Source organism: Dryobates pubescens, chromosome 18 (genome assembly GCF_014839835.1).
Source record: "Dryobates pubescens isolate bDryPub1 chromosome 18, bDryPub1.pri, whole genome shotgun sequence".
Classification (NCBI taxonomy): Eukaryota; Metazoa; Chordata; class Aves; order Piciformes; family Picidae; genus Dryobates; species Dryobates pubescens.
The window spans coordinates 14,391,038-14,452,339 of NC_071629.1; the positions used below are offsets into that span (position 1 = coordinate 14,391,038).

Consider the following 61,302-nt stretch of genomic DNA (forward strand, 5'->3'; position numbering starts at 1 on the left):
AATTTAATTAATTCTGCCTTCAAAGTAATTACCTGACTGACACAAGTTCTAAAGTTTGGAAGAAACACCAGATGTAAGTGAGGCTGGAGCATCCTCCAGGAGATGGGAATGCATCAGGGGAGGAAAGAGTAAGAAAAATACATCAGGTCAGTGATTATGGCACTGGTTTTAAAAATACCTAAAAAATGAAGCTCATTTTTCTTACAAAGCCTCTCTTGGCAGTTTGTGGAGGAGGTAGCAGTATGTTTGAGAGCTTCTCCAGCACTGGTATTTATCACATGCAAGATTTGAGGCAGTTAGCTAAAGAAGTGTGTATGCTACTGCTCAGGAGGACTCTCTGTCTTAGGAAGGGCAAAACCTGATAAATCTTTTGAGCTCAGAAGGTTTAGTTTGTGTTTTACTTTGTGTTTTACTTTCAGAGTTTGAATACCACTGTGCTTCTGGGGTTACACCAGAATATGTGGAATATGTGGGTGTGTTTATCAGTATGAAACCACTTCGAAGAACAAAAGATAGAGAAAATAACATAAATAGAAAAAGACAGTTGCTTTTTCCTTATGAATGGTTGTGTAGACAAGAGAACATGAATATTGAAACAGTTCATTGCAGTGATTAGTCAAAATCAGTGTGAATTCTGTGCCAGGGATCATTAGTGAGTACTCGTCAGAAGGACCATCATGCTGGATTTCTGGTACCTTGATCCTGTGCATGTGCCAGGTTCTTCAAGCACTGGCTTGTAAATGTAGTGCTCTTGTTGACCTGCTGCTGGACAAAGCTTTCATTGAAAGAGTACAGGTACTCCTGACTGAAATGAATTTATGCTCTGCTGTTCTGCAAAGGAAAACACTGCAAGGATCACAAACAGCATTTTCAAGCCTATACCTTCAGCAGGAACTAAGGAACTAAGTCATCATGCTCTCGCTATTTCCTTGAGATTTGTCCTCTTTACATGCCTCAGGGATGAAACCAATGATTTGAAATTTGCATCCATATTATCTGTTGCCTTCCCCATCCATACACACCATCTCCAAGAGCCCAGGGCAAAGATGCCATTAGACTCAGTCACTAACAAGCCAGGTGCAGTCGAGATCTAACAGAATGTTAATAAAAGGTCTGACAAAGAACAAAAAAATAAACAAACCTGCTATTGTGCCTGTAAGAATTGCTGCAACCAGGAAATTAAAAAATTACAGGTGGCATATGCTGCCTGCCTACACTCAGCACTGCTGTTCTGCTCCAAAATCATCTCCACCAGGTACAAAGAAAATCAAGTAAGTTGATTTGCAAAAAATCCATTTCCAGAACCTGGTGAGATTCCCCAAAAATGTCATTCTTTCCTGTGCACCTCTGAGACTGCACACTTATGAGAAGAACAAATTGCATCATTGTGCACATCTCACTCTTGAAAGATGGCATGGACTTAAATTTTCAAAAAGATGGGTTTTGCTGAAGCTTCACCATGGTCAGAGGTCTCAAAGCTCCACAATATGTTGTTTTAAAAGATAAGGAAATAATGGATTCGCTAGAAGTGTGTTTATCTAGTTTTGAAGTTCAGTAGTGAAAGGCAAGAAAGATACTGGAGAGTGATTGGAAAAGACATCACTTTTACAGAATGTAATCACAGAACACATCTGGTTTAGAAACCAGAAACTGAGTGTCCTGCTCAGTACTCACATAGCATGAGAACTGGATTTACATGAGGACCAGGGACCAAAAAGGCCATCTGTATCTGCCACATCTGTTCTGACAGATACAGTTCCCACTTCTGTCTGCATGTTGGGGGGTGGAATTGGGATGTGTTGTGCTGCTAGCCAGGATCACATGAGCTGATCCTCAGAAGAGGCTGTGAGATGCACTTTGGAAACCCACTGAGCACAACTCCCATTTGCAGCAGGGCTCTGGGTTGGTTAAGCCTTCTGGCTTGGGAAATGCTTCTGGTTTAGAGAACTGCACTGCCACTTGACTGATTTAAACCACTGAAAATTAGCATTTTCTCTAATTTGTATTCCCCTCAGGACAAATGCTGTGCTGCAACTATCTTGTGCATGCACATTTGGAAGACAAAGCACAAAAGCAGCAGCAGCCACTGCACATGGAATTGCTTTAACCACTGCAGCAGCAACAGGTTCTTACCTGAGGTTTGTTCCCAGTATTCCATCCTCTTTTTTGAAAGTGCCACATGGGACAAGGGCTCCATTTGCTGAAAAGATACCGAGACTTAAGACATCATGAAAACATCTTCCTGGATGTTTCCTCTCCCTCTCTACTTTTAAGGGTGTTATTCAAGGAAATCCCTTCCTCTGCATTGCTGAGGCAAGAGAAAAAGGCCCATCTGTTAGGTTAGTAGGCTTAGTTACTGCCAACTAATGTAGTTAGTCAGGGTTCAAATAGCAAAAGTCTGGGACAAAAGTTCAGGATTCACTTGACAGTTGCAGAACTGGAAGAGGGATGAAGAGCATAAGTTTGCTGTAGGTACATAGAATGTAATGTGGTTTAATGTTTTGCCTTTAAAAGATATGGAGAGATATATATCAACTGTCTAATTAAAAGGATGCTATTTAGGGAGTAAAAATAAGAACCTGGAAAATAGAAAATGTCACATTTATGGTATTTCATGTGAGTTTTTAACCTAAATCTGTACTTCTAGTGCTGTTTGATCCAATTGCCAATCTCTCTGGGCCATATGAAATCAATAGTTGTGGGGAAATATTTAGAACAAGATTTGGGCAAGGCTATAACTGTGATAAAACAAGGTGATGATTTCCATCCTCAGTGATTTATCTTCCTATAGTTATCAGCGCTGAGACTTGTATAGGTCAGGCTCCTGTTCCTATGGAATACGGTCAGCCCCCGAGCTGGGTTATTGGGCTGCAGCTTAGTATTGTGTGGACTCCAGCACCCTCTAATGGTGTGAGTACCTGCTTACCATATGTTTCTATATACCTGCAAAAAAACCCACCACTTGCATTTGTAGTAACCAGACAAATTTTGCTGCAAATGGCCACGAAATTTTCATTTGGTGGCAATCAGAAGTTTTTTCATGTTTTAAACAGCTTTGTCTGTAACCAGTGCTGACAGACCATGCTACATATTCCACATACCCTGCCCATATTTCCATTAAGTTATGATAAAATTTTAAAGGGGAGGATGGGGCAGCTAGGAAATCTGAGAGAGCAGGAGGCAAGTGATAACTAAATGCAACCACACCATGCATGCATCTTACAGTCAAAGGCAAAGCAGGTAAGACCAAGGACAAATAAAAATAGGAATGTTATGGAGGGAAAGTCAAACCACTCTGGTTTCATTATTAGAGGTAAAATAATTCTCTAACTCCAAATTGTTTAAATTTAAACTGTCTCAATTTTGTCCCAGAGCTCCAGAGAGAGTTCTTAAACACAGCTCTATTCACTCCATTGCAGCTCTGCTGATTTGTATCAAGGAAATACGTTCTAGTGGTTTCCTTAACTTATTTTATCCACTGCAAGACAGTATCCTGATGTTGTGTACAGATTATGTGGATAAATGGATGTCAGGACCATTGTCGGTGTACCCAAACTCATGGAAAATGTAGGAGTCCCAGTGCAAAGCTGCAGATTCCTGCTAAAAGTAACAAAAAACCCTGTTTTCCAGGGGTTTCTGGGAAGGTGTTAATGTGTAAATGTAGCAGCTTAGCACGTGTAGTGGAGAGTTCTTACAGAATGCAACAAAAAACCAGCTTGCTCATGGATTAGTACCAGTCAGTCTTCATTAAGGTTTCACCATCTCCCAGTGTTTTGCTGGAAAAATGGGGAAGTGAAGGGAAAGCTTTTATAAGATGTGACTCTCACTGAGTCACCAGTAAAAATAATGAGATCTCTTGTGAAGGCTGAAGATGGCCAGGTGCATCTACTTTTTCTTTTTGAAAGTATTCCCTAATCCTGATTCTTTGGTCCATTAGTCCTTTGAACTTAGAGCAATCAAACAAAATTGCTGAGTTTTGACTCATTGGAAACCAATTGTAAAGACTACTGAAGAACTTCAGCTCCAGCAAAACCTGCTGCTGCAGTTCATGCTGCAGTAGCTACACACAATGACCTGGACAACAGCCAAGACATTAATCAGTAGTTATGGAGCTCTGCATGACCAATCTCTGGACCAGCTCCCATTTTTTTCCTCTACAATCATCTGTTTAATTTCTCTTTTTTTCTGAGTAAGTTTGGTCTGCATGAGCTGGGGTTGCAGCATTTTTGATAGTAAGACCAAATCTGATATGATTAGATTTAACATGTGCTGTGAAATTTATCTGCTTACCTACAAGTATGGTATGTGATAATCCGAGATACCATCAGTGTGGGGAGGGTTGCTGTGTTTTCCTACAATAAATGATAAAATGGACCAGCCTTGAGGCCCACAAGAGTTTTTCAGATCACCAGGCAGATCAGCAGCCAGAGCTCTCCAATGCCAGCTGGGGCTGGTTTTGTTTTTGTTCTTAGGTCATGGATTATAGAAACACAGAATCATTTTGGTTGGAAAAGACCTTTAAGATCATTGAGCCCAACCATGATCTAACTCTACCAAGTCTGTTGCTAAACCATGTCACTCAGCACCACATCTCTGTCTTACAAGTACCACCCAGGATAAGGATTCAACCACCTCCCTGGGCAGCCTGTTCCAGTGTTTGAGAACCTCGCCAGTGAAGAATTTTCTTCTAATGTCCAACCTAAATCCCTGACACAAGCTGAGGCCATTTTCTCTCATCCTATCACTTGCTACCAGTGATACTAAACCTCATCTCATTACAACCTCCTTTCAGGGAGTTGTAGAGAGCCAGAAAGTCTCTCCTTAGCCTCCTTTTCTCCAGCCTGAACAATTCCAGTTCCCTCAGCTGCTCTTCCCTCAGACTCTTCACCAGCTTTGTTGCCCTTCTCCGAACTCACTCTGGCACCTCAATGTCTTTCTTGCAGTGAGTTATCACATCTCCTTGGATATCTCTGTCACTGATAAGCAAACCCATGTGTAACCTACCCAGATAGAAATATGTCTGACAATAAGGAAAAGGTTACCTCTTGATTTTATACACACTATGTTAAAAGCAGTGTGAAAAGTTAGATTTTCACAAGGTTTGGCTCATTACTATCTATGGCTGCTCTGTAGAGATCTTTCCACACAGCTTCAGGGCTTGCATGTATTACAAGCTTAAGCAAGATTTTGAAATGAACTGTGGGCAAAGTAAGTTGCACAACTTTGATTTTCTGGATTAGAGTAATGCATACTGTAGTCAGTGCACTGCTCAACACTGGAAATATAAATGGCAGGGCAATATGATTAAGCATTTTCTACTGTGTGTAATTTTTAAGAGCTTTTTCTTATATAAAATGTGGTGGTCAGTGAAATTGATACATGTGGTGCTTTGGGTTTTTCTGCAATAGGTAAACTGATGTAACAACTGGCATTTCTTTCCTAAGTTGATATTGCTTCTTGATATACTATAGCTGGTTTTAGGACCAAACATGAAGCCAGTGCTGTCTTAGATGGTGTCAGGCTTACTCTTGTCCTCAGACTGCAGCTCTCTGTAATGATGTGTTTCCTGATGCACAGTCTCTGCATGGCATTGGTAAGTCATTGCTACCTTCCTCTCTTTGAGAACCCAAAAAGTTATGGGTTTTTTTGAGAAAAAGCCTTCTTTAAATTACCCTAAAGCTGCTAGTACTTGATTTTCTTATCTGCCTGCCTTAGTGCTGTGATCTTTGACAGTAGTTGTAAACAGTCTGCTTCCACATGGGGATGAAATCACAGCTTTCTGAATTCTGCAGAGGTTTGCTTCTTTAAGTAGTTGTGTGTGAAGTGTATTAATGGAAAACTGCTCATTGTCAGAATGAAATTTAAATGTATACTTAGGCTAATCCCATATCTTCCTAAACCACTCTTAAATCAGGCTCTTTGCAACTGTTGTAGCTGCTGTGGGGCCTAGTGAGGCTGCACATCCAGGCAGGACTTTATTCACTTTGTAAAACTGGCTGAAGTTTCAACATTTATTTTGAATGACATTTGTAGTGTTGATTTCTGCAAAGGGCACAAGGTACCTTACATCAGTTATATCTGGTTCCAGCTGGCTGTTCCAAGTGGGGAGCTACCATTTGAACCACAAGAGTGAAAAAATACACTATAGGAATCACAAGATTTCAAGGTTGCATATTTATTTTTGTTTTAAAGAGCTGTGTTTGGGAATCTCTTACCTCAGATGAACTCATGTTTATATGACTAAGTCTCCCCTGGAAGCCCATAAAACAAAAGAATTTTGAAGATTATCCATGTGGATCTTAGAACACATAGAAAAACTGGCTGTGGAACAACAGAAAAATAGTCGTAACTTTATTTACAGAGGCATTATCTGAAAACATCTGCTCACTTTTACAGTGTTCTACTGCTGTCTGTCAGAGAGGTTGACCTCCTGCTTAATATACAGACACAGGAGCAATGTGTCATGTGTGTGCTGTGCCTCCATTCTGAATGATCAGCAGTTTGGGGATTTTAGTAGAGGGGACTCTGTGAGTTGCTTCAGGTAGTACTTTAGCTCATAGGAACCATTTTGAAATCTTACAGTGTAAAACATATTGTTGGCAAAAAAATATTGGGTTATGAGCTGTACACAATGCGAGGAAGGAGGAGAAAGCAAGTGGGCATCCACATCTTCCTCTTCCAAATCCTTACAGCTTCAAGTGTTCCTGTCCTAAATCCTCACCCTGAATGCCCCAGAAAGGAGCATTTCTCTTTCCATCCATTTTATGTATCTACATGTGAAACACAGACTGGATGTCACAAGCCAAGTCAACTGTCTGAGATTTCATGTTTTAGGGTTACGTGTAGCTTGGCCAAGACATGGCATGGTATCTGCAAAGCACTTTTGCTATAGCAGGGACTGTCCAAAAGTTTGGTTAAGATGGACCACACACAGAAAATCAAAGCAAGTGCCAAAAAGTTCAGGTCTTGTACTAAAGAAATAGTTTAGTAGCCTGGAGAAGAGGAGAATGGTGACTGTACAGACTGTGAGCAGGGTAGAGAAGAGGTTAAGGCAGCTCTTGTACCATTGCTGAACAGATTTTTAAAAGAAAACTAGAGGTTGCAGATCATCTCCATCTTAAAATATTGAAAGGGGTAAAACAGGAATAACAATTACAGTCTAAGGATTTGCCAGTGATACCTAAATTTATAGATTTGGGCAGGAGGATGGCATGTGTGGTACCTATACTGAAAAAAAGAGAGAAAAGTTGTTCAAGACAGGCCAGCCTGCAAGTGTGATACCAACAAGGAAAGTTTTAGAACAAATTCTGAAGGAAAAAAATGGTGGACAAGAGGTGACAGGAGCAGGTGGTAAATTGCACTGCGTTTTATCAGAAGTACATTCTGTTAGACTAGTTTTCTCATCAAGAGAGCAATTTATTTCCTTATCAGAGGCAATAGAGTGGATTTAATTAACTGAAGCCTCACCTCAAAACACGTTATTGGATGTGAAAATGAGGGAGATTCCTACAGGAATTCAAAGGGGGTTAGGGAGCAGGCTGGGAAAGTGGGGTGGTCTTGTTTTTGTTCTTCTTTATTTTTTATATTAAATGTACCATTATCAGATTGTTGGAGAGGATGCTCATTTAGTTCCACAGACTGTCTTGAATCTGATCTCATGTATATTCACTAGTAACCTTGGTTTGTGCTTAGGAGATTTGATAGCAATGCAGGGATGGTGGTGTCAGTGCAGAGGAAAGGATCATCCTGCATGAAAAACAAGATAAGCCTAGATGGGACAAAGCACAAAATGGTATGATTACTGATAAAAAGAGCATTTGGTATAAAGATTCATCAGTCAGTATGCAGAGGAAAAACATCTGATTATGTTAGACATGCAAACTGCCACAGGATTGCTACTGAGGGAGAAAAGGCTAATGTGGCCTCCCTGTAGGGTGTTGTGACAGGACAACAGGTAATGGTTTAAACTAGAAAAGAGAGACTTAGACTAGATACAAGGAAGAAAAATTTTACACTGAGAGTGGTGAGACTCTGTCCCAGGTTGCCCAAAGAGGTGGTAGATGCCCCATCCCTGGAACCATTGCAGGTCAGATTGTGTATGGCTCTGAGCAACCTGCTCTAGTTGCAGGTGTCCCTGTTGACTAGGTGAGTTTTAAAGGTCTCTTCCCCTGTGGACAAATCATTCTGTGGTCCTGTTTGTAGCAGAGCCAAGGGCAGACGAGTTTGCTGTGCCAGGGATGGGTACCCAAGACTGAACACCTCAGATAAGCTCCAATTAGGGCACATAACAAGGTATTGTGCTTGTCCCTGCGTCACTGGGAATTCTAGGAATGTCTCCAGTCTGTTTCACGTGGACAGATCTGTCTCAGAAAAGCAGCTTGTTCTGCTTAATGAAGAGGTGGTGGCAAGGGACCCGATGATTTTGTCCTCCACTCCTAGAAGTGCTCTGGCGGGACCATAGCAGTGCCACTGTGACCACAGAGGGGGCACTCTGAAGAAGTGCCTAACCCAAGGTCTGCAGCAGCTTTCCACAGCTGTGCCGTGCCATGGGTTAGACTGGAGCTTCAGAATGGGCCTGTGACCTCTCTAGAGCGGTCGAGGCCAGGACTGGCCCCGGGGCACCCCCGCAGCAGCCCCGCAGCCTTTCACCGCCACCCCGGCAGGTGGCGCCCTGCCCGTGCTGCCCCGCGCCTCTCAGCCCCGCCCCACTGCTGCCCGACAGGCCGCTCAGCCGAGCGCCGACTGCCGCCGCCCAGCCTCAGGCAGACGATGGCAGATGCGGCCGGGCTGAGGTGAAAGATGGCTCTGTCGCGGGGGCTGCGGTGCTGTCAGCGGGCGTTCGCCTGGCTTCCCGTCCTCATCATCACTCTCGTCGTTCTCTGGTCCTACTACGCCTACGTCTGTGAGCTGTGTCTGGGTGAGAGCTCCTACAGTGCTGGGAGCGGCGTGGCGGGAGGGGGGCGTGAGGGGAGGGGGAGTGGGGCCCTGTTCCGCCTGGGTATTAGCCTCAGCACCGGCGCTGCCTCGGGAGCTGTGGGCCGAGACTCCCCGCGGGAGCCGTTCCTGGGGGACAGCGGTGCCCGGCGTTGTTCTGTGAGGGTCCCGAGGGCAGAGTCCCGGCTGGCGGGGCGGGACAGGCAGGCACGGTGCACCCCTGCACATCTGCGTGGGCTGGGGCAGCTCTTACTCTCCTTGTCCTTCCCCTCTGTGGGTGCTGGAGGAAGAGCTGTTGGTGCCAGTCTTGCTGTGGCTGGGCGGGCTCCTTCAGGTGCTGCCTGTACCTGGCCCGGCGAGGCCGCACCCAGATCATGACTTTCAGCTGGCAAATGTTTCCTCCTGCTCTATCCAGGCCTGGCACTGCAGCAGGCGCACCCAAAAGTGACCAGGTGGATGTGAAGAAGCACATTGGAAACTAAGCCCATGATGGGGTTAATTAGTGGGAATTTTACGATGTGCTGGCCTTTTTTATCTCCATAGGATTGGTGTCCTAGCTGGTTTGGCTCCGTGATGTGGGTTCTCAGTTATGAGTCTGTGCATTGTATGCCTGCCTGTCAGCTGGGGAAGTGATGTTTGTGGAGATGGGAATCGCTATATCCCAGTGAAAGTCCATACTGGTGCCATGTGGTAACGCTCAGATGTGATTTCTGGTTAAATCAGTAACCAAAATTAGTGCAAGCCCTGAGTTGCAGTCACACTTTTATCTTCTGAAAAGGATTTTGAAAGCCACAAAACCCCAGTGTCACATTAAAGCACACTCATGAGTCAACTTGTTAAAGCAGCACAGAAAGCACTACACTTTAGAAAGGAAATTTTTGGTACTGCCTGACAATTGTGTAGTTAGTTTAATAATTTAACTGGGTAGTAAGTTGCAGACTTTCTTGTTTGTTGTGTTCGGGTTTAGTGTTAGGACAATAGTCTGTCACTAGAAGAAAGGAACGTAAGATCTGGTGAAGGCAGAGAGAAAAGCTGGTAGCTTGGACTTGTGACATTGTGAGGAAGAGTCTGTGGCTCTTCTTCTTCAGGACAGGGTAAACCAGAGTTCTTAGTTTCAGATGTATCTGTGAAGAGCTACCTTCTGGTACTCCACAGCAAATTAAACCAGATTTTGTTAGGGTTGCTATGCAGAGTAAGACTTACTGGTTTGTTGTTTGGGTTTTTGTTTTGTGCTGGGTTTTGGTGGTTGTTGGGTTTGGGGTGGGGGGAGGGGGGTTGTTTGGTTTGCTGTGCTTTGTTGGGGGGAGGGTGGTTTTTGGGGGGTTTTGTTTGGTTGGGTTTTTTTGGTTGGCTGTTTTGTTTTTTCTTTTTTCTCAAAGAGAACCAAAATGCAAATGCAGCTTCTTTGATCTGTTTGAATTGGCAGCCAGGCAAAACCCTTAAATACTTCACAACATTTTATGCCAGCTCTGAGATTGTGGGCTGTTTCTTTCAAGAATTCACATGGAATGGTGTCTCCTAGGTGCATGTAGCTGTCGATTAGACCACGTGTCAAAAAATGTGGAGAGTTTTCCTGCAATATGCTTTGGTGTAGCCCTGTGCAGATTCAGTGATACTTCATACTGGTCCATTCCCAGTGTCAGTGCAGCTATTAGAGAAGACATTACTGGTTTAAGTGGGGTTTGGATTTGGTCTGTGCTGTTCTGCAAATGCTGGTTAAACTTGCAGGAGCTCATCTCACTGCTTAGAATTGCAGCTTAAAATCGCTCCTTTGCCCACACCCATCTGGGTGTTGGTTTTTTTCCCCATCTTTCTCTCCCATGTGTTTTGTTTGTGTGTGGAGGAGGTTATCTATATGGGAATTGAAATGACTAAATTAATTATTTTAAAGTTTGAACATTAGCTGTTGGTATATGCAGTTACTTGAAAACCAACTCTCAGGATGTTCCCTCTCTCCCAGGTTTCGAACATAGCCTAACACAGCAAAGCTTCATGTCTCAGTTTCTTTTGTGGGGGGGTTCCATGCCATTATTTGGGTTGCCATTTTAGCTGTTACAAGCATGAAAATAATAGATGTGCTTTTTGGATTCTTGATTTTTCATCTTTAATTGTGGAGGCTGGTGAGGACTGAAAGTAGTGTGGAGGTGATGTCCTGGAGACATCTCACTGGGTTTTTAGCGCTCAGTGATTGCATGGCCAACAAGACATACTGGAGAAGGGCTCTGATTCTATGTCTGATTGGTGGTTGCTGCCACAGTGAGAACAATGGCCCAATGTCCTGCAGTAAACCTTTTAGGTTTGTTTTTATATTTATTTAGGAATTTGATCTTGCATGAAAATCCTTAGAAAGGCCACAAGTGCAACATGTACTTCAGGAGGGAACCAGCTTTGTGAAAAGCTGATGTGCTCTTCAGAGTTTGATTTGCAGCAAACCAAAGACAAAACTAAATGTTTCCCAGCAGTTTTCACTCCTCTAAAATGAGTGCATAGAGACACACCAAATTTTTTGGTCTCTTTTTCTTTCCTTTTTTTTTTTTTCCACTTACATTGTTGAGTATCTTAGAGCTTGCAGATCAAAATGTTTTTAAGAAAAGCTGCTTTCCTTAGTAAAAGCCCTTCAGTTCCTACTCTGATTTGCATTCTCCAAGTTTGTTACTCGATTAAGATGATGGAATGAGTCTTGAGGAGTAGAGTCTCTTTCCAGGCACTGGCTGTAGGCTGGAAGGAAGTCATCTTATTTATGTAAGATTGCTGTGCCTCTAGGAGATGATCTGTGCCCACTAGTTTCCTTTCGTTCCTCTGAGGAGCAGCACATTCCAGTTGCAACCATGAGATTCAAGGCTATGGACTCGATACAAGGGGCTCCCATTCCATGAACACAGGTTGTCTTCCAAGCAGTATTCTGGCAAGGTGTCGCAGAACTGCTCCCTTTTCAGTTAAAGAAAGATGCCTTCTTTTCTGTTAAACTTGGAGGATGACTTTAAAAGAGTGGCTGGATTTTCAAATAAGCCTTTGAAGTAGACATTGAGCAATGTTCCTGTTGCTGGTTGCTCTAAGTGGGTCTGTTAGTATGGACTGTTCCAGTGATTGTGGTAAAGGAAGGATGGGTTGTAACATCTCTCCTAGTAGGAAGAGTGAAAATAATTGAGCCATTACAGCCTATCCTTTGTTGCTGACTAGGCCAGACCTGAGGCAATTTGTTGTTTATACTGCTGCAGAGATGTGCTGGGGCTTTGCTTACTGTGATCAGGACCTCCTAGAGACTAGCACAAGGCAGGCTCTGAGTACCTGCTTATGAGTCCATGTGTAGAGATGCTGCTTGGACAGTTGCTAGAGGAGCCCTGGTAATCTTGTCACATCACTGTCACCTGTGGGTTCTTTCTGTCCTAGTTCTGATGTACTAATATACAAAATGCATTTTACAACAAGGGAAACTACAGCATAAGTAACAGATACTGAACATTCTGCTGAGGGTAGCATTTGCATGAGTGCACGAGGAATTGTTATGGATGCTTTGGGTTTGGCTAGACTCTGGGCTCCCTTTCTGTCTGTTGAACTTGAATTTTGTTTCCCCAAATGGCTGTGTTTCAAATAGAAATGTTATGTGTCACAAAGTTTTCTGGGGATCTGATTTGCTTTGCAGACACGTGTTCTTTTATTTTTCAGTGACTCTGAGCAACCCAGTGGAAAAAGGTATGTACATTCACTTTGCTGTTTGGCATTGAGACCTCACCAGAGTACTGTGTCCAGCTCTGGAGTGCGAACACAAGAAAAACGTGGAATTGTTAGAGCAGGTCCAGAGGAGGTCATGAAGATTATCAGAGGGCTGGAGCAGCTCTCCTTTGAAGAAGACAGGCTGAGAGAGTTGGGGTTGTTCAGCCTGGAGGAGACAAACCTTAGGGCTGCCTACCAGTGTTTGAAGGGAGCTACAGGAGAGCTGGAGAGGGGCTTTTAAGAAAGGCGTGGGATAACGGGCTGAGGGATAATGGCTTGAAACTGGAAGAAGATGGATTTAGATTAGACATTAGGAGGAAAATCTTCCCTGTGAGGGTGGTGAGGCATTGGAACAGGCTGCCACAGAAGTTGTAGAGCCTCCAAGCCTGGAAGAGTTCAAAGCCAGGCTGGATGGGGCCTTGAGCAACCTGGTCTAGTGGGAGGTGTCCCTGCCCATGGCAGAGGGGTTGGAACTAGATGGTCTTTAAGGTCCTTTCCAACCCAAACCACTCTGTTTCTGTCCTTGTCTAAAGGGATTCACAACTCTTCTAGTTAAAATAGCAAAAATAATTTCCATCTGTTGTTTTGAACTCTTTTAGTGTCTGCTTCCTGTACCTGCCCATTAATGAAGTCCAGTGTGCATGGTTAGACATGCTGTAACTTCAGGATGTATGGGGAAATGGCCCTGTTTAGTCAAAGTATGAGCAGAAGTAGATGAAAAGGCTTCAATGCCTTTTACCCTTTCAGAAAAATCTCTGTCTGTGAACACCCACACACCCCCTTTCCCCCTTTCTGTTTTATGTTTTCAGAGCTGATTTGACAAGCTGAACAGACTAGTTCTGTTATCTGGCCCATCTAGTTTTTTTCACTGTTGTCTTTTGGTCTTCCAATGAAAGCAATTTTAAGGATTTTTGTAGGGAGGCTTTTGCAATACTTTTTTGGGTTTTTTTACTATGTTCTCTTGACCACTAACCATATATTGAGTGGTAACACTGACTTTCAGTTACTACCACAAGTAAGTTTCCGTCTCATCATTATCTGACTTGAGCACTTCTCAGATTCAATGGTAGCCCACACTGACAGATGTTGTTCCGAGGCCCCAGACGCAGTACATGGGGTTGCAGAGCAAGCCAGGCAGTGCAGCAGGGTCAGTTCATGAGGCTGTTTCTACTGAGACATTGTTGGAGGCCGCAGTGACATTCTAAGAATAAGGGGTTAGTGGCTACTTCAGTATTCCCCACCTTCTGGGCACCACTGAGAAGAGTCTGGCCCCATCCTCTTGCACCCTGCCTTTTAAATATTCAAAGCACTGATCAGATCCCCTCTCAGGCTGCTCTTCTCCAGGCTCAACAGCCCCGGGTCTCTTAGCCTCTCCTCCTCACAGAAATGCTTCACGACCCTCTTCAGTGGTTCCTTATCTCTCTTGAACTGGGGACCCCAAAGTGACAATTACAGGTTCATAGGGCTTGAGAAATTAGGAATTGTTTGGATTTTAGAACTTTCCACTAGTAGCAATTACTTTAATCTTAGCTTGCTAGACTTGGAAGCTTAAATAAAACAGGGAATATGAAGTTGTTGTTACTAAATAGTGTGTTAAATAAAAATGTCTTGCAACTCTTCGATGATGCCTTAGTGAGTGGAGTGTTAAAGAGCTAACAATCAGATGGTAGATGGTTTGTGTAGCTGAGGGACAGTATCATTTGGCTTTCTGAATCTCAGTGTGCCTGCTCATGCCTGAAGGCTTTGAGATAAAGTTTGTGTCTTGAAATAAGATTTCTTTGACGCAGGCTGGATCTCCTGTGATAATGCTGTGTCTAGTGGATTACATTTCTTTTTCAGTAACCACAGGACCTCTTTTGCTCAATTTGAGAGGTATTTTCCTGATCTGTGTTACTGTATCAGCTCTGGCAAATCAAAGAGATGTGACTCTTGTGGTGATGCAAGGCTCTGCTAGAGCATGTTAATTCCCTCAGCTCTCACAAGTGGTGAAGAAAGCCTTGCACTGGGGGACAGTACACTGATGATCAGCATTGTGGTTCTACATGCATTTAGTACTTGCTGAACCCAAAATCTGGAGGTGCTGCAATGCTGCAGTATCAGCCTTGTTGCTGCTTAGCACTAGCCAGTTCTGCTTTGTCTGTGCCTGAGATACGGGGAAGAGACAGGAATCCTGTCATTCACAGTGATACAGGGGTGTCCCCTGCCCTCTGGGTGAAGTCTCTTATGGCTGTGTTCTTCCTCACCCATGGAATCAGATTTGGGGTAGGAGGGGAGGCTTGAGAAGGTAAACCCTAACTGCAGTTCTGAAAAGCTGAAATTCTACTGAGTCTTTCACCATAAGGTGTGGCCATATTGTAATAGTGGTTGGTACTGTAAAGCTTGCTTTATTCCTTGATTTTTTTTGGTCATTGTTGTGAAAGATTGAAATTATGCCCATTGTGAAACTTTTGCTTAACAAGTCATTGCTCTGCTTTTGTTCCCTTTTTTTTTTCAGTGGCCTATCTTGTAATATTCCATATTCTGTTTGTACTCTTTGTGTGGACATATTGGAAGTCCATTTTCACTCTCCCAGTGCAGCCAGGCAAAAAGGTAAGAGTTCAAGCACTTCTCATTCATTGCAGAACAAAAGCAGGAATGCTGATGAGAACTAAAAAAATCCTTCAATTTAGTTCATCTGCACATCTAATGTGATTTCCTAACCAGATGGAAGGTGACTCAGAGTTGTCCCTAAAATTGGAATAATTTACCATTCGGGGAATTCTTTAACTCCCCAAAAAGTTTAAGTGGTTGAATGCTTTAAATTAGAGGTGGTGGTAACCTTTAAGGCTGCCTTTTCAAGTGTTCCGGGATCTGATAGGATTGTTTGTGTTGAAAATAACAGGACTGATGGTTATTAACTTCCATATTTGTAGTGGGATCATTGATCTCTAAGCATTTAACTAGTTTCAAACCAAATCCTGAGGGCCTTCTGTAACGTAGCCTTGCTGGAGTCTCCTGAGTAAGGACCCTCCATTTTGGTTTTCACTCCTCATGGAAGATGGTACAGCGCAGGTGGAACAGGTGCATTGGTGATGGTGGGGTTTATTGGGCTTGTGAGCCAGACTGTTGTGGTGCATGTGTGAACATTCACTGTTTCACCAACACCCAGCATTGCCTGCTCTGCCGGGAGCCCTTTGTTGGCTCCAACAGGGCTCTTTGTAGTGGTGAAGTTTACTTCACTTGTCAGACTCTTTCTTGTGACAGGGAGGGATAAAAAAATATTTTTCCTTCACACCTGATGAGATTCTGATGTCACATGTCACAGTGAGGACTGTGACCATGGGCACAGTGTGTGGCTTTGGATTTGGTGCTGGGTGTATCAGTAGCTCCAGTCTTTGTACTCCCTGATCAGCAGCACCATGGAAGAAAAATGTAGTATATCCTGGTAAAGAGAAACTGGGGTTCACTGTGACAAAAATAAGTAATTAAAATGTAATTCATGAAAGTAATGTCAGGAGTATGTCTTAATGCTTGAGCACAGGACAGTTAGAAGCAGACATTTGTTTCAGTTCTTTTTCTGCTAAACATTTACTGTTTCATGTTGCATTTTGTTTTACCTCTTTATGAAACACTAATAAAACATGGTGTTTGAAGCAGCAGAATGAGGATGATGTTTGTGTGGCACTCCAGATGTACATGGCCATAATCTGATCCTAATTACAGAATGCAGATTTATAAATAACAACTAATCCCCGTTTTAGAAGTATGAAACTGTGTCTGGGAACAGGTTCTTGCTCACAAGGGAAGGGCTTTAAGTGCTCTTTTGTGGTTAGTAATTTTTAGTGAAAAAGGGTAATCTAGGACAGCAGTAGTAGCAATTTAGTTCTGTTGGTTTGTGATCTTAATTTCACTTTATCATTTCTTCCTGACATATCAGAATTCTGGCTCTCCAGCACTTGATCTCTCTGTCTTGACAAGCACATTTTCACATTAGATTGCTCTCATTAGCAGAAGTGGGAAGAAAAAACATTTCCAAACTTGCCTGTACTTGAAATATGATCTTTGCTACCCTCATGCTACCCTCACATGACTTCTGCTTCTAGTACCACATCTCCTATGCTGACCAGGAGCGCTATGAAAATGAAGAAAGGCCAGAGGTGCAGAGGCAAATTCTCGCTGAGATTGCAAGGAAGCTGCCGGTGTACACCAGAACCGGGAGTGGAGGTCAGCTGAGCAGCTTCTCTAAAGCTCATTGAGCACGTGCTGGCAGCCCAGACAGTGCTGCCCAGTTCCTAATGCCACTGCATGCACTGAGTGACAAAGCCAAGTGCCAGGTTCTGCACTTGGGTCACAACAACCCCATGAATGCTCCAGGGTGGGGGCAGAGTGGCTGGAAAATGCCCAGCACAAAAAGACCTGGAGGTGCTGGTTGACAGCTGTCTGAGTGTGAGTCAGTGTGTGCCCAGCTGGACAAGAAGGCCACCAGCATCCTGGTTGGGATCGGGAATAGGGTGGCCAACAGGACCAGGGAAGTGATTATGTCCCTGTGCTTGGCTCTGGTGAGGCCACATCTCAAATCTGCAACTCAAATAATTATATGACTCTGCTTTTAATGCCTTTTCTGCCAGGTCTTAGGTTTGGGAAAACAACAAAAAATAAACCGCTTATGAACACTTCTGTTCATCTTCAGTGGAGTGCCAGGTGCTGCTTTTGAGAAGCAGTATGTTACCCTTTACAGGCTATTTACAGTTCAAAAGCCTACTTATGTTGTCTGCATTTAGTAACAGTCATAAAATGAAAAATCTGTAGTCAGTTTTACTGCAAATGGAGTCCAGTCTGAGATGCAGAACCTAATTCTGTGACCAGATTTCTGAACCTTGCTCTGTGATTAACTGAGTACTGCACTCCTCTCAAAGCTGGGAAGAAATCCCTGCTCAGATTAGAGGTTCTGACCTGCTTATTCCTGCCAGACGGGACAAAGAGTTCTGAAGTGAAGAACTGCTATAGAGGCAGTTATCAAAAGGGGGTCTGTGTACAGTCTGAGCACATGTGGAAGCCAGAGGGAAGTGTATAATTTTACCACTTTTAAGCTGTTGTGTGCTCTGCACTGAGGATTATTCCTCACATCTGCAAGTCTCCAGGAGGATGATGAGCATTGCTTATCTGATTATGACCTGGCAGCAAAAATCAGCTGCAAACACTCTCATCTTTTGAAGTGATAGAGGAAAGAATATGAATAGCTAGGAAATGAGCAGAATATTAACTAACATGTGAGAAAAAGAACACTTTTCTGTTGTTTGGTATTCATGTGTCTCTAATTTCAGGGATTCGATTCTGTGATAGATGCCAGCTAATAAAACCTGATCGTTGCCACCACTGCTCCGTTTGTGCCATGTGAGTTACTGGGTTGGTTTTCACTGAAGTGAAAATGGTCACCACTAAGTTAATGTGAAGGGGCTCTTCCTTCCTATGTCTTTTCATACACAAAGGTACCCAAGTGCCTCTGTTCCAGCTGCAGTCACAGCATATGGTCATGTGTGACAGCATCAGCTTCTGCACTTCTGCTGTTTGTGACACTGAGATGTTTGCAATCCCACATCTGCACTTGTTTCAGCCTGAAGTAGCTAGGAATTGTGCACCCATTGAGACCTGGCTGGTTAACCATTCACTGATCTGCTTTCCTTTTTGTCCTTTTGCAGATGTGTGCTAAAAATGGATCACCACTGTCCATGGTATGTCCTAGAGACTGGTTTGTAGCTCTCTGAAAAGAAGCTATTTAAGTGCATTTCCCCTCACACCCCTGTCGTGTTATACCATGCACCTCCTTATGTAGGAAACATTAAATAATGACACCTTGAAATGGCCTGAAATGTTGGGTATTTGGTAAGGCAGATCCTTCCTTTTTGTTCCACAAGCTATGTGTACAAATGATGTTCTGGCTATGGAATTTAACCCTCAGTTGCTAGTTCACTCTCTGACTGTTGCTCACATTTTAAAGGGCCTTTAATTTTGGGTGTAGAACTGTTTCAGGGTGCAGTTGGAGGTTGCTTTCTGTAATTATATCTGCATGTAGATTGTTTCTGAAGTGGTGCCTGTCACCTCTGCATGCTCAGAGAGGGGTTGTGGAGAGTGATGCATGGAGTAATTAAGCCTCACACTTCATTTGCTGCCACTACATATCTTAAACTCCTGCTCTTTTCAGAGAAAAGGAAGATGGCAGGAATCAGAAGCCACACAAACATTTCCCCACCTGAACCTCCCTGGTAATCCCAAAGTACAGAGGGTTTAGCCAACCTGAGTTTGACAAAAAAAACCTGCTCTGTTTCTACATTCCCTTGCTGCTTTTTAGGGCTGTCCTGGGCATGGAGAATTCTAATCAAATTTGGGGTCATTGGCTTTGTGCAGAACCAACCAAGCAGTGCTGAGTCTGGCCCCTGAGATTTGCAAACGAACAAAGTAACCCAGAAAGCCCAGATCTGGTTGTGCAGACAAGGGACAGCCATGAGTGGCAGCCTGCCCCTGTGATGGCCACCAGTGGTACCAACATCAGAACAGATTCCCAAAAGATCAGCTGTCCTTTGAGTTATCCAGAAGCCAAGTGAAAAGCAGAGACTTCAGCTGCGGTTCGTTTTGACCACTATGGGGAGCTCTTCATTGATAAAATCGTGCTTGTAAAGCCAAGAGGCTTCAGAAAGCCCCCAAATAATTATTGTGCTCTTTGTGTTACACCTGTGTGTGGTGCATCTCCTGACTTCAACTTTGCTTTTGTTCTCCAGGGTGAACAACTGCATTGGATTTTCTAACTACAAATTCTTTCTGCTGTTCTTAGCCTATTCTTTATTGTATTGCTTGTATATTGCTGCAACAGTCTTCAAGTATTTCATTAAGTACTGGACAGTAAGTTGAGTAATCTGGTTGCTGTTTCCTATCCTGGGAGTCTGTGGGGGTTTAGTCACTCATGGTACTTTTTGCTTTCAGCCAGGGGAGGGTCAGATTTCTTCTGTAAGCTGATTTCTGTGCCTGTTCTTGATATATGTCTGAAGTACACCAAGGCAAAAGCCAATAGATGTCAGGAATTTCAAACAGTAGAGTTAGCTTATGGGAAAGAAAGTTACATCCTCCTCCAGTTGTTGTGTTTGCATGTGTGTAGCTCAGTGTCTTTGGTATCAGAGCAGAACGTCCTGACATTGATCTCTATGTCCTTGCTCAACAGTATCAACACCCCATGTTCATTTTCTAGCCCCAAGTGACTCCTGTCTCAGTTTATATTCAACTGGAATCAAGCCTGCTTCTTACTTAGCCATCGATTGTCATTCAGGTGCAAGCAATGCCAGCTGACAGTTCCAGTAAGAGACTGGCCTTTGGTCCAGAGACCTGAGCTCTGTGGCTGCATGTATGGGATAAGCAAAGGCTGAGAAATAATTATTTTCATCTGGAGGTCCCCACAGTCTCTCTGCAGATCACACTTAGAAGGCTCTCTGGCTCTTGACTCTCCTACTATACAAGGAAATCCGTATCTTTTCTGTTTGTAGGGTTCTGCTTGGCTGTTCAACTGTACAAACCATCTCTGCTCAGTTCCCCAATTGCCATAGCTATGGAGACCAGGTTTTCTTGGCAGATCTTGTACTGCAAGGGGTGCAGAATTTTACCCTATGGATAGGAAACTCAGCAGAACACAAACAAGGCTTCAAGAGCTTGTGCCTGTCTATTTACCAGTGGGCATCAAGCATGTTTCCTGTGCCCAGGTGGGAGCTGTATCTGTCCTGGCTCTGTTACACACAGCAAGTTAGTAGCAACCCCCCATTATTTCTGCCTTGGGTACAGGAGGGAAATGGACCTGGTCATTACTTGTCTCTGCAAGTTTGAGAACTCCAGATAGGAGTTTCAGAGCATCTCTTTCCTCTCTGTGTTGATTTGTTCTATTACTTGTTCTGTTGCTTTTCTTTCCAGGGTGAACTGACAAATGGACGGTCCAAGTTTCATGTCCTTTTCCTTCTCTTTGTGGCGGTCATGTTCTTTGTAAGCCTGATGTTTCTGTTTGGCTACCATTGCTGGCTCGTCAGCAGAAACAGATCTACTTTAGGTAAGGCTCTTGTGTCTTGCTTCTCTAAGCAAAACAAGAGGAGAGAAAGAAAGAAAAATGTGTATGTGCTCTTCTTGTATACATTCCTGCTGGCTTGTGAGGGGAGGAAGATTTAAGGTCTTTACACAAAGCTGCAGAAATTTGTCGCTTCAAATTAGCTCTGTTTGTTATCTTGTGGGACAAAAGCTCTGTTAGGGAAATGAGAGCCTTTCAGTGTAAAAGTCCAATTTTAACAATGTAAGGCATATGTATAACTATATTTGCTGTGAAAGGAGTAATGGTACTGTGTGTTCATGCTGGCATGAACCCTAAAACAGGCAGTAAGGGTGGGATAAGCAGTGTCCCTTGAGAAAGGCAAAGAAGTTGTGACTTTAAACCAAATTAAATGAAGGTCTGCAACAGTGTGATTCTTCCAAGTTGTTTCTCTGTCTTTCCTTAGATAAAGGTTGTTCAATTTTTAAAGGTTTTTGGATAATGTTTTGTAACAAAACACTCAAGAGTTTGAGCAAATATTCTGACTGTATAGCTTTTAACTTCAAAGCTCATTTCATGAAGCACTGAAGCTCATGTATTCCAAAAGACCAGACCTCTGCAGCAGCTTACAAGGTAGATCAGATGGTCTCTAGTGCACTCCAGGTTCTCCTCCCCTTTCTCTTCTTAATTTTATGTCTCACCATAACAGAGGGTCTATTTGCATGTTTGTTCCTAATGCTTGTTCATTATCTCATTAATGAATGAGGCAATTTAAACCTCCAGTGCCACTTCTGAAATACGCATTGAAGACCAACCTGCTAATTCTGCAGATTTCTTAACTTAGAATTTCAACAAGTTTCAGGCAAAGATCTTTTAACTCTGTTCTCTAGATTAATGAAGCCATTTGTAGTTCACTTGGACTGTTCCATTATGTTCAGTGGCAAGACCAAGTTCCCACCTTCAGTTTCAAAGTCTTTTAGAGTCTTGCAGAATGAAAATCTATGGTTTTCAAACTTTGAATGATTGTGAAGGCGGTTCATAACCTGTTAACCACGCTGTCTGCAGATCGCTGCAGCGTACACAGCCCTCTTTCAGAGTGTTTGGCATTGATTTTCACTTTTTTTCACTGAAATTGTGTAGAGGCTTTCTCAGCTCCAGTGTTTCAGAATGGCCCAGATAAAAATGGATTCAATCTTGGCTTTGTAAAGAATCTTCAGCAAGTGTTTGGAGAAGAAAAAAAGCTCTGGTTACTACCTATTGCCTCCAGGTAAGTAATAATCAAGTCAGCGCTAAAAGCAAATACAATTATCTGAAAGGACTGACTTCTGCTTGTCTGCTACAGCCTCATGTGTTTCACCCCTTGTGGTGTGGCTTGGCTGGCTACTGCTGTTCATCAGTTCTCCATAGTAACAAGTGACAGGGCAAGAGAAAATGCACCGGGGGAGGTTTAGGTTGGATATTAGAAGAAACGTCTTCCCTGAAAGGGTTCTCAAACACTGGAACAGGTTCCCCAGGGGGGTGGTTGAATCATCAGCCCTAGAGGTGTTTAAAAGAGGCAGAGATGTGATGCCAAGGGACATGGTTTAGCAACAGACTTGGGAGAGTTTTCTCCATTTCCTGTACAGGGTTAGGTCACAGGAAAGTGGCTGTTTGATTTGCCTTCCAGTAACATCTGAGATTGGAGCCAGTTCCTGCTGGCTGTCATTCAAACACAGGAGAATTTCTGCCCTGAAGAACAAATGGCATAAATGGGTAAAATTTATACCTGTGGGATAAATTGCTCCTTCTTCATAATATTTTCCTTAGTTCCCTGCTCACTTCCAGGTGTCCAGAAGTTAATATATTGTATTTTTTGGTGGGGGGAAGGTGTTGTTTTGTTGGTTGGTTTGTTCTTGGGATTGCTTGGTTTTCTTTTTTCTGTGTCCTAATTACTTGGTGCAGTTAGGCACGTATAAATTCTGCTAAAAATTTCTTAATCCCAGGCTATAGGATTGAACTGAGGACCAAAACTACTTGCTAGTAAAATTTGGTGTCTGAGCTGCCACAAAAAAAACCCCACAGTATTTTTCCAAACTTAAAAATAATTTTTAGTGAATACTGGAAATACCAGCAACAGAAAACTTAGCAGCTAAAATGTGTAGAAATTGTCCCTCTTTAAAGTCACTTGCTGCTTTTACAGTGTCTCTCTCTGCCTTTTTCCATGTAGCCAGGGTGATGGACACTTCTTCCCAATGAGATCTTTGTGTGAAGCTCAGAATCCTCTCCTAGCTAGTGAAGAGCAGTGGGAAGATGATGGAATAGATGAAGAGCCTCATGGTAAGGTGGTGTTAAGGAAATTAGTTGTGCTCTGACCTGCAATGGCTAAGGGATGGGTTACAAGAGCTAATCACATAAGAAATTGTCTTGGCTAGGTCTTGGGCAGCTCAGATTTGACTAATGAAATCAGACTGAAAAAAGAACCCTACTTTGGAGTCAACTCTTTACCTTAGAAGCTTTCTACTTGCAAGTAAATGAACTGCAAATTTGATTATTTTATTTCTTTTTATCTCCTTGCATATTTACCTCCAAGCTTTGCTCTCAGGAGAATACAGCATGTATCAGAATCTCAGGGTTCATCTCAGAGACCCCAGTCACGGTGTTTGAGGGCTCAGAAATCTTGTCAGTAAGTTAAATAGGGGCTGATACTTTTTTCCTGTAGATCAAGGACACCATCCACAGGTTCTTTTTAAAAGTGTGATCATCTCACTCTTCTCCCCTTAAGGAACGGTGAAAGTGTTAATTAATTCTCAGGTTACTTTAATTAGCAGATCGAGCAAAAACACAGAGAGCGCCACACACTGCTAGGAAAATAGACTTTTCAGGATTTAGTTGCAAGGCCTGAAGAGGCTTATTTCAGCTTTTCTTCAGATTAACTACTTGAGTTAGTTTGCACTGGTGTGTTAGAAACGGCCTTTTCCTCCTGCTTTGTTCAATACATTTTGGCAGTTAAAAGGTAACACAAATTGACCTTAAGAATAACAAAATCTGGCACGTCTGTGTATTGTCTGTGATGCTGGAAATAACTCCTGTACCAAGGAATCAGGACTTCTTCCAACTTTCACAAAGCATAAATCCTGTCAATAAAAAAAAATAAATTCTTAAGTATGAAAACATGTGACAGTGAGAGGACTTTTGCCCAGATCAGACCCCAGAATCTGGAGTTCATACAAAGTCTCACAATTTATAGTGCTTATAAAATAAATGACATTTGAAAAAAATGAGGAGCTTGATGAAATGTTTCTCTGTAAAGTTACTGTGCCCAGCTGCATTAGTTCAGTGTTTGCTTCCACTCCAGCTATGCTGTGTCTGCATCAAGCTGAGCATTTTGAACCACCACAGCTGCAAAAATCAGCTCACATGTGGCTGCTGGTGGAGATGAACACTTAAGGGGACTGAGGAGAGGACAAGCCCAGCTGAAAGCAAGGAGATGAAGTACCTTTGTCAAGGTCCCAGGGGTGGACAGACCATCTCCTCAATCACCTTCTACCCAGGGTTGTCCTTTCTTTCTGTGATATGGATGTTCAAGTGTGCCCTTTCTGGCTGGATTTACTTTCCCCCCCCTAATCCTGGCCTTGCTAAGGCTTTTGTAGGGCACCTTTTTGTGTCATTTCTTAGCTAGGGACTGAAAACACTTGCTGCAAGTTAATAACTTGATTTTTTTGTTTGTTTGTTGGTTTATCAATGCTCCTCCCTTATTCACAGGCAGCTGTTTAATCTGTCTAGCCAGAGAGCTACCCCCAATCCCATGATGACAGTTTAGAAGGGTTTTGAAAGAACTCTTCTAGAATGTATCTGACATGTTGGCCATGGCTGTGTCAGTGCTGTGAATGCCTGCACTCTCTGTCTTGTGCAGCCTAGGACAGGGCAGCCACTTGGAGCAATATCTCATCTCTTTGATGGATTTATTAGTTCAGTTGTTTCATTTAAATTCAGTGTGAATCAAATCTCTCCCAAATTGTTCTCACCTTTAAACATTTGTCACCTGTATGAAGTGACACTTTTCCAGCAGAAAGCAGCCTATCTAGAGCAACAGGTGGATGCTGATATCTCTCTTCTTGTGATGAAGATTCAGGTGTCTGAAGGCTTGTGATCTGAATTTAAATTCAATCAGTAGGAGCCTAATTAAAGTAGCTTCATGTCCTCAAATATCAGCTAATATGGCTTAGCAGTCCTTTGAGTGGAGAAGTCATCTGTGGTGACTGCAGGGATTGAATTTCTGTCCCTGGAAAAAGTGAAAAAGCTCTTCAGATGTCAGAAATGAGCAGAGATTGCTTGGACAGTGCAGCTGGGTATTGGCCAGGTCTGCATCTCCCCCACAGCAAACTCCTGGCCAAGCTGTCAGCTCATGGCTTGGACAGCAGCACTCTGCGGAGGGCTGAGCCCAGAGAGTGGTGGTGAATGGTGCCACATCCAGCTGGCAGCCAGGCACTGGTGGTGTCCCTCACGGATCAGTGCTGGGCCCCATGCTCTTTAATATCTTTATTGATGATCTGGATGAGGGGATTGAGTCCATCATCAGTAAGTTTGCAGATGACACCAAGCTGGGGGCAGGAGTTGATCTGTTTGAGGGTAGGAGAGCTCTGCAGAGGGATCTTGCCAGGCTGGACAGATGGGCAGAGTCCAAGGGCATGAGATTTAACACATCCAAGTGCCGGGTTCTGCACATTGGCCACAACAACCCCATGCAGAGCTACAGGCTGGGGTCAGAGTGGCTGGAGAGTGGCCAGGCAGAAAGGGACCTGGGGGTACTGGTCGATAGTAGGCTGAACATGAGCCAGCGGTGTGCCCAGGTGGCTAAGAAGGCCAATGGCATCCTGGCCTGTATCAGGAATAGCATGGCCAGCAGGAGCAGGGAAGTCATTGTGCCCCTGTTCTCAGTACTGGTTAGGCCACACCTTGAGTCCTGTGTCCAGTTCTGGGCCCCTCAGTTTAGGAAAGATGTTGACTTGCTGGAAGGTGTCCCGAGAAGGGCAACAAAGCTGGGGAGGGGTTTGGAACACAGCCCTGTGAGGAGAGGCTGAGGGAGCTGGGGTTGCTTAGCCTGGAGAAGAGGAGACTCAGGGGAGACCTTATTACTGTCTACAACTCCCTGAAGGGAGGTTGTAGCCAGAAGGGGGTTGGTCTCTTCTCCCAGGCAACCAGCACCAGAACAAGAGGACACAGTCTTAAGCTGTGCCAGGGGAGGGTTAGGCTGGATGTTAGGAAGAAGCTCTTCATCGAAAGATTGATTTGCCATTGGAATGGGCTGCCTGGGGAGGTGGTGAAGTCACCATCACTGGAGGTGTGTAGCAAGAGACTGGATGGGGTGCTTGGTGCCATGGCTTAGTTGATTAGATAGTGTTGGATGATAGGTTGGACTCAGTGATCTCAAAGGTCTCTTCCAACCTGGTTAATTCTATTCTAGTCATTTTATAAGTAATGACAGATATGCATAGATATATATAGGTACATAAAGGGTGATATAAATGGTTACACTGTGTCTGAGAGGAAAAGGTTAAGTACAAGTAGTGCATCAGCGACTGCCTTATAATCAGTTTGGCAATGGTGGAGGGTAGCTGTGCAGGAATCTGTATCAGTTGGACTAAATTAGTTGGTAAATATATTCAGCCAAACCAGTCTGGGTCTGCATGTGGATCAGACCTGCAGCTGCTGAATCAGTTAGATGAAAAAAGACATTCTGTTGGTAGTGAAATTTCAGTGAGACTAATGGCCCAGAGCCAGCAGGACTGATGTATTCTTTTAATCCATTCCCTTGGACATTCAGATTGTGCTTTCCTGAAGGGATGCAGAATAAAGGGCTGTTCTCTGGAACTTCCCATCTCAGTAAGTGGATTAGATTTGGCATGGTAAAATGGATGTCTGTGCTACTAACTATGAAAATAACCTGAGAATGGAAATAACAGGGCTTCTTTTCATCCAGAGCAAGGGAATAGGAAGCCCAGGCAAATGTACTCATTGTGTCTGTTGCTGAGTGGTAAGGGGAAGGTGTTTGCTCTTTGTTTTTCTTTTGCAGAGAAAATTCATTTGGAGGGAATTAAAGAAGGTTCTGTGGCTGAATGATTTTTGACAGTGCTTAATGCTGCTCTTGTGTCATCTCTTACAATGAGCTCTACATCTTAAAACTGTCCAGTGTGAGATGACTGTAAGGTGGCTACAGAGCAACACATTTGAAATCCTGGGTTGGGCAGGCACAGGAACAACTGTAGCAGTGTGAACTGGGGAGCTTGATCTCATTCCTATAGCTGCCATAGATTATTTTTTTCATAGGGCAGTGTGTTTCCATTAATGATGTTTTGCAAGTGGGGACAAATACAGCCTGATTTTAGGGACGTGGTTTAGTGGTAGTTAGCTTAGCAGTAGTGGTGGGATTGTGAGCTCTAGACTAATGTTTGGACTTGATCATCTCAAAGGTCTCTTTCAACTTCAACAGTTCTATGATTCTATAACCTTCCTGTCTCTCAGGCAGGTTTGAAGATAGATTTATGCATAGCACTTCTTGGGTGTTAGTTACTGTAATAGTACAACTTTACAGAGCAAACAGCTGTTGCCTGGTATCAGCAGCTTGCTGTTCCCATTCAATCTGAGGTATGAGCTGCTTTCAGGCCAGCTGCCATTTTAAACAGTCTCCATGAAGTTGTAGACTGCTGGTAGATTGACCTGGAGCTTCCTCTTCTTCAGCTGGAACAAGCCCAGTTGCCTCTACCACTCTCCATAGGTTTAAAGTAGAAATTCCTGTGCTGTTTGGCCTCCATAGCTTTCAGTTTTCCAAGATTTGGGCAGAAATTGTGCCTTCATAGGAAAGTGTTGGGTTTACTTTGCAAGTGAAAATGTTTAGGAGTAAACTTGCTGTGAGTTCACGAGATGTATTACCATGCATTTCTGCCCAACAGTATTCAGAGAATACTGAATTAACCCAACAGTATTCAGGGAAGATGGTTTCCTGGTTCATTAGGCTTTGGTACCCTCACTCCCATCCAACAGAAGGGCTTTAGGAGCCTGTGTTGTAAGGACAAATGATGTTTTACTCTTCCTTGTTTTCTCACCACTGCTTGATTTTGGTGGGTTTTGGTTTTGGGGTGCTTTTTTGTGTTGTGGGGGGGTTTTTGTTTGTTTTTGGTTTGGTTTGGTTTTTTGTAAGACCTCAGCAAATGAAGTGCTCTGAGCACTTCAGATTCCTTCTCAGACAGCAGAAGTAAACCAATATAATTTTGGGCCAGAAAGGCCTGAAATATTCCACTGAAAGGGAAAGATCTTTATTTGTCTTTGTGGCTTTAAAGCTTGTGACAGAGCTATGAAATAGAGGAAGTCAGTAACAGTCACCTCAGTTTAAAACCTGCTGTTCAGTTCCCTCAGACAAGTGGTTGTCTGTTTTTGCTGCTTAGTGAAAAATATTTCTGAGTGGAAAGCCATATGTACTTATCTCTAACTACTTCGGTTTTTGCTGTGCAGATGCTGGTGAAGCTTCATCCCTTGCCATAGAAAAGGAGACATAGCAGCTTGAAATGCAGCGGTGTAAAGCCTATTTGGAAAGGTATTTCTTTCTGCATTACCTTCAGAGCAGCCACTCTGCAGAGAAGTGGGTAGGCAAGGCTGGGCAGGGTTTGACTTTAGTGGTGCACACTGCACAGTGCTCATGCAGAGCATGCTGAAGGCTGTGGTGTGCAGACCTGTAATGCTGGCTCTGGAGCAGGGCAGCTGGGAGAGCAGTCTGAGCCCACCAAAGGGCAGGGTACTCACCAGAATACTGGGGTGGTGCATCTCTGCATGGTATCATTTCACCAAGATTTCTACATCTTGTCCAGAAATATTTTGTTTAAGGTAATCCAAAATTCAGCAGTGGCTATGCAGTAGCCCTGGGCTGGATGTTGATGCAGTTAACACAGGAGCCAAAGGTACTGTTTGTAGGGAGGGTACAAACCCTGCAGCTCCTCTGGTAAATGTGGCAGGAACAGCTCTTGCCACTGACTGGTACAAGATCAGAAATTTGCTCAGGGATTGATGGAAGGTGTGGGCAGGTGCAGGCACAATTTAAAGAAGCAGAGGCTGAGAACAGCCAAGCTGCAGTTGTGAATAAATGGCAGTCACTTGTACTGCCCACTTGCACTGCTACTTTCTTACCTATTCATTTTTCACCCCGGAGAAACTTGAGTACAACAGATGATCCAGTTTGTGGAAGATGCTGCTATCAGAATGTCTGTAATCTGTTCTAACTTCAGAATTAACCACTGGGGCTGAACAGTTTCAGATTCAGAACTAACCACAGGGAGCTGTCCTGGACACACCCTGCTGCAGCAAGCTGCAGTCTGGATCCGCCCCCTTCAGGCTCCGTGAAACATTATCACAGTGGAGTGTAGCTGACCTAGAGTGAAGGAGCCTCCTCTGCTGCCCCACTCGGAGGAGGTGGGATGTCAGAGGGAATTTGCCCCGTTGTTTTCTGTGGGTGTTGTGTGGCAGAGCACACAAACAGAGCAGCTTGAGACTGCTATAAACGGGCCCTCTGCATATTGTAAATGTGATTCCATTTTCTTCTAAGAAAAACCTGCTGTGCTTTTTTCTTTATATAACTTTCAGTTTCCCTCTCAGGATCCAGTGCCCCTTCTCTTGGCATGGACTTCAGTTTTGAGGGGCAGCAAACAAGTGGTTCTTCAAGATGAGAAACCATCATGAAGTGTTATGATTGGAATCTGCATTCTAGAGTGCTTCTCCAGAATTCCTGCTATCCAGATGTTTCAAGGCTTTATAAGTTACAGAGTGAACAGAACAGTTTTATAGAGTGATTGATCTGGCCAAGCTTCTTTGGCCTGCTCTGTTTATTTTATAAATAATATATATTTTCTATTCCAGGTAGGTAAGACTATTGATGCGAGTGCATTTCCAAAGGCCTTTTCAATTTGCAAACATCAGGGACTCGAGTTCTTGAAATTCTTCCAAGCCATAATATTCCTGAGGATGTTATTTACTGGGGGACTGATTCTCCAACCTTCTCTGACAAGTGGCATTTGCTAACACCTTTAGAGTTCTGTCCTGAGTCAGTTCAGCTCAATGAGAGACAGACCCACCAAATCTGACACTCACTTGATAGTTGGAGCTAAGTGTGTGGAAAGAAAAGGTGCTGTAGGTGCACATGGACGCGTGCAGCCATGTGTGACAACAAAATACTCATGGTGCCAGTGTCGAGATACAAGAATATTGTGGTCATAGATTTTGTGCAGGTTTTTCAGGAGGGTGTAATAGTCTTCTAGTGCCCTTTAAGCCCTGCCCTACCTGCAAGCACATAAAATGCAAAGGGGAACTGCAGACAGTGCAGTTTGCATTGGTTCCTGGGGCTAAAGTTATCGCCTCGCTCCTGTGTTTGATGGAAATCTGTGGTTGTGGGCCCACAAAGGAAGATTTGAAACACTGCAACTGGAAACGTGCACTGAAAGGTTAGCTCCAGCAGCAGTGTTTGGAGTTTACACTCCACAAAGGTGATTTTAGTCCTGTACTGCTGAAGAGACAAGGGATGTATTGAATTCATTCTGACTTCTTAACTGAGTGTACTCCCTGGGGGGGTTAGAGGGTTTCCATCAGTAAAAGGTGATCAGATTTTTGTTTACTTTTGCTCCATTTCCAGCCTGAGCAGTGTTTCACTTGGTTTATTCTGTGCACTGGAAGTGAGAATCTGCTGTCAAGACAAGACACATTTTTCCAGACCTGAGTCTTTTTTTACCTGCATGATCCAGACCTGGCAACTCCATTGTTCACGTTTGAATTAGATGCATGCTGAAAGTATTCTGTGTTTTAAGATCACTTCTTACCATTTTCTATCCTGGTTTTGTGGTGATCAGCGTGTTTATGTTGACAGTGATACAGAAGCAGTTGTGCATGTCCTAAGGAATTACCTGATAAGTATCTAAGGCCTTGCCTACTTACTAACCCCATTGTTTCTTCTGTTTGCTGTGTGGAAATGTCTTTGTGAGACTGCAGAGAGGCTTGTAGAGATTTTTCTGTCCAGAAGAGTAGACTTCAACTACCTGGTGTAACCCTGTGGACAGGTATTTTGTATCTCAGCCTCTAGTTTGGCACAGAGCAGATAGCAACTGCTGTAGAATGTCATGGCTGAGGTTTAGCTCTTGGGAGTCAGGGTGGGCTCTCTCAGACAGAGTGTTAGTCTCTCTTCTCCTCTGAGCTGTACTGGACTCTGAATTTTCCTGCTTCTGCCACTTCAACCACAGCCCTGGGTGGTTTTGTCATCAAATGGCTGTTGAGTGCTGAAACTCTTTCTTCTTTCAGCCTAAACCTGCATTTCTGATGTAAACCTTGTGGTGGACCTCAAGTGGTGTTTGATGAAAAATAGCAGGAGAGTGAATCACCTCAGTTCCAGCAAAAGCTGGTCTGGGAGGTGATATTTCAGGAGAGAAAGATGGCAGCTAAACACAATAGGTAGTGTACAGGAACTTGGCACCAGCAGGGGTGCTCTTTGTGCCTTTTGAAACTCTCTTTGCTGAGGTCACAAACATCATTGCAGATGGCTACTAAGGAGAGTAGAGTTTTCACTTAGTACTTTTTGCCTTCAAAAAGGCTGTTAACTAGAGATCTGGGCAGTCTAAAAGCAGTGGTTTTGACTGTACTCCCTGCCACCCATGGTTTTAAAGCTGGACTGCCATTTGCTCTGTCAAGTGACTTTTCTTCCTTTGCTTCTGAAAAAACTGATGTACAAAGAGCGTGATAAGAGCAGGATGCAGAAAGTCCTGTTGAATATGCACTGGAAAATAGAACTGACTCCAGCTGTTTGCAGTCACTGCTGCAGGTAACAAAGGTAAAGTATTCAGCAGTGTGGGTAGCTTTTTTAACACACAAATAGCTCTTGACTACATCTCCTTTGTTTTCCATCCCCCAGAGGCTCTGCACCACATCATTACTCACTGCAAGGGCTGGACAGTCAAACCTCTTCACTTTACCTGCCCTGCCTGTGCCCTCCATCCCAGCACTCCAGCCATGTGACTTGTTCCACCAAGTCTCACTAACACCAATGATACTGTAGCTCTGGGAGCTGACCAGAGCTTCCAGTTCAGTTTGTTTCCCATACTGCCTGGCGTTGGTGTACTATGCTCCTGAGCAACCTGTGCACCCAGGAGCAGTGTAAATATTCCCACTGGGATTTGCTGCCTCAGGACTCTTACTGTCAGTCTCTACCTAGCCAGGTGCTGTGAAAAATTTTGCCCAAAGAAATCTGGTAAACTGCTGAGGCTTTCAGTTCTGGTGTTGTGTGGCTCTAGCACTCATTAAGCTCTTGGTGTGGAACCAGGAAGGCAACTGTTCCAACCCCATCCAAGGGGCTGTTTGCTGTAGCTTAGCATTAGATCTGTGCTACAGAATAAAGCAGAAGTGGTTCTCGGCTCACGGTCAGAAACAGCTTGTCCTGAGTGGATCCCATGCTGCCAGTAGAGCTTGGGGTGCAGAAGCACCTGTATTCAGAGGACAATTAAATGAGGGCACAGAAGACAGAGTTCAGCCCCAGTACAGCAAGCTCTTCCTTGCCTCTGGCCTGTTGGTTGCTTGTGTTTCAGCACTTTACAAACACTATGACCTTCCTGCAGTGAGGACTTTCTCTGCTGTCAGCAGCTTTTCCAGGTGGGTGTCATTGTGTGAAAGCACCAAGGCTCTTGCTGGACTCTACTGTGAAACCTGCCAGTGTCTCATCCCTGGACTCACAAATAACCACTAATAGTCCCTCCTCACCTCATCCCCTGCTCTCCCATTGACATTCAGGTACACTGCACTCCTTAACAAACAAATGAACAGAGGAAACATCATATTGATGTTTTTATGCATAGTACTGCAGTAGTCCTCTCCTTGGCCAGAGAACCCTGTCCAGGAAATTGTGACTTCTGTCACTGCACTGCCATTTTGTTTTGTCTCTTGCTGAATTGGTAGTGTGGTTTGGGGTAGATTCCCTTGAGCAGGACTCGGTACTGAACGTTTTCAGTAGGCTGTACCTACTGCAGGTCGTGTACTGTCACTGGCAAGGACCAGGGAGCTTCCTGACAGCACCAGAGCAATGAATGTTTCTTTCCTGGAATAAACCGGAGATCTCTACTAGCTGTAGGTTTTTCATTCTGGGTGCTGGTGTGGATGAAAGCACAACTTAGTCTTAGTTACCCAACCTGATGCATAAAGTCTGTAATATAATATGAATGTAAAGTGTGGGGGGAGAGAAAAAAAAACACATTTACCTGTTCTTCTTCAGTTAGATTTAACAAGTGATGTCCTGAGATGTGTTCAGGGACCAACTACCTCCTGTGTAGTCATCGCTCCAGCAGAAGAGATTTCCTGTTTGCAGAGCTGTGGTGAGCTGGCAGGATAAGGAGGTACTCTGACCTCGGGTACTGATCCTCAAGGGTCACATTTCCATTGCAGTGACTCTTCTGGTACATGTTTTTGAAACTGATCCATAGTACTTGAAAATGACTTGGGTTTACTGGCGATTTTCTAACTCTGTCAGCTCCTGTTCTGTTACAGAACACTTGGAAATACAAACTCATTCTGAACCCCTCACTACAGCTACTCCATTGCAGAGGGGCTTGTTTCCTGAGGAGTGGTCTGTCCAACAGCCTGGCAGCAGTGCCAGGGGTGGCATCACCACCTACTCCTCCTGCTTAATGCTTCATGTCCTGTCCTGGCAGCTACCATTGATATCATACCCAGTCATACAGTTTTATTCTTGCCCTTTTCCTGTCCCCCTTTGAGAGTCTTCCCCCTTTCTCCTGAATATAGAGTGTAAATACCATCAGCTTCCAGCTGCTGTGCTGGCTTTGTGGATACTCTGAGGGTGAGTGGGTGTCATTTTAACCAGTTGTGCCACTCAATTATTTTAGTGTTTTGTCAGTTTGTAATTCTCAGCTTTCCACCTCACCTTGCTTTGCTCTGAGCAGTGGGCTCCAAAACTTCCTGCACTGCTTTTCTCTTCCCTAAAATCCTTGTTTCTTCCTTTTCTACCCCGAGCTGGGAATGTAAACTTTGTGAAATAAAACGTATGTTTACATTTCAGACATGAGCCTGGTTTATGCTGCTCAAAGCCTTTATTTTTTGTGTGAGGTTCTAAGATTTACAGCAGCATTTGTAGAACTCCAGCAGGTGACAGCCACTGCTATTAAAGAAAAGTAAAAGTTACGGTGAGGAGGAAACAAAAAACCCAACCAAAAATCCAACAGAAAGGACAAAGGGATCATCTTTGCTGCCATTCGAATTGTGCTCACAAAGAAATGCCTGTTTGTACCAAGGGCTGGTACCAGACAGCTCGTGTAATGTGAGTATTGTACCTGAAGGCATTCCTGCTCTTTCAGCACTTACTAGACTTGAACATTTCTCCAGCTAAACCTTGGACTAAATCCCACGGGAAGCCTGGAGACAAACAAAAAACCTGTCCTCTGAGGACAGGGTGTGCTGCACCTCCTCAGATCAGCACTGCCCTGAGTAACAGAAATGAAAATCCCATGGATTACTGACAGTGTTGGTGTATTTATTTTTTTTCCTGCCTTTTTCTGGAGGATCCAGGAGCCTCTAAGAAGTGTAGGAGAGAAACAGTTCCCCTCTCTGGTCTAATGATGCCATGAACCAGCTGGGCTGGTGTAGAGGTGACCTGCCTTAAGGAGGAAGAGGTATGGCTTTTATGACTAAGCTGCATGAGGAGGTAGGTGGAACCAGTTGTGCTGTATTACTTCCACATGTAGGCAATTCCTCTACTGCAGAATCACATGAAGGTGTAGATTCTGCTGTACTTCCTGGTGTTCCAGGCAGGACCTACTCCAGAGTAATTCCAGACTGCGGTGTTGGAGCAGGGAGTTTCTAACAGCTTCCCTTCTGCTAGTAACATATAAACCAGAAAAGGCTGGTTTATCTTACAGATTATTCTACCTGTCCAGCAGTTTTCCATGGGAATGTGACTCACATTTGTTGTGAGAATGGATCCCTCGGATAACACTTGATAAACTCTCAGGATCAGATAATGGCAGACTTATCTCTCTTAGAATACAGCACCAGGAGTTTTTGACTTTGCTTCCAAGTAAAGCATGTGGGTTCCACTCACTGGTGTTGTGACCAGGCAGAAGACCTGGATAGAGCAGGATACCAAATCAGGAGCCGTTTGGGATCCAACACACTACCTCCCCTCCACTGGCTGAGAGCTCTCTGCACTCCAACCCACCCTAGCACCTTGTCTTAGCAGGGAGGGCTCTGCCAGCAACTGCAAACCCCCTGGAAACAGTAACAGAAATCCCATTGTACTGAGCTGTCAGGACTCAGCTGCTTTACACATAACCAGGAGAGCTAACTGGTGTTTAGTTAGGTTCAGGAGTTTAATGCTGCTGCCAGCACTGAGACTTTTGATATCAAATGTGTTTTTAGCAAAGCTTTGGGTACTTGTTTCTACTGTCCCAGAAACAGAATATTCTGACTTTATTCTGAATGCTTTGTGTACTTTCAGTAGTGTTTCCAAGTGTTTGTATGGTTTCTACAGCTCAAAATCCTGTACCTTCTGCTTTGTCATTTTCTATTATGGTTTATACTGGAAGCCTGTGCTGCAGGCCAGGACTGTATTAAACCCATTTTTGGCTAATTGCTTCCACTTGTGAATGGTTATTTCTCTGCCTTGGCCTATGCTCAGGCTAAATGTTCCCCTTCTAGAAGAGGGAGAACACAACCTTAGTTGAAATTACTGTTTCAAGGTGGGAAGGTTCTTTCTGTGCCCAAACCAGAAGTCACTAACAGGATCACAGAATGATAGGGGTTGGAAGGAACCTTTGGAGATCCATCACGTTCAACACCCCTGTCAAGGTAGGTTCACCTAGAGGTCACACAGGACCATGTCCAGGCAGGATGTGAATGTCTCCAGAGATGGGACTCCACCACCATTCTGGGCAGCCTGTTCCAGTGCACTGTCACCCTTAAAGAAGTTCCCATTCATGTTTAGATGGAACTTCTTATGTTGAAGTTTGTGCTCCTTCCCTTCCAAGGTGCTGCTTGGGGCAGCCCACATCTCTGACTATGAAACACTTGACTTGTGATAACATTCTGTGATCCTGCACTCTTTGAGACTATGGATATATTCAAACAGTAATAATGGACACTTGTCTTTGCATGTACATTTCCCACAGTTCTAGCAAGTTCCAGTCCTAGCTGATGTGCGGAGTATGGTGTACTGGGTGCCAGGGGATGTAAAGCTGAAGGAAGCACCTGGCTGCAGAATGATAGCACTGAGGGTTCTGTGAGGTGCAAAGCCACAAGCCACCACATTTGGCTGTTGACTTTAAGCCCTGTTGCTCTTCAAACAGAGCTAGAAATGAAACTGAACTTTCTGCCACTACTCTCCCTTCTTGAACAAGGTGACAGCAAAGCCATCATGGAAGCTTTAAAAGGCAAAACTTCAGTGCTATTCATGCAGCATGTCCAGAGACAGCACTGCTCCCACCCTCAGTCCCCACCCAGTTTGCCAGGTACCACAGTCAGTCTTTGTTCCGTACCACTGAGCAAGACAGCTGTTGATGTTTCACTGTTTGAAACTCATATACCCAGAGCAAAATTCAGAGAGTTGTATCTTTAATTATTGGCCACCATCCAAAAACTGAAAATTTAGCCAAAAATTCAGTGTGGCTGCTGAGAATCTCATCAAGTCCAAAGTGCAGCACTAGGAGTGGCTGTAGAGCTGACCTAGAGTGACATAAATGTTACCCAAGAAATTAAGTACAAACCTCTGTGATTTAGCTGGTTTATTTTGCTCTTGCAAGCAGCCACAAGACAGGCTCTAGAAGAATAAATAAGTTAAAGCAGAGTGTAGCCATTTATACAACCCCAATGCTGAGATGCTCAACTTTGTACTGAGAGTGCATTGTCAGGGACCTGAGTCAGTGTTCAGGCAGAGACTGACCATGATGGACCAAAGTCAAGTATTTCCCCTTTGGCCAAAGAGCTTTTGAAACATGCCCTCAACCCACTCAACAATAAGAAAATGTAGGAAAAAAACCCTCTTGTAATAGGACAGAGTCACATCTGTTTGTGCTGAGTGTGTCAGTCTGTTCCAAAATACTTCTGTCCAAAGTGTGTTGGTGCAACAGGATGAACTTCTGTGGTTAAAATGGTGATATCTGGGAATTCCTGGATGATGGATTTGGCACCTTTTGAGAGAGGACAAAGGCAATGATCGCTACAGCAAAGTGGCTCTAGTTCAGCACCACGTTATATCATTGGCAGAGCTCTGTAGATAATGTCAGGCTCTGCTCTTCCATCTCCATGTTTCTGCCTCAGCTGTCTGTGAGGAGGAACTTCTGCATTTAAGGACTGATTTTGTAGGTTTTCTTATTTGGGGTTTTTCTTTCCTCTACCCTACATGTATACTCCTGGTCTAATCACCAGAGTGGTTACAGACTGCCAGGAATAACCCTGCAGCTCAGCTAACTTTTGATAGTGATGTCTGCTATGGCCAACTTCTAAAACAACACACGTGATCAATTTTCCTACCTCACAGGAAGAGATGTTCCATTTTCAGATCCCTTTTACCATGTTAAGATCTTTAGTGTGCAGCGAGGACAGTTCTGTAGCCTTGTTTCCCACACACTCCTTACAGAACTGGTCTTCCTTTGGTGGTGGTCAAACCAACACCTTGGCTGTGCTTCCACAGTCCAGAGCAACAAGACTGGCTTTGCTATGTGAGCCACAGGAGCAATCTGTGTACCTGGCAGCACTGCAAATTCCTGCTTTTAGGAATTCTTTACCACATGCAGTTCTGTGATTAGGTGTAACAGGCTTTCTCTCTGCTCCCACTCCATTGCCCACAGCAAATGTGTGCTATTTGCTCTTCTACAATTTGGCCAAAAAACAAGAGGTCCCTCTCCTCCAGCTGTGTTTTTTTGCAGAGGAACAGGCCCCTCGCTGCTCTCTGAGGCATGTGACCACCAAACCACCTGTGCCCAGTCCCTCTCCCCCACAACTCACCATGAGGTGTGGAGAACAGGCTTAGCAGGATGATGACACTGGGTTGCACACCATGTTCCACAAGCACTTTGACAGCCTCAATGACAGTGTTGCCAGTGCCTGGAAGGGGAAAAGGGGAATTGTATTTCTTTTCCACAAGTTGAAGAACTTGTCCTAGGCCATCCCAAAATATCCATGTTAACACTGGTGTGTGACTGAGTGATGACACTGTCCCACTGGGAAACATCACCTCTGCCTGCATTAACTGGAGAAAACTCTGGTCCCCTGATGAGAGAACTTCATCTCTGATCTGAAACAGCCAAACTGCCAGGTCTGAGAACTGAAGCTGGGGGATTTTATGAAAGCCTGAGGCAAGGAAGCTCATCTGAAATAGTAAAATGGCAACAAAGAGCTCCATGTGCAGAACCAGAATTGAATCTCAGACTGGAAAAGCTTCTTCATCCTGACAAACCCCTCACCACACTTAGCAGATGGTACCTTTGGTGCTATTAACTGTATGTAAATTAATTTACTCCTAGGATTATACACTCAATCTAAAAATGTCTTTTAATAGCATGAGGAAAACACTGTCAGGTCTTAGTTCTTGAACTTTTCTCACAGAGACAGCCCAGTGATTTGCCCTGCACTCCTGCTGGTGCAGGCCGTGTTCTGGCACACCCTGACAAATGCCCTCCTGTGCCACCTGAACCAAGCCAAAAAGCTAATTAAAAGCCCCTGAAATCTGGGGATTTGCCTTTACATTCAGCACACTCACTGCTCAGATGAGCCTCACTATACATAATGAAAGATACTTACTTAGTATTGGGTACATGAGGAGAACTTTCCTCCTGTAAATATCTGGTGGGAACTTGGCATAGTAGACCTTCGCTCTCTGCGTCTCCTCGTCACTCTGTATCAGGATCTTTCCTATGCGGATCGATCTGCAGCAGTCCCGTAACCCCTGCTCCATTGCCTCCCCTCAAGTGAGCAGCAAAAACCCAACAAGAGATGGTTACATCCTCAGGAATGGCACAGCTGCAAGATGCTACAATTAGACAGTCCTCTCAATGTACTGGTGAGGAGTTGTAAAATGGAGATTATTTTTCCTCTAGCTGTTACAATCAGTTGAAACTTGTCAGTTTTTCTCTATTCAGACAGCAAAGGTGTTACTTACGTCCTGGGCATTAATGTTACCACACACCAGTGCCCAGCTCGCAAAGGTGAGAGCTGGAAACATGATCATAACAAACGTGTGGGGTGTGGAGACCATCTGAGCTCTGTCTAGAGCCACCACAGTGCACAGCCTGGTGCAGGAAGCTGCAGAGCTGCTGATTTTCCATCCCAAGTACAAAGGTTTCCACAGCTTTGGGCAAAGTAACCGTGACTGCCGCCACTGATCATGGTTTATTGGGAGACCTGTCTCTGAGCAGAAACAGCTGGCAGCAAACAAGGACAGGGCAATTGGCATTGGCCTCTCCCGGTGATGAGCTGCTTGAGAAGAGACCAGGTGAAAGCTGGGGCAGCTATCAGTCTCCTAAAAAGTTAATGAAATGCATTACTTGGCATTCTGTGGCCAAGGAGACCTAAGGCAGGTTTGGGTAACATTTGGCTGTGCAGAACCACTGTTGCACACTTTTGAGGGGACTTTTCTTACTATTTTCCAAGGTGTTTAATTTGTGCTCACTCAACAAGCAGAAGCTGCCTACCACTTCTCATTATGCTGACTCCGCAGTTCCCCTTCTCAAATCTGACACCTTCGTATTTGTGTCCTGTGAGAGGAAAGAAACCAGATGTCAGTGGCAATTGCTCCCTTCTGCATCATCTTAATGCCCCTTAGGAGATGCTATTTTAGGAGACCTTGCTGTGAATGGAGCTGAGACTCCCCTCCATATAGGCAGGGGACAACAGGGAGCTCTACATCTCTCAACAGGCATCATGAACTGATCTCACACTGTCTCAGGAGACCAAAGACTTCCTTAGAAATTATAGGGTGTTTCCCTGAGGTCTTTTAGGGGTGTTCTGTTTCTGAGCCCTGAAGAGCAGAAATCACTGTGCTTATGGCACCTCAGAACTGCTTGGAAGGAAAGAGCTCGGTACAGGTAAGCAGGAATTCAAGCAGAAGCACCTGAGTTCTCAAGGGACACTTTCTGCTGGAGGTGCTCAGCTGAGGCCATTTAACTCCCTCACCGAGTACAGGTGTTGAAAGGCAAACATTGAGTACAGAGCTTAGGCAGTTTCAGTGAGACCTTAAAGTGGCCAGGAGGAAGGGTGGGATTTCACCAAGGTGATGTGCTCAGAGTGCAAGGTCTGAGACTCTGCCCACAGCCAGGGCAGTGGCCCAGTGCAAATTGTTTTCCAAAGAGTTAAGATGGTCATCAACCTATCTGTCACCAACTGACCTAGAACAGATGCGACACCAATGCTCAAGAAGTAAAGGAGCTGCTGTTCTACTTCAATGGGAGCAAAGGTAAGTGCCTGTGCCTCCTGAGTGCCTTCCCAAACTCAGTCCTGTTTCAGAATTGAGTGTTTTCCATCCAGCTTTTCTCTAACTAAAAGTAAAGACATACAAATGATTTACTGTGAAGGGCAGAGGGTATGAATGTACAGGAGGTACAGCAAAGGAAATTAAGCTCTCAGGGTGAGGAGAACTCAACTGGTGCATGTCTTACAGCTGAGCTGTGGGCTCACTGTGAGTACCTGAGTGGATCCCAAGAGGCTGATGATGCATTGAGCAACTCTGAGTAATGTGTTCAACCTCACGCATCTTTATAGTTAACAGGAGCAAGCTTGAAATGACTGCAGTGGGTTTCACCACAGCTACTTTTTATTTCCTGCTTATCACCACTTGCATCTGGCCCCCAGTTGGAAAAAGAGATGGATTTAGGCTGGATGACAAAACTGCTTGTCCCAAGTGCTTCTTTATTAAGCACATGAAGCGTCACCAGTTTTAACTCCAGGCTGCAGTATGTGCAAATGGATCTTGCACAACCACTGGTACAATTCTCACCATGGTTTTGCAGGACCCATTTAAAACCTTAGCATAACAACCACTATATGAGTGTGTTTTGCTCAATGGCGTTGTTGTCCACCTTCTAGCTTTTCAAATACAGGAAGGGACTTTAACTCTGTGCTCCACCCTGAACATTGAACTGTTCAGGCTCAGGCACCCCAGGGAAGCAGTCACTGCACTGAGCCTGTCAGAGTCGAAGGAGCATCTGGATGACACTCCTAGTCACAGGACTCAGCTTTAGGTAGTCCTGAAAGGAGTTGGACTTGATCCTTACAGGTCCCTTCCACCTCAGGATATTCTCTGATTATTGTAGCTGTTCTATATTTTTCAGTATTAGTTGTTAAGCTTCCACTTCCAGTCCTGCCTCAGGGAGAAGCAATTGCTCACGTACCTGTTGGAGTGGTCACAGTACATTCTGTGTATGGCAGTTGATTCAGTCCCTCTTCAACCACCAGTCTGATCTGTGAACCAAAGAGACCAGTCAGCCTAAAGGCATTTGTTACCTACAGAGATAAGACTGTTAAGGTCACGGTTTTCACAAGTAGCAGGTGAACACCTAAAAACCTCAAGGATCTAAAGAGTCTTTTTAATATAGTTAGGGACTAAATTAGAGACCTTTTGGGGGTGATGCCCATGTTTCATTTATAGATCAAATGAAGGCATTGCAAAACAAAATTAGGGGAAGGCTGGGGTTCATTGGCAATCACAAAAACTGCCTATAGGAAGTGGGTCCTTCTGAATGTCAGTCCCTCTTGAGCTTGACTGATGGCTTGAGCATGTCTGATGGCTCTAGGAAACCTACATAGAGAAGCCAGCTCTGTGACTTCGTCCTCTTCTTCCTCCTGCCGCTCTGCTAGTAGGATTCTGACTCAAGTCACTTTAATCCCAAGAAATCCTTGATTTAATTTTAGGCTTCTGGGATGTTTGGGGCTGTTTTAAGTTACTTCACCAAAAAAAGCCAATCTATAAACCAGATTTGGATGAAACACTTTTTTTCATACTGCTGCCATGTCAAGAGGGTTAGCACTACCACATGTTATCTAGCAAAAGTGTAGAGTAATCCAGTGAAGGTCTAGAGTCAAATAATCTCCCTGTTTTACTACACTTATCAATGTTTTCTACAGAGGCTGGGAAGGATTCTTCTGAAAACTTATCAGTGTTGATAAAACATTTACTTTTGCACTCTGCTTTCTGCCACCCCCATGTTCAGGGATTATAAATCCCACCTCCTTTCTCCCTACCCCTGAGAACCAGCAGACCTGACCCTCTCAGAGGCAGGTGTCATTGCTTGGAAGCTAAACTAGGTATTATGGCCCCACAGGAAGCAAGGAAGCTTTGTTCCCAAGGCAAAAGACCAAAAATTGAAACCATGAATTGAAGTTGTCAATAGCAAAAAATACATCTATTTTGAACTGGGGGGGTGGGGGGAAGCTAAAAGGGATGCCAAATCCTAGCAGGCCTGGTTAAACTGTCAAGGCTTACAGAGTTAAGATGAAGTTTCAGACTAAGCATTTATGTTCAGTGTGCTCATTTAGTACAGTTCTGTGCCAAAGATTTACTCCAGGGCCTTTGCAGTAAGCAAAGGGAACTCCTGTTTGCTTCAAACCTTTATTAGTACAACATCTGTTAGAACTGTTAGAAAACCCAACAGTTAATAGCGGTCCAAGGAGTTCCAGCTAATCACCACATAAAACATTTCAAGGGTATGAAAATGTTAGTGAAATCTGCCTTTTCTCAGCCAATTAAGCACACAAATGAAGTCTCTTTGCTACACTCAAATACTGCTGAAGAAATCAGGTTTGACCAGTTCCTCAGAGGGCATGAACAGGGAAATTTGGATAAAAAGACAGTACTCTAATATAAAAGAGATGTAATCACTAAATAGGCATTTGTTGGGTTGGGTCTTTAGTTCTTGGCAAATGAGAGTGCAAGAAACACCCTAAGTAAGGGAAAAGCAGAGGGGAAAGTGAAAAGGTAAAAACCACCACAGTCACAATCCTAGGTTGTGGTTCTATCTAAACCCTGAGCAAGCCTGGATCAGGCATGGATTAAGATTGGGCTCATCACAGGAAACCTGACAGCTATAACAGAATGGTCTCTGGACTCATCTTTGCTATAGAGGGAAAGACAGACTTTCCTTTCCTTGTTAATGGGTTGGCAAACAGCAAATCCCCTCATGAACACAAGGCAGTACACATGCAAGGGTGAGGGTTATGGCTTCCTTTAAACATCTCATTTAAATGAGATATATGTTGCATTCCCAATAGGCTTTATTCTGACTTACTAAACAGTGTGAAACTTCAAATTGCTTTGTCCCTGCTACTAACTGCCATATGGCTACAACCAAATTCCCAGTGTGAATGCACCCAGAGCTACTAATCTAATACACCACAAGTGCCAGGAGGCACTTCTGCATGCAAGCAATTGTTAACATCTAGGCTGTAAGAAATTGAACAGCTCTGCTCACAGATCAAAAGTAGTGTTTCAAAGTGAAACTGCATTATCTCTAGCCTCTGTGCATCTGTTCTGAAACAGCATTCTCTTATTACTACTGCTCTCTGTCCTGAAGTAGTTGTGTTTGATAATAACATGGTTTCTGGAACCCTTTGAGATGAAAGCAGTCCACAACAGAGAACAAAAGTCTATATAGAAAGCTGCTGTCAAACAGCAATTTCCATTGTGTAAGAAATTGCTCTCACCCCATCATTGTTCTACCCTGAAAAAAACCCTTTTATGGAGGAGCTACAAGTACGACACCAAGAAGAAACTCTTCACCTACCAGACGATCAGCAGAAAATACGAAGTCTCCTCTACTGGATTTCCTGAAAAAGGTAATAATTTGTATTTTATACTGGGCAATAATTTGAAGAATATTCCTTAAATATAGTATTAATTCAAGGACAATATATTCTACAGGCAGTTCAGAGAAAAGTCTGATGTTTATAGACAAAGTGTGTCCCACAGGGATTCTGCTTTGTGGGTTCCCTGCTTGGTGGTGAAGACTGACTGAGATGCAGTGAGCCAAAGCAGGGCTTTGCTCTTTCTCCTGTATCATCAGCAATTAAACCACAAAAGCACCAGGATGATATTCTGTAGGTTCTCCCTTGTGCTGCCCTTCCTGCTCAGTTCCAAACACCTCCCAAGCTCAGATGTGCACGTGCTACAGCTCTAAGCTGGAGAGCTTTGCTCCACCTGCTCTGAAGTCAATCAGAAACCACGGAGGGATGATAATGCAGATCTCTCCCCCTGAAACTGGGTTAACAGACCTGATAAGCAAGAGAGACATTGTATCTTATCAGGAATTCATTTATCCTGTGACTAGATTACTGAACTTGCATTTAATCAGCAAGATTCTGCAACACCTTGTTTACAAGAGTGAAAGTCAAGAGGTTTGCCTGATTATTTCCTGGGCAACTGGTAACTTAGCCACAATAAAAAAGGTGGTTGTAAAAAAAAAAAGCATCACCCTAATTGAATTTCTTTCCTCATGCTAACAACACACTGTTAAAAATACTAGGTTTATTTTAACTTCTTTCTGGTAATGACAGAATAGTCCTAACTTCCTGCTATTTTGATGTTAACCAGAAAGGCAATGCTCTATCTCTCAATCCCCAAACCCAACCCTAAACCTCCTACAAGTACACAAACTGATTTTATTAAGATTTTTGAAGGGACTCACAGCTCCACCTGTGATGTACATAAATGTTTCTTTAAAGGGAAGTAACTAAGTGTGTAGGTGGTGGATCTGGGCTCTCCCAGACAATGGCATTTCAGAAAATTGGGGTGACAAGACAAACCAAACAGTGTCAAGACTGTGATATGTGTTTAGCGTGAATATTTGAGCTATTAATACACATTACTTGGTGTTAAATTAACTGCTCTGTCTTTGCAGACAGAGATGTTTCAATGCACAGTTCACTGAACACCCTTAGTTATGGCTGGTTTTTGAGGGGAGGAGGACAACAGAGAACAATGGTGCATAAAAACGAGAGACAAATCATAGTAATACTGAAAAGGACAGACCTCTTGTACACCGGTAGCTGGAAAGCTGTGACCACATTTCAAGCCCCACATCATATGAGAATTGCTGGGGGCCAGAAAAAAAGGCTTAAGTGAAAACACTGTAACCTTAAATAACAGACTAGAAACTTTTTCAACTTCTTAATCAAGTAACAAGACAACATCTAAGTAAACGAGGCATTAAAACCTGACTTGTAGCACATCTGACAAGGTGAGTTGTGTTAAACACTATAAATTGTTTTCATTTTGTTTCTGAAGGTATGGGAGCACGGCCGATGTACAATCCAAGTCATGTGCATGTCTTAAAAGGTGAGAGGGAGAGTTTTATGGGAATGTCCCTGCTAACTGCAGGGCTTCTTCCTGCTTTAGCACTCAGCACCAGTCACAATCACTGACACAGGTTGTGACCACAGGCTCTATGGGTCGTGGTCTGACACGCTTCAGTAATTCCTTTTTCACTAGTTCTCTCACAGAAGAACCTCTTCAGAGTCCCCCCAGGGTACTGTGGAGGCAAGATAGAAAAATGCTGCTTCCCCAGACAGAATCATAGAATGTCAGGTGTTGCAAAGGACCTCTAGAGACAACCTAGTCCAACCCCCCTGCAAAAGCAGGATCACCTAGAGCAGGTAACACAGGAACACATCTAGGTGGGTCTTGAAAGTCTCCACAGAAGGAGACTGTGGTGGTTTGAAATTTCCCCCCAGCATTAACCACAGAGACTCTACAACCTCTCTGAGTAGCCTGTTTCAGTGCTCCAGCACCCTCACAACAAGGATGTTTCACCTCATGGTGAGGTGGAACTTCCTGTTTTCCAGCTTATACCTGCTTGCTGAATTGTTGGGGGTTTTTACTGCTGAATTGGTAAAAAGAAAACTTGAGGCACTGGATGAACTGCTGCCAGTCACAGAGATGATGTAGCTTGGAAAATACCTGTTCAGTATGTAAGGTACTTCAATATTTTTCAGCACTTAGGCTTGGGGGGGGGGGGGGGGTGTAGAAAGGGGTGTGGTATGTGAAAGGGATCCCTCCATTCCTGCCTGCATAAGTCATGTTTATTCATCTTTACTCGGCACAAGGCAAGTTACACATTCCTGAATCATCCTGCAGCCAGGTCTGCATGTCCTACCACTTCACTGTCTGCATTTGTGTTGCTCACCCAGTTCCTGAGGGAACAAGAAGCCTCAGCAGAACATGATCTCACTTAACAGACACAATAGCCTTTAAACACCTGCATTTAAATCCTGTCTACTGCTAAGCAAGGAGTTAAAATGACACAACCAACCTGAGCTAATGAATTTTCTTCTGCAGAAACCAGAGCTCTGCATTATGAATTGCTGCACTGCTCATTTCAGCTTCCAGATCCCTGGTTCTGATCTCTGCAGGCCAGAAATGACTTGGAGATCACAACCCCCTTAGAAAGAGGTTGTAAATGTTTGTTCCCAGACGTTCAATACTTAAACGCATCAGTTCACATCCCATTAGAGGACTCAAACTTCATATCCAGCACACACTGCAAAAGGCATCTGCCCAACCATTAAGCATTCACTAAATGGAAAAGTGAACAAGCCTGAGGGAAAACAAGCTAACCCAGGCACTCTCCAGTTGGTCTATCCAGACCCCTGATTCCAGCACACAGACCTAGCTCTCATTCACTTCAGTGAAGCAAAAGGAAAACATGGTCATTTTGCCTATCAGATGGTCATCACTGCAGTATTCATCTGTCTCTGAGCCCACTGCAGGACATGGCGACCAGCCACATGAAGGTGAGTTTTTACTTTTCTAAACTGGACACTTATTCCAATGAAAAGGCTGTGATTTCTTCCTCTGAATGCTCTCAGGAACCAGGGAAGAGTTTTCCACTTCTCTGAGTAGCTCACTCTATGGACAAAATAGTCCCCGAGGTCCTCTGCATCTGGCCTGACCATCCTTAGCTCCACGTAAGGATGCCTGACTCTAACTTGCATTGCACTGGAAGTATCTATCCCTTCCTTCACAGTCATAGTCCTGAACTGACTAGGTTTCCCCTAGAGAAGTAGAGAAAAGAAGTTGCGCTCCCCTCAGCAGTTTGCCTTTCGATTTCTGCCCTTCTCAGATGACTGCTGAACCTGAATATCCATATTCTGCAGCAGTAAAGCAATCCAAACATCCTCCTTTCAGTTATGGCAGCTCTGCTGTTACCTGTTCTTTTTTAATCCCCAAAGAGAGATTCAGTGCTAGGCATCTAACTACCCTGTGCATGACACAGCTTCTTCCTCTTCCCAAACTGCTGCATGTGAGCACACCCCTATGTCTCTTCAAGTTGGTTTCTTTGCCCAGTAGCTCATCTTAGCTGTAGAGCTGCTTATTCACAAATACACTCATTCTTCAGAGGCATTTCCTTCAGCACTTAGTTTGAATGCTAGTGACCACAGAGTTATCCTAAGGCAGATTACACCTGCCCAGGGAAAGGTTACTGTGAGTTTCTAACCAGTGCTTAAGAAATCCTCTCAGCCTTGCAGCTGAGCACATTTGTGCATCTTTCTGACTGACAGGCATAAAAATTGGCCATCTGAGGTCTCTTAGTTACTGAGACATCTCTTATTTACTGAGACACAGCTGACTTTCTGGGACAGAACACAAAAATAATGCTTCCCTACTGTCCTTACACACAAAGAGCCTACACTTACTTTTCTGAGCTGCCCAGTTTTCCTCACTGGCTGGGAAGGGAGCTTAGAAGCAAGAGTTACATCTCCACTGCCAGGGCAGCATCACACTTGGAATACAGCACAGTTTGCCATCACTGCAGCTGTTATGAGCAATTCCTTATTTACAAGTCTTGTTCTGTACTTCCCCTTACCCAAGTCTTGTGCAATGAAGCTGATGTAATGCTTCAAAAAAAAAAAAACAGTGAAGGAATTATCATCTGCTGGTTTCTGGATAAGCTCATTACAACCAGAAACTTACTAAATGTATTTGCAGGAGTTCAAAACCTACTTAGAACTTAGCTGGGTACAGTAGCCACTCTGCTAGTATTCACCTAGATATCTAAACTACAAGTTATTTTCTTTCCAGAACATCAAAATCATCATCAAGCCTAGTCTGAATTTCTTCACTCTCTCTCCTGAGCACACTCACAACTTCCCCTCCAGCTCTGCAACGAAGATCCTGGTCAGAGTTTCACTTGCAAAGATACTCTGTGTGGTCTTGCCACAGCTGCCCTCCTTACATGAAGGTTGCACTACCTCTGTGTATTCCTGCCTGTAGTGAGATTGTTTTTCCACAGTGCTTTGAAAATTAAAAAGAGAAACCCTAGTTTAAGGTAACAAGGCTCATGTAAGCTAACAAAATTAATGTAAGTATTGGGAAGTGACAATTAATTTAGCATAAAAATGTATTAGTGTTATTAGCTGCAAAGCTAAGCACTGAAGAACCAGGAAATACCAGAATGTAGAGTACACAGATGGAAAAATATGAAACAAAGGGAAGAACCTTATCTGTGCTGTGTTAGTTACTGCAGGTGATAGAAAAGGAAGAGGAAGAGGTTTTATTCAGCACCTGATCTGTCTACTGATAAACTTGATTTCACACTGCTGTGTCTGCTGGTGATTCTTGCATTGCGGAAGGGAAATTTTGCTTCAAATAAATGGCTATTATTTAAGTTTGTCACATGTTGCGCACTAAATTCAATACCTTATGACGTCACCTTCCAAGTGCTGAACAATCAAAGCTACAAATGTGATCAGTGGGAAGTGTGCTTTCAACATCTGAGATATTGCATAAGGCACAATAAACACTGGATCTTAAGTATCTCATGATGGATGTTCAGTAGTGGGCAAAAATTTGCACAGATTTTTGCACTCCAGCTTAGGACTTCTCAAACTGGAATAAGACCTTCATGTCTCGCAAGGCATGATGACAGCAAGGACTCCTGGTGACACAAAGTGACAAAAATGGAAAACAATGCTTTCACAAACGGCCATTTTCTTTGCAGGTAAGGTGCCCTAAGAAAGCAAACAGCACTCTTCACGTTTGCCCCCCTTCTTCATACTGTCTCTCTCCCATCCTCCCAGCCCACCACGGTCTAGTCTCTACACTGTTTCAAACTTACTGTTCCTATACTATCTATTTTGTTCCAGTCCCTGCCCCTCAAGCATCTGATTCCAGTTCACTTTAATTTCAGCTAGTACCACATTTCTCCCATCTTTTTCTAATCTCTAGATCTCTCAGGCTACCCTTGTGATCTGTTTTATTCCAGCCATCTCTGTATCAAAATCCTTAACACATGCCCCAACCGATACAAACTGCAAAGACTTGGCCCTTACATGTTCCTCAACATGAGAGACAAATGTTCAGCAAACTCCAGTGATTTCCCTGCCATTTATTCCCAAACCTAGCACCTGTCCTTTGCCAAATTTTAAATCCAGTCTGTGAGTTGTTTTAATCCACTTCCACAAGAACACTACAGATTGGGTTGCTCTTCCTTCAGCAGCCCATTGAAGATGTGTGAGGAGAGAGGGGGCACTGGCTAACAAACATACTCGTAAGACTCATAATGCAGCACACCCATAATTCAGTCATCGCTAAATATCATGAGAAGCTTGCCCATGCTTATTTGATGTAAGGTTGCAGAATGTTTTGGGTTGGAAAGGCCTTTTAAATGTCATCTAGTCCAGACACTGGTATAGGCCAGCCTGCCATGCAACCAGGCATTGCTGGTGTAATCCACGGTGAACATGCTCACCATCACCTACAGCCAGAGAGACTGGGGAAGGTCCCCACCCCATTCTGCATATGGCCTACGATGTGCAGACAGTGACAATGACACCCAGCTCCTTCCAGAACACGGTGTGACAACCTACAGCCATTCTCAAAGGCTTTACACCCTTTTGTATGGTGGTGATGATTCTTGACTCGTTTTAGCTAGAAGAGCCCTTCAAGATCATTGAGACCAAGTACTAACACAGCAATGCCAAAGCCACCACTACACCACATCCCTCAGCAATACATCTGCCTTTCTTTTAAATCCCTCCAGAGATGGAGACTCCAACGCTGCCCTGGATAACCTGGTCCAGGCCCTGACAACCCTTTTGGGGCAGGCATTTTTCCTAATATCCAACCTAAACCTCCCCAGCACAACTTGAGGCTGTTTCCTGTCATTTGTTCCCTGGGAGAAGAGACCAACCCCCACCTGGCTCCAACCTCTGTTCAGGGAGTGGTAGAGAGCCAGAAGGTCTTCCCTCAGCCTCCTTTACTCCAGGCTGAACAATCCCAGTTCCCTCAGCTGCTCATCACAAGACCAGCTCTCTAGACGCCTCCTGATGTGCCAAGTATGCTCTGGCCCATCCACGGCGTGGAGGTACTGAAAAACCTCAAACCAAGGAGCGCAAAAAACTGCAAGGGGTTTTTGAGGCCACCGAATTAATAATGTCTTTGTCACTGACAGCCCGGGGCGGAGGTGGCTGTGGCAGCCCCCGGGTGCGCTGCCTGCCGCTGAGACGAGGCGAGACGAGGAGGCGGTGAGGGGCAGGCGGACCGGGCGCGACGGCGGCGCGCACCTTCCCCTCGCCTCGCCTCCAGCCCCACGTCACCAGCAATGGCTGCACCGGCGCGGAGGCGCTGGCCTTAAGCCGGGCACGGGAGCGCGCCCCGCCCGCCGCCCCCAGGCTCGGCCACCGGCCTTGGCAAAGGGTCACTCGGCTGACGAGCTGCCGCGCCCGGAGCCCACTGGCAGTGTCATGAGGCTGCACCATGCACAGGAGGCCGATCGAGAGCAGGGTGGGTGGGCCGGCGGTTCCCTGAGGGAAAGGTGGGCCGGCGGGCGGCGATCCCCCCCTTAAACCACCACCCCGCTCCGCCTATGCTCCTCTTCAAGCCACGCTGCCCTGCGCGGCCTCCCCGTCCGCTGCCCGCCCTGATGCCGCCCTGATGCCGCTCACTTGTCCCTGATGATCGTCTGGAGCTCCCGGAGCTGATCGTTCATGGGCAGCAGCTTCAGCTGCGGCCCGATCGCCAGTGCGCTGTCCTCCCCGGCGGGGATCGGCGGGGCCACCGCCTCCGCCACGACCCCGTTGTTGCTGCTGCTGCTGCTATCCGGGCTGGGGCAGCCACTGTCCTCACCGGGCTCCGCGAAACGGATCTGCCGGGCGCCGCCGCCCGCTGTGGCTGTGGGCGGCTGCTCGTCCTGAGGCCGCGGGCCGAGCCGCTGGTTCTGGCAGGGCATCGCCTCCATGCGCCGGGGCGCACCCCCGCGCGCCCACCGCTGCCGCCACGCGCCACGCCGCCCCACTTGCGCCGCCTCGAGGGAGAGGGCGGGGAAGCGCACCGGCCTGCCTTCGCTCTATTGGCTACCGGAGCTGTCACTCAAAGCGCGGCGGGAGCGCAGGCACGGGGGCGGGGCGAGGCGGGGCATTGTTGAGGGCACCTCGCGACGTGGTGACGTCTCTGCCCCGGCGTTGTCTCGCGCTTCGCGCCTCTGGGGCGCTCGCTCGCGCCTTCGCTGCGTGTGGGGGCAGGAAGCTGAGAAAGCCGAGACCGCGCTGCAAGAGCGCTCAGGAGCAGGACAACATCTCTTACAGTGACCGACCCGCGAGAACTAATCAGCTATAGGCACAGATAGCTAACAGACAAATTTCATTAACTCACACCGTTTAAAGACATTTGTCACACAAGAAAACATGCCCATGACCCTGCACATTTAGGGTAGAAGTAGGTGCACAGTGTAGAAAGATGCATAGAGGTGGTGCTGAGGGACATGGTCTAGCACTGCACTCGATAAAGTTAGATATTGGGCTCAGTGATCTTAAAGAACTATTCCAAATCAAAACAATTCTATGATTCTGTTCCAAGGGGAGGATCTCCTTGGAGACACAGAGAAATCACTGGATGCAACAGAAGGAAGAGAAGTTTTGGGAATAGAAATAGAATCACAGAATTGTGGTTGGAAAAGACCTTTAAGGTCATTGACTCCAACCCTCAGCCTAACACCACCATGGCAGTTAAGGCATGTGCCAAAGTGCCATGTTTATCTCACCAGAGGTATATTTTGAATAGAAGCCTAAATGGTATGTAACCTGAACTTTTTGCATACCACCTCCCAAGCACCATAAAATACTCTGCTTTGGTACTTTCAGACATGGTGATCTCAGGTTGATATTTGGACTGGATGATCTTAGAGGTCTTTTTGAACTGGAAAAATTCTATGATACTTAAATAATGAAATACCGTGGCAAACAAATATTGCATGAATCAGAGGTGTGCTCTTGAGTAACTGGAGTATGGATGCCAAGAGCTGTGCAGGCAGGAAAACAGGACTGGAGAGTAAGGCCAGTGTACTGAACAATAGAAGAATGTATCCTAATATGGGGGCCTGAAATTGTGCCAGTGGAGGTTTAGCATGGATATTAGGAACAATTTAGTTACTGAAAAGGTGTTCAGGCATTGGAACAGGCTGCCCAGGGAGGTGGTGGAGTCACCATCTCTGGAGGTGTTAAAAAACCGTGTAGGCATGGCACTATAGGACACAGTTTAATGGCCATGGTGGCATCTGGTCAGTGGTTGAACTTGATGATCTTGAAGGTGTTTTCCAACTGAAACAATTCCATGATTCTGTGTTGTTCAGCTATGTCAGGGATGTCTCAGTATCCCCAACAGCAAAATGAAGTTACAAAATCAAGACTTGCCTGACATAAGGAATGTTGACATCAAGACTAATTTGCTCATGTTCTCTCAACATTTTGAAAGCATTGTCTGGCTAATAAAAGCTATTGGAAGTGGGCAGATATATTTTTTTTTTCCCTTTAAGAACCACACATCAGGGTGTAGTGCAAAAGCCCAGAAATTTTCAGTGTGGAGGTATTAAACACCTCATAAAATCAAGGTATTTCAGAGGCAATAAACTGGAATTAATTTATTCTATTGGTTTCAAATAGATGAATGGAAGGAAAATACAGTCAAAATGGAGAGGAACAATGACATTTGCAACTGGATGTGAACTGTGAAATATAGGGCAGAACAAAAGAATGAGCTGCAATAAAACAAGAGGGTTTATAAAAAGCTGTAAAAATTGGTTCAGATTGTTCCCTTCAGTATATTAATTCGGTATTAGTTTTATCACAGAATCCTCAAACCAAGTGTTCTGGTTTGTATGGGATGGAAGCCTGGGCCAGCCATGGTCTGCAGGCCATCAGCACTTTTCAGTCATCCAGGAGAGTAAACTGGGAGGGGCAGAAGACAGGACAGCTGCCTCAGATTGGCTCTAATTGTATCCCAGACCATAAATGTCATGCTCACTCTAAAGCTAGAAATTTACTGAAGATGGGAGCTTCACTTGTTCTGTTCTTCCCTTTTTTTTCTGTTTCTTCCCATTCCTGGATGGTTTCACTCATCATCATGCTCCTGAGGACTGCTTTCCTCTTTCTTACGACCACCGTACAGACCCTGGGATGAGTATAACTTTGTACACTTTATCCTGGCATTAGTATTAACATTAGCTTTGCTGTTTCATTTAATCTGTTCTCATTTCAACGCATGGGTCTCTTCCCCTTTTACCAATCCCTCTTCTCAGCTGGTGAGAAGTAATCAGGTGATAGAGCAGCTGCTATAGTTTATCCCTGGATATGAGCTGAATGGAGTCACCAAGGCTGCTATTGTTCCTTATAAGCCCTTTTTATCCTGAATGTGTTTGATTGTGACTGTGTTTAATCCTGATCAAGAACTAGCAGTAACCTGCCTGCTTATTTAGGTGTTGGTAAGAAGCAGAGCTGGCATATATGAAATTAGCTTCATTGTGTGGAGTATGTATCTAAGGGGATGGGGTATTGCTAATTAGAATATTGCTTATTAGAATATTGCTAAGAGATTTGTCAATGCTTTCTGTTGAACTACCAGAAGATCTAGTAAGAAATCCCATTTATTGTGTAGATAGGAGATGGTTCCAACTCACTCCATCCAAGGAATGAAAGCATTTCTGAAGATATGATTGACCTATGCTAAACCCTTCAAGGGGGATGTTAAAATGGGTTATAAATCCCAGGGAATTCATGGGAAAGGAAGGCTGGAGCACAGAGTTTAGGACTGCCTGGATGTCCTAGCTCAGCATGCTATTTGATGAAAGCTAAATCTCAGGCAAGAGTTCCGTGTCTGGATCTCAGTCACAAAACTATGACACTATTTGTTAGCTTGATTGTTGGGGGGGGGGAAGGGGGAGGAAATCCCTCAGAGTGGACCTAAAGCATAGCTTCCAGACATAAGGATGCTCCATGCTTACCTCTAAAGACAGTAATAGTGCTGTTAATGTATTGACTTTCACATCTAGGTTCTTCATCCATTTTTACCTTCTTTCTTGCATTAGGAATGGTTTCAAGGAATTTGGTAAATGCTAAGAGAATACCTTGGTGAGAGTACGATATGATGGTCCTCAAGACCATCTTATTCTCTAACTTACAGTGCCTGGGGTGACTTCCAGTTTTTCCAAGCGGCTAAAAAACTGGTGGGTGTATCTCTACTAAGCTCAACAAACCAGTTTTGGAGCTGTTAATAGGTGTTGATGCAGAAGAGATGGCTCTCTGTGGTTAAATTAGGTGGAAGCTCATTAGCATTCAGCATGACAGTGGAGATGGTGCCTGCAGGCTGAGGGATCAGTCAGCTTGTAACAATTGATGACTAGTGAAACCACAGAGGGTGTAACTCTGTATTTACAACTAGACTACTTTAGTACTTGTATTTGAAGAGTGGTTGCACTAATGATGAGGAGACTTTGGCCAGTCTATGCACTTAGTCTTTCAGTACTGTACTAAGAAATCACTTATGGAGATGAAAAGAAATACTGAAGAAAATATTGGGAGCTTTTTTGTTGTTGTGTTTGCCTGGAGCACAAATGGATTTGCCTACCCTCTTTTCTTCAGTTGTCCCTATCTCTGTGCTCTCATGCTTCCCTTTAATATATTTTCTTCTCCTCGGGAAACTAGAAGAATTAACATTAAATACAAAGCAGACAGTTAAAGTCTGGTGTTTATTACTGGCCACACAGTGTCAGCTAATGATGGGTTTGAACTGTAGAAGTTTCAGTACTTGTTAAAAATAATATTTCAGAGAACATGACCCCACAGACTGTCACCTCTGTTAGTCCTGAGGCCAAGGGCTGAGCTACTTGTTCTGGCCAGGCATCATGCTGGCGTTTATGAAGGGCATGACAACCACAAAGCTGAATGTAACAGAGCCAGGACAGACACAGCTTCCACCTGGACACAAGAAACATGCCCCATGCCCACAGGTAAATAGACAGACACAAGCTTTTAAAGCCTTACCTAAAGTAGATCTGTTTCTGCTGACGAGCCAGCAATGGTAGCTTACAAAGAACATGACCGCCACAAAGAGAAGGAAAAGGACATGAAACTTGGACCGTCCATTTGTCAGTTCACCCTGGAAAGAAAAGCAACAGAACAAGTAATAGAACAAATCAACACAGGAGTTTCAGAGCATCTCTTTCATCTCTATATGGAGTTCTCAAACTTGCAGAGACAAGAAATGACCAGGTTCATTTCCCCTCCTGTACCCAAAGCAGAAATAATGGGGGGTTGCTACTAACTTGCTGTGTGTAACAGAGCCAGGACAGATACAGCTCCCACCTGGGCACAGGAAACATGCTTGATGCCCACTGGTAAATAGACAGGCACAAGCTCTTGAAGCCTTGTTTGTGTTCTGCTGAGTTTCCTATCCATAGGGTAAAATTCTGCACCCCTTGCAGTACAAGATCTGCCAAGAAAACCTGGTCTCCATAGCTATGGCAATTGGGGAACTGAGCAGAGATGGTTTGTACAGTTGAACAGCCAAGCAGGACCCTACAAACAGAAGAGTCAAGAGCCAGAGAGCCTTCTAAGTGTGATCTGCAGAGAGGCTGTGGGGACCTCCAGGTGAAAATAGTAATTTCTCAGCTTTGGCTCATCCCATACATGCAGACACAGTCTCTGGACCAAAGGTCAGTCTCTTACTGGAGCTGTCAGTGCACACAGGTGTAACACAAAGAGCACAATAATTATTTGGGGGCTTTCTGAAGCCTCTTGGCTTTACAAGCACGATTTTATCAATGAAGAGCTCCCCATAGTGGTCAAAACGAACCGCAGCTGAAGTCTCTGCTTTTCACTTGGCTTCTGGATAACTCAAAGGACAGCTGATCTTTTGGGAATCTGTTCTGATGTTGGTACCACTGGTGGCCATCACAGGGGCAGGCTGCCACTCATGGCTGTCCCTTGTCTGCACAACCAGATCTGGGCTTTCTGGGTTACTTTGTTCGTTTGCAAATCTCAGGGGCCAGACTCAGCACTGCTTGGTTGGTTCTGCACAAAGCCAATGACCCCAAATTTGATTAGAATTCTCCATGCCCAGGACAGCCCTAAAAAGCAGCAAGGGAATGTAGAAACAGAGCAGGTTTTTTTTGTCAAACTCAGGTTGGCTAAACCCTCTGTACTTTGGGATTACCAGGGAGGTTCAGGTGGGGAAATGTTTGTGTGGCTTCTGATTCCTGCCATCTTCCTTTTCTCTGAAAAGAGGAGGAGTTTGAGATATGTAGTGGCAGCAAATGAAGTGTGAGGCTTAATTACTCCATGCATCACTCTCCACAACCCCTCTCTGAGCATGCAGAGGTGACAGGCACCACTTCAGAAACAATCTGCATGCAGATATAATTACATGACAAGGGTGTGCAGACACTAGGCTGAGGAGAAATGCCTTTTAAAGTCATCTTTTCAGAAAGCTACAAATCAATCAAGGATGCACCACAGACAGTGATGATCCATTTTTAGGACACATCTGCAAAAGGACAAAAAGGAAAATGAAAGATCAGTAAATGGTTAACCAGTCAGTTCTCACTGGGTGCACCATTTCTATCTAGTTAAGGATGAAACACATAGGCGTGGGACTGCAAACCCTTCCAAGCCTTGAACAGCAGAAGTAGAACTGCTGATGCTGTTGTACAGCTGTAACAGAGACACTCTGCATGTGAGAAGACATGGGAAGTACCCAAGCTTTCACATAACTCAGTGGTGACCATATTCACTTCTGATGCAGAAAGGCTCGCTCAGCACGCTTGACTTTTTGTATCCCTTTTTCAGTCTGCTAAGATGACCTGGAGAAGCAGTGCTGCTCTTTTGTCCCTATCTTCTCTCTGCCCTGATGGGTGGTGTTTCAGGAATACTCAGAAGAAACTCAAAGCTGCTGGTGACCTCCCTGCTCAAAACAAATTTCCAATGGCTCTTACAGATGTATAGAAGGAAGGTAAGGTCAGGAGCATCTCAGATTAGTTGTCCAGGCTCCTCCATTCCTTGACAGGCTTCCTGCTCACTGTTCAACTGCTTCTAGCTCAAAACACCCAACTCTTCCTTGCAACCTCCTCACAAGGCTAAAAAATGCTTCTTATTAAGGTCAGAGAGTCCAGTAGGTCAGCAGCCTCTGAGGCTTTCACAGCCCAATACAACACTTAAACCTTGCTGCTAACAGGCTCTGATTCCCTAAATTAGTTTGGCTCTATTTCTCCATTGCCCCCCACCTCCCTCCCAACATTTCAACTTGAACTTCTAAGTCTTTGTTTCAGTTGTGCATTTGTCTTATCATGCTTACATGGCCAAACACCTCATTATTGGGGGCTTCTGAACAGGAGGAAAGAAAAGCTTACATCTGTGCCTTGGCCAAGAGGAACACTGTGGACAGAAGGCTCTGTGTTCTCTCCTTTCTTTGGCAGGGCTAACAACCTTGGCCACTTTAGGGAAGGCTACTGGAGTAGCAGGGGTGAAAAACAAGATAAAAAACCCCAAACAACAAACAAAACCCAAACATCAACAACAAAACAGGCTCAGGAATGGTCTGGTATATTTGCAGTGAGCCAGAGCATTGGTTAGAACAAAATCTGGAGAATGCAAAAGGATCAGAATGTGCCACAGTAGAAAGCTGGGATGAAGGACAGAGAGAAAATGCACTCAGTGGCAGCTTCTGAGATGAATGAATATCCATGAAAATGCTCACTTCCTTTGAACCTAACCATCTATTTTCCTGAAGAACCAGAAGCTTGGGAACTTCTATGAGTTAGCTGCAACTTGCCCCTGTGTCAGCCAACAGAACCACTCAGGTTTAGCTCTTGCCTCCTTTAAGCCCCATCTAATTATGCAGCTTAACCACAGCAATAGCAGCCATTTTGCTGAATATGCAACAGTCCCCTCACCATATTTGGATGTGGGGAGACAGAAGAAAAAGGCCATTTTGTTTCCATTGCAAGGATTCTACAGGGTCTGAGTGACATGGAAAGGACAGAGCCTGCTCCTGTCTATCCCAAGTCACGCCTCTTGCTTGCATCTCTTGGATGTGCCCACATCAACCTGAACAGAAAAGTGTAACAAATCTCAGCGTTTTCCCTCCCCATTGTTCCTCAGGACTGCAGTTCATTAACTACAAGAAATGCAGTTTCATTGCTGTGCATTAACCAACGACTTCCCTATTAGCACTGCTGTCTCCAATCAAAGAATCATTTATGGAAAACAAGGGCAGAGGGAACAACATGCTTTGGCAGCTTGGAGATGATACACCCAGAGCTTTTAGACCCTCTGTCTTATATTTTTATGTTAAAGTATCACGAGATATTACCATATTTTTCATTATTACTTGTGGCACTAAATACTGCAGCACTCAGTGCCAGATGGCTAATATTCAGAATAAAAATACTGCGAGGCCAATCTTAGAAGGGCTCAATGAGACTCTAACTGTAGATACCCCTCCTAGTAATGGTGTGTTCATACAACAGGTAACATGTTTGCCCTAATAAAATCTAGGACAAGCCTTGTATAGTGGCAAGATGGACAAACCCATGTTTTTTAATGAAGAAAATCAGTGTCATCTAAAAATACAGCTCATTTGTGGTTATGTGACTGTGAAATATAATTCACCCTGCATTTCAAATGGATGTGTAGCTGCTCTGTTCTTAAATATGAGTCTGCATTTTTCTAGATGTAATTACAAAAGTCTCCATCTCCAAATCAGTACTGTGCCTTTTGGCACAGATTCAGCTTACCAAAATTAACTTTATATCTCTGAGTGAGGGATTCTGTCCCCCTCCTTTTCCTATTTTTTCCATTTTTAATTTCTTTGCATTCATTTCTTCCCATTAATTATCCCTCTTTCTTTGCCTCCTTGTGTCCACACCCTTCCAATACTGTTGATTCTAAATTATAATGGGCTATTGTCACTTTTCTTCCTCCTCTAGCCTGACTCCTGAATTAGTTTTGATTTTCACAGCTCTGGGGGCACTTTCATCTTGTCTGACACCTGCCATAACTGGAATTGTCAGCGTTACCATACAAAACACAGATGTCAGTCTCCCCTTGGTGTACTGATTATCTGGAATTCAGTCCTGACTTTTTCCATTTTATGGGAATGTTTAATAATTCTAAATCTTAGTTCTATAAATAGTCCCTATGAAATTGTACTCCAATTTTTCACAGCTGTAAGAAATGAGTACCTGTCGCTGGAAGAGAAGTTCAATACCATGTCAAAACCATATTAAACACCTTTAATAAGAACTTAAAAACTTTAATAACCCCTAAATAAGATGTTTTTTTCACCTCCATGCACCAAGGCTTAGATTTCTTCTGGTGAGCCACTTCTGTAAACTTCTCCTGCTGACAACTCTAGAGCATGCAGTAATTTTTGTGCCTCTAAGGATATCTTCCACTTCAACACTAAATCTGCAGAGAAACAGATTTATTTTTATTTTATTTTTTTGTGGTGAGCTGCTTTAAACAGTGCAAGTATATAAATCTTATCTGTTAGGTTTCTCTGTCTATAGAAGCAGCTTTGTTCTCCTGGTTAGGTCACTCCAACAGAGGGGGTCATCATGTTTCTGACCACTACAGCTATTTGGCCTCTCTTCTGTCTCTCTCTCAGGTTTGTGCTGTGCCTTGGTAATCTGGTGTCATGTAAACAAACGGGAGAAAGAGAAGACCAGAAGACAGAACTAGTAGAGGGGGAAATAAACCCAGCAGCACTTGAGAGTTACTGAAGAAGGAACAGCAGGTAAAGGTGAAACTTGAAGGGAAAATATTAATACCATGAATATCAAATATATTAAGTACATCGTTAGCCTTAAAGGTGTAGAAAACCCAAAATGATATGCATTAACATGGAACATTAAAATCATAAAGATGATTTTTTACTCAGTTCATAATGGGATGCCAAAATTATTAATTATAATAATTTCCATCACATACCACACAGCCATTTGATATGGTAAGTATATACATCTATATTATAATGCTGGATTTTTTCGGTACAGATCATTTTCTCCTGCCTCAGCCATTTTAATTCTAAATAAGGGGACACCAACTATCCTGTCACATTTCCATTATGACAATTATTTGCCAGGCATTTTTCTTCAGCTTTCCTCTATTTAATGTGATCCCATACCTTCCAGCACTCCTCTCTGTCATCATTAATGATTTCTCACCCTTCTGAAATGTTTACAGCATGGAGTACAGTCCTCTTTTAGTTATCTGTAAACTAAGCTGCTCTCAGTTCCCAATTTTAAATCTCTTTCCCAGAATTAACCATCTCCTCTCCACCAGGCTGCTGATGTGGTTTATCAGTGTTAAATGAAGGGCAGAATGTCCATCAGAACACCAAACATTCAAGGAATGTATTTATTTCTTACACAGCTGGTGCTTGCTTCAGATCTTTAGAACTCTATTAGACAAAAAAAAATATTACTGCGGGTCTGTACTGGAGAGAGTATGAACTGATCAAATGTGTATTTTTGATCTGCAGTTTTGGGGTTTTGTTGGAAATATGGCACAGTTTCTATCACTGATGCAGTGTGCAGGCATATGGAACCTGCTTTTGTCTCTATATTTAATGATGACAATGCTGTAATAATACAGTTGTCTCAGTATTGTGAGGTTTAACAATCCATGTTTGTCCAGTGATGTAATCTCCCTTAAAGAGGCAGTAGAGCTGTGTCAAATACCACAATACCATAACTCAGGGTTCTTTTATCCACACACAGGTTATTCCATGTGGTGCATGTCCAAAGAACTTGATAGGGTGGAAAAACTGGACACACATCATGTGGCTGAGAGCCTGTGCTGCAGGAGATCGATCCAGGACACATTGTGTCTGCATACACACACTGTGTGGTCAGAAACATTTAAAATAGCTTGAAAAATGTGGCAGTGTTGGCCAGACAGAGAGTCACAGTTATCCCATTCTGCCTGGTCCCACTTCCAAGCTGAGAAGGGCAAACTGAAGTAAGTGGACGTATGGGAGCCATAAGCCTAAGATTCCCATTTCCCTCTCTGAAGGATGCCACTGGGCGGCACTGTTCAGACCCAGCTCTGCCAGATGTAATTATGATAAAGAATTAAATTAGTGGCAGAGAAATGTCGCCTCTGTCGTTTAAAGCAAATCCTGGTCAGAAGCAAAGTTGCCTATCAAAGCACAGGCTAGAGAAAGCCTGCCTCATTAAAAATCAGCTTTAAGCCAGTTGTACTTCTTCCTTTCTGTCTGTCGGTCTGTCTTTCTCTCTCACAAATGAGCTTACAACTCTCCCTCAAGGCAAAAGCATCAGTAGTCAAGCTCTGGTAGCTTTGAA

General features: G+C 44.1%; 2 protein-coding genes across 2 annotated transcripts; one reads left to right on the forward strand and one right to left on the reverse strand.

The window, feature by feature from the left end:
• The first annotated feature begins 8,757 nt into the window (after window positions 1-8,757).
• Window positions 8,758-28,676, forward strand: ZDHHC15 (zinc finger DHHC-type palmitoyltransferase 15). Its single transcript, XM_054169462.1, has 11 exons — window positions 8,758-8,917; window positions 12,601-12,627; window positions 15,143-15,237; window positions 16,731-16,851; window positions 17,952-18,021; window positions 18,327-18,359; window positions 19,404-19,524; window positions 20,578-20,710; window positions 21,824-21,950; window positions 22,890-22,999; window positions 28,172-28,676. The coding sequence occupies exons 1-11, from the start codon at window positions 8,800-8,802 to the stop codon at window positions 28,213-28,215; spliced, it is 999 nt and encodes a 332-aa protein (XP_054025437.1). The 5' UTR covers window positions 8,758-8,799; the 3' UTR covers window positions 28,216-28,676.
• Window positions 28,677-34,645: 5,969 nt separating this feature from the next.
• On the reverse strand, window positions 34,646-50,975 carry UPRT (uracil phosphoribosyltransferase homolog). The gene is made up of 7 exons (XM_054169407.1): window positions 50,615-50,975; window positions 43,459-43,501; window positions 41,071-41,140; window positions 39,376-39,438; window positions 38,486-38,647; window positions 37,691-37,789; window positions 34,646-36,873 (listed from the first exon to the last, which is right to left on the reverse strand). The coding sequence occupies exons 1-7, from the start codon at window positions 50,905-50,907 to the stop codon at window positions 36,767-36,769; spliced, it is 837 nt and encodes a 278-aa protein (XP_054025382.1). The 5' UTR covers window positions 50,908-50,975; the 3' UTR covers window positions 34,646-36,766.
• Between the last annotated feature and the right edge of the window lie 10,327 nt (window positions 50,976-61,302).

What these genes read in the sequence shown, in the direction of transcription:
- UPRT (XM_054169407.1), bottom strand. Translation starts at nt 50,907, where the DNA reads ATGGAGGCGATGCCCTGCCAGAACCAGCGGCTCGGCCCGCGGCCTCAG. An exon ending in CAGACGATCATCAGGGACAA is followed by an intron (nt 43,502 to 50,614) that starts GTGAGCGGCATC and finishes TACCTTTTTCAG; the next exon opens with GAAATCCAGTAGAGGAGACT. An exon ending in CCTGTTCTCCACACCTCATG is followed by an intron (nt 36,874 to 37,690) that starts GTGAGTTGTGGG and finishes CTCTCTCAAAAG; the next exon opens with GTGCCAAATCCATCATCCAG.
- ZDHHC15 (XM_054169462.1), top strand. Translation starts at nt 8,800, where the DNA reads ATGGCTCTGTCGCGGGGGCTGCGGTGCTGTCAGCGGGCGTTCGCCTGG. An exon ending in CACCAGAACCGGGAGTGGAG is followed by an intron (nt 16,852 to 17,951) that starts GTCAGCTGAGCA and finishes CTCTAATTTCAG; the next exon opens with GGATTCGATTCTGTGATAGA. An exon ending in TTACTACCTATTGCCTCCAG is followed by an intron (nt 21,951 to 22,889) that starts GTAAGTAATAAT and finishes TTTTCCATGTAG; the next exon opens with CCAGGGTGATGGACACTTCT.